The 72,089-nt window shown below is 39.2% G+C and overlaps 2 protein-coding genes across 4 annotated transcripts in view; one reads left to right on the top strand and one right to left on the bottom strand.

Annotated features, from left to right (window-relative positions):
* The first annotated feature begins 25,891 nt into the window (after positions 1-25,891).
* Positions 25,892-52,488, top strand: PRP4K (pre-mRNA processing factor kinase PRP4K). 2 transcript variants are annotated; one of them, XM_085220272.1, is made up of 19 exons: positions 25,892-26,047; positions 29,233-30,426; positions 34,031-34,204; positions 34,470-34,625; positions 35,231-35,312; positions 36,803-37,013; positions 39,153-39,226; positions 40,631-40,721; positions 41,380-41,527; positions 42,617-42,754; positions 43,956-44,109; positions 46,104-46,218; positions 46,714-46,865; positions 47,316-47,402; positions 48,407-49,174; positions 49,692-49,737; positions 50,269-50,355; positions 51,161-51,205; positions 52,308-52,488. In XM_085220272.1, exons 1-15 carry the CDS (start codon positions 26,010-26,012, stop codon positions 48,608-48,610), a joined length of 3,018 nt encoding a protein of 1,005 aa, XP_085076398.1. In that variant the 5' UTR covers positions 25,892-26,009; the 3' UTR covers positions 48,611-49,174; positions 49,692-49,737; positions 50,269-50,355; positions 51,161-51,205; positions 52,308-52,488. The 2 variants fall into 2 exon arrangements, with proteins under 2 accessions (XP_085076398.1, XP_085076397.1); XM_085220271.1 differs by having other exon boundaries at positions 48,407-50,355.
* Positions 52,489-66,303: 13,815 nt separating this feature from the next.
* ECI2 (enoyl-CoA delta isomerase 2) overlaps positions 66,304-72,089 on the bottom strand; it is a 23,705-nt gene continuing 17,919 nt past the window's right edge. For both annotated transcript variants that reach the window (XM_010708406.4, XM_003204768.5), the window contains 4 exons: positions 71,989-72,089; positions 69,371-69,460; positions 67,630-67,773; positions 66,304-66,859 (listed from right to left, as the gene is read on the bottom strand). The exon at positions 71,989-72,089 is cut by the window's right edge and continues 20 nt beyond it. In XM_010708406.4, coding sequence (XP_010706708.1) covers positions 66,704-66,859; positions 67,630-67,773; positions 69,371-69,460; positions 71,989-72,089 — 491 coding nt within the window. In that variant the 3' untranslated portion in view covers positions 66,304-66,703. The remainder of the gene's footprint in view (positions 66,860-67,629; positions 67,774-69,370; positions 69,461-71,988) is intronic.

Raw genomic sequence — 72,089 nt, 5'->3', positions numbered from 1 at the left:
GTGGACACTCCATTCCTGGAGACACTCAAGGTCAGGTTGGACAGGGCCCTGAGCAACATGATGTAGCTGCAGGTGTCCCTGTTCACTGCAGGGGAGTTGGACTACATGGCCTTTAAAGGTCCATTCCAACTCAAATGATTCTATGAGAAGTGAATTCTGTCCATAAGGAAGCATGTAAATCTGAAGATTAAGGGCAAAACTCAATCCTACATTCAGCCTGGACTCCTAAATTGAAGGTTTCCTACTCACAGCATCAGTATCTTCTGGACTGGACTCTGAGACACTCACCTGTAGTTCAGTGTATAACGCAGGCCAAGACAGCAGGTTGCTCTAGACACTCAAAGCTTGGTGTCTGGCGCTGCTACAACATTTTCTGGATCCAACCTTCAGTCACTTTTGGAAGGACATCATGCCAATTTGGAGTTCTATAAATTTAAGCCTTATTTTAATCCTAAATTATTATCCTTCGGAACAATCTAGGTTTGTTTTTCTCAGGCTTGCCTACAAAAAGCAGGAGATTGGGATTGTCCAAACTGGACAGTAATAAAATAACATTGTCAGTCAAGTGACAACATGGACCACACTAATCTGTGGCTTTCTACAGATAGGCAAATTGGGGAGGGAGAAGGAAGTATTATCCGCTGTTCTAATACACACATACATGAAATAAAAGCAAACAAAAAATGTTAACTTCTTCTTGGCACCATTAAATCAGTTTAAAGCAAACAGTCCCTCCATATCTAAAGGGGAGCTACAGGAAAAAAGGAGACCCTCTTTAGCAGGGTCTGTGGCAATAGAACAAGGAGAAACAGCTTCAAGCTCAGGGAGGGCAGATTTAGGTTAGATATAAGGAAAAAATCTTTTACAGTGAAAGTGGTGAGGCTCTTAAACAGGCTGCCCAGTGATGTGGTTGATGCCCCGTCTCTGTAGACTTTCAAGGCAAGGCTGGACAGACCCTGGGCAACCTGATCTATTTGTGGATGTCCCTGTTCATTGCAGGGGAGTTGGACTACATGACCTTCAGAGGTTCCTTCCAACTCTAAGAATTCTATGATAAGATTGGCAAAAATATGGACATAGAAATGATGCAAATCAACACAAAGATCATTCTATCCCAAAGCCATCTAATAGCCTTCACGTGGACTTGCATTCAGACATTTATGCACCAATTAGGTGGTAAAACATCTTCACTACTGTTGGTAGAATGTTGTTTAAAATAGGCCCTAAGGTGTGATTTTAAATCAGTTTAATTAAAATGGTACAGAAAGTTGTGTTACTCCTCTGAGATGCCATTAGTGTTTCAGCTTCATGTTCTAGCCATGTGTGAGTAATTGTGCATGCAAGACTAAACCTGTGGCCAACATCAGACAGTGTGATTAATCCCAGGGAAATCTGGCAAGAAATGAATATGTTTATTATCTGTTGTATAACTCATCCCCTACTAATAGTTATACGTATTTTTATTAGGTACAGTGCATGATCCTATTAATACTTGATCAAGGAAAATGGAATTTCTGATATCAGCAGGAATCCAGTCTTGCAATTGCTTAGCAAACTGTTTTAGGCAACTTTCATAATATACGACAGCAGAAACTCCCAGATGGTTAGCTAAATAGGACATTTGTCCTGATTTATAGAAAGGAACTCTACCACAGGTAGTACTAAAAAAAAAACGATCCACCACAAATTTGGGGAATTAGCTGAATGTCCAGCACATAAACAGAATCTGCCCCTAAAGGATTGCACTGATACCAGCAAGTCTGTAGAGACAGATATTTCCCTATGCAGTTTCCAATTAAAATATGCATTATTTATAGCAGCAGAACTTTCAGCTCAACGTAACAAGACAAAGAGTCCTTTGTCAACTCTGGTACAATCCCTAACCTATGCTGAGGCTGCACTCTGTGGAACAAGCGCTCTATGAAAAGTATTTCCTGACAGACAAGGGAAATAGAAGGAAAGGGAATGCAAGGGACAGATTGTTAAAAAGAAAAAAATATTTAACAGCTTTATAGCAGTTGCACAGAAAACATTCCTCAGTTTCTCCTAGTAATCGCATACATTCACACTCCACAGAGGACATATAGCTTACATTTATTGGTTTACACCGAAAAAAAACCAAGGCATATTTTGATATTCCTAGAAAAATTGTGCTTGAAACCAGAATGTGACTAAGAAAATTTGTAATATATGTGAAAATTGAGCTAGCAACAATTTACTGATTAAAAATATTTAATATTAGTAAATTATAGTTTTATATGATAGACACATCAATCTTCTATAATAGCTATTCCTGAAAGATCAGGGTGTGTGGACGTGGCTAGGATCCCAAGATGCCTTATACTACAAATGAGAAACATGTTAGGACTACCACTTTCTGTACCTATGTTTTGTTCCCTTTCTACAGTGCAAAGCAGCATTTCTGATGGACCACGTCACATTCTTATTAAAAAACAGACATACTAAAATACTTCACAACAGAATTACTGCAGCGCCTGAAGACACTGTAAAGAACAGATATGGCTCTATAAATCATACCTTGCATGTACAAAAACTGCTATCAGCAGACACTCTTTTCAATACACTAATGCTGAATATTTCTGCAAAGTTACAATGGGCTAATACATTAGAAAATAAGAATCACAATCAATTCTTAATTGTACAACCTGCTATTGTACAATCTGCACAAACAGCAGTGGGGAAAAAAGAAAAAAAAATCAGCACATTAAAAATTCCAGTGAGCATGCAACTGCACCATGCTTTGCCTGCAGCTCTGCTGCTCCAAGCTGTACTTCTGCCTGCTCTCAAATGCTAGTGCTGAGCTTAATGCTTACAAGAATGAAACAAAAACCAGACAGAATACTGTCAAAAGTAATCTCTAATAATTTGCTAAGTGGTATAGACCATTCTTCACAACATTACTAAAAAAATTCCCTAAATAACGTAGGCATTAAATTGCTTACACCACAATTGTCAAGGTGACATTAAAACTAAAGCTCAGTCCACTTAACAACTATTAGAAGTCCCCTTGTGCTTTTTGCAAGATTGGGACTGTTGATCTGAATTTTGGCTGAATTCCAGTTCAGTTAATTAAATTCCACACATCTACATCCTTCCTGCAGTTCATATCTTTTGCTGCTACTAAATGCTATTAAACAATGAACATGCAAAATCAATGTCCTCTGGGTTTAACATCAGCAAGGATCAAAATATTTCCCCAAAGCAAAGTTAGTGAAAAGCTGCTGGAATACTTGAGTGAAGCACAGCTGTTGTTAAAATGAGTACTTACTATTCAAGCAATTTAAAGAACCATTAGAATATTGCAGCATTTTGACTGGCTTATAAAGCGTAAAAAATTATTTCTTCTTAGTAATTACGCATGGCCTCAGCTGCAATGTTCAACTATTACACACTCATACCAAGAGGGACCAAGCATTTGTGGCTGGTGCATGTTTCCAACCTTTCCTGCTCTGGCTGTACAACAGGAAGGTGTGGTCTGTGATGTGTATCAGTTTCTAACAGAAAAAAAAGCATCATCCTTTCAGAAAAAAATAAAATTAAAAATAAATGTAAACATTCTCTTTAATCTTTAAGACGCCTTCTACTATTTGCCAAAAGCTACTCTCCACATATCTCCTTTTACTTATATTTTCCTTCAAATTAAGGAAAATGAAACTTTTGCAAAGAGAAATTTATCTTGTTGAACCAGTGGATTCCTGATAATTATGCTAAGAGAACAGAGTAAGCACAATTCAGTCACTGTTTGCTTCTACCTAGTAGGAAGTTGCAATGTTAATGTCATTATTTTTAGCAGGTTACATTTCCTGAGCAGCATCCATAACTAATGACAGACTCCACAAAACCATGACAGTCAAAGAACATCAGAATAAAAGCAGACCTCTAACAGCCTAAAGTTAGAAAATATTTCTTTCCTCTAAGCTGATCCTCCTTAAAGTGAGCAATTTTCTTCTGCCTGAATTTGGTTAAGCTTGACTTCAGTGACTAAATACAGATTTGACTTGGGCCAGATTACAGCAGATACATTTTGCTTTAAAAAAAAAGCCAGTAAACAATTTAATGATTCTTTACCCCATTATGAGAGTCACCACATCAATGGATTTTCTTGAATAATTTACTACTTTATACAGAGATCCACACTGAAAATGAGACTTTAGCACAGAAACCACCTGTACAGTTCAGTGTCAGCTTTGGTAAATTTCAACAGATTCTGCCTTCAAGCATCAAACTAATCATTTGTAATTAAGCAGAATATATGAGGAAGATGTAACCAGGATGAAAAACCAACTAATGTTGCTTTGTGCAACACAAATCCCCACTCCTTATATCAAGTTGGAGTTACAACCTCTACCATAACATGCACACAGATTGTTGGGACAACCATCTTAACTGATTTGAGTACGTGCTTCTAATTGCCACGTAAGGGCCATTCTCTCCTCTTCTTCCAGACCACCCCTGACTTTCAGCACAAAAGTCTGACAATGCCAGCAGCTTTTTTATTTGCCAGGATGCTCTGCTGGAAGTTTATTTATCCTGATGTTCCGTAAGAAGTGATTTCTAAGGTTTCTATTTTAGTTTCAGTTGGTTACCTGTAGCTATATCCATTCCTTGAAATTAAAACCTCTCAACAGACATTAAAAATACAACTTCCTACAAGCACAAGTCTGCCAATTTGCTCTTTTGGCTTTACCAGAGATGCATGCATTTACACAGTAAAAATAGAATTGCCCCAGTACACAACTACACACAGCACAGATGCACACTTGAGCACATGCTTGTGCATCTGCACACAATTCCAGCTCAACATAGTGAACACTGCAGACCAGTCAGAATACATGGTTCTGACTTCACAGTTGTAAGAATCAAGGTTGCAAAAGACCTTCAAGATTATCTAGCCAAACTGTCCACCTACCACTAGTCTTTTCCCACTAACCCGTGACCTTTAGTACAACAGGTAAATGTTTCTTGAACACCTCCAAGGACAGTGACTCCACCACTTCCCAAGCAGCCCATTCCCATTCCAGCACCCAATCACCCTTCCAGACCCACCCTTCCAGTAAATTTTTTCCTAATATACGACTTGAACCTCCCTTGGCACAACCTGAGGCCATTCTCTCTAGTGCCATTGCTAGTCACACAGGAGAAGTAACCTCATTCTACCAGTTCTGTCTGACAAAAAAGGGGCAATTCTCAAAATAAAGAATTTAATCATAACATACATAGTGTTAAGAACTCATTCTACAAAGAAATATGAGGCCTGCTACATACTTCCCTATGAGTTTAAATCCTGCCCAGAGTCAGTACAACTATTGTTTGCTTCTAATCAAAACCTCTGATCTTTCAGACTAGGCAAATACCAAATCTAGGATCTAAACCCTGGGTTCCCCCTGTACTAAGTCCATCTAGAACACCACTGTATACAGACTGTAAGAGAATCCAGACTGAGACACGGGCGTTAGTTTCAGCATTTGTCACCTAACATCAACCAGATATCACAATTTATGAATTTGTAATGTAAGATGCTTTGTATTTAAGTGTCCTCCATACTCCTCCCCCCACCCCCCAAGCCAATATTGAAGATGTCTACTTCAGCAACAGCTGTGTTATGAGATTGCAATCAAAATCAAATCATCTACAGTAGGATTCATACTAAATTATGTTAGCCAACTATGTTTTCTCTGTAAAGTTAACTACAGGGAGGCAGTAAGTAACCCTGTGGAGGTGAATCTGCCCACACATTTAAGTGTCTTAAATGAAATTAAGATGCCTTGTGGGAATGCCCATCATTTTCCACCACAGTAGTGGAACTACAGAGATGTCAGATTAAACAAGAAACAAAGTAGACTAAATATAACTCTTAGATGTAGTAAATATACCACACCAGTTTAAAAATGTGGTGCCATAAGTATTTATGGGTTTTCTATATACAGGGTTGTGGTTCTCAGGCAGTGGTGTTATGTGAACAGAACAAACAAAAGACTGTTCACTTTCTCAGAGTATGCTTACACAGACAAACAACTTCTCTTTTTCCTCTCAGACCTAACAAGAAACATAATTGAGCAATTTGGTATATGAGAAAATTTTTTACTGCACAAATGAAGAAAAGCTTGGGCTTTCAAGTTATGATTGACAAAAGAGTAAACATTTTCCCATACATTCTTATAAAGGCAGCACAGAATTCTTTACATCCCTATCTGAATTATCATCAGGAACACTTTTCAGAAAATCCTGTCACAGGCTTTGACAGCAAAGCTATCGAAAATGTGAACCCATTGGACTCTGTGCCATCAAAGGCAGTTATCTGACTTTGCAGTCACTAAGTAATGCAAGTATCTCATGTAAATTTACCTCTCTCCTTCCAGATCACTTTGAGCTTTCCATAAGACAGAACCCTTAAAGTAAAAACATTGTAAATGGACCAGACTGATACACATTTAAATTCTGGAGTTCATTATGCATACATAGATACTGATATGTGCAGAGATGCATTTTAAATTAAATTTCATGGCAATTCTGAATTATGATGAAGAGTTGCCACCCTCAGACTTCACTACACTTTTTCAGTAATGATGTAGGTGCCAGTGTCTGTGCTAAACTCAGAGCACAAATAAATGAAAAAGCATATTGTAAAAAGAGAGAAAAATACTATGACATATTACGTAACTGTTTAAAAAATAGATTTTCAGTAGTGGAGCAATTTCAGTATGAGTCTTCTGTTATGCTTAGCTCTGTCCTAGAACTACAGATTAACTGATAGAAAAGGAAACAGTGTCTTGTGCTGTTCTGTTTTCTGTGGAGCCCACCACTACCATTTATATCAAGTTCTCCAACTTCTGCTTGTTCCTGTTCATATAACAGGACATACATAATACCTCCTAGAAAACAAACAAATGCAAGCAAGTACCTACTTCTGTAACTGGAACAGTAAACAACCATTTGTAAAAAAATGTGTAAAAAAAAGGCAATCTGAATAATCAAAGAGTGTAATGTTTACAATTCTCTATTTCTACCCAGCTGCTGATAACATTAGGAAAAGGCCTTTTTTCCTGTTATTACATTACTTAGTTTCTGAAAAGCTCAGAGTGAGGAAGGAATTTACTTCAAAATTCATAGAATGGTTTGGGTTGGAAGGGAGCTGTAAGATGACGTAGTTTCAACCCCCTGCTACAGGCAGGGACACTTCCCTCTAGACCAGGTTGTTCAAAGCCCCATCCAGTCTGGCCTGGAAAGCATCCAGGGAGGGGGCACCAAAACCTCACTGCGCAACCTGTTCCAGTGCCTCACTACCTTCATAGTAAAGCATTTCTAATATCCTGTCTTGTCTTTTGATAGATGCATTTCCAGATTTTACATGTGGCATCAAAAGATTCTCCATAAATAGCTCTAGGTTTGCAATCACCACTATCAAGTCACAGAATCACAGAATCACAGAATTGTAGGGGTTGGAAGGGACCTCTAGAGATCATCGAGACCAACCCCCCTGCCAAAGCAGGTTCCCTACACCAGGTCGCACAGGTAGGCGTCCAGGCGAGACTTGAATATCTCCAGAGAAGGAGACTCCACAACCTCCCTGGGCAGCCTGTTCCAGTGCTCCGTCACCCTCACCGTGAAGAAGTTCTTACGCACATTCGTGCGAAACTTCCTGTGCTGCAGCTTATGTCCGTTTCCCCTCGTCCTGTCTCCACGTACCACTGAAAAGAGACTGGCCTCACATCTATGGCCGCCACTCCTCAGATATTTATAAACCTGGATCGGGTCCCCTCTCAGTCGTCTTTTCTCAAGGCTAAACAGACCCAGCTCACTTAGCCTTTCTTCAGAGGGGAGATGCTCCAGGCCCTTCACCATCTTTGTGGCCCTCCGCTGGACTCTTTCCAAGAGATCCCTGTCTTTTTTGAACTGGGGAGCCCAGAACTGGACACAGTACTTCAGATGAGGCCTTACCAGGGCAGAGTAGAGGGGGAGGATCACCTCCCTCGACCTGCTGGACACGCTCTTCTTAATGCACCCCAGAATGCCATTGGCCTTTTTGGCCACGAGGGCACACTGCTGGCTCATGGCCAACCTGTCGTCCACCAGGACGCCCAGGTCCCTCTCTGCAGAGCTCCTCTCCAGCAGCTCATCCCCCAGCCTGTATTGGTGCATGCAATTATTCCTCCCTAGGTGTAAGACCCTACACTTGCTTTTGTTGAACCTCATCCGGTTTCCTACTGCCCAGCTCTCCAGCTTGTCCAGGTCTCGCTGAATGGCAGCACAGCCTTCAGGCGTGTCAGCCAATCCTCCCAACTTCGTATCATCAGCAAACTTGCCGAGGGTGGCCACTATCCCCTCATCAAGGTCACTGATGAAGATGTTGAACAAGAACCAGACCCAGCACAGACCCCTGGGGGACACCACTGGTTACAGGTCTCCAGCCAGACTCTGCACCACCAACGACGACCCTCTACGCTCTGCCAGTCAGCCAGTTCTCAACCCACCTCACTGTCCAAAGTGAGGTGGGTTGAGAGTCCAAGTCCTCTCCTCACCAAACACAGCATACTTCAAGGAGTGGACATTAGCTTATCCTAGTTGTAACCTTTGGAGTTTCAAAAAAAGCAAAGCAAAATAGCACATCACTTATCACACAGAGTTTAAATACACAAGAATTTAACATTTAGACAGTCTCTAGGGCTACTAAGTACATACTTTCAACATGCACTTCAGCTTTACTAAGACTAGCTAACGCTCCTCCTCATCACATGACATGCTCTGACAACACTGCAAAACTAAATGAGTTAGCAGCAACAGAAATGTGTTGATTTCCTCAACCAGCAGAGGTGGGAGGCTGGTAACAAAACTATAAGCAAACAAGACAGTGTGAAGAAGCAGTATTATATGCAACTACTACAGGAAATCAGGAAACACAATCGCTGAATGAATACATAAACATACATGTCACTATCATTTGTCCCAGTTCCTTCGTATATACAGACATCGTCACCTTTTTCTATTTGTCACATTTTCTGTTCCAAACATTTTTTTAGAATAATCAGTGCAGAAGTTATGTACTGCTAACTGTACAGAGGGGGGACTGAACTGTAAAGAGGGGACAGAAAGCAATTCCTTTAAATAAAAAAGCCTTCAGAGAGTCAAGCTCCCTACAGGTATCTGTCTGCTTTTATTAATGGGAAGAAGTACATATCTCAAAGTGCATTGTTTTTTCTTAAAGCCAGTAAAAGTACAGAATTTGTCTGACAGAATTATTTACTTACCAACCTCATGATCAGAGCGGACATCTGCAAGGCCTCTCACTAGCATGCTTCCACAAGTGCTGACACTTGAATTAATGGAGTAATAAGAACACATTTCATGGGTTTCTTACCTACCAACAAAGAGAAAGCAAACATGAAATATACAGTACCTTCTATGGGAGCACAAGGTTGGGGGGGAGGAGGATGAAATTCACAAGAAAAACCAGTGGATTAACATTTACAACACATCCTCAAATTTACAACGCATCCTCATATTTCACGTGATGTTGATGCTAATGAAGCATGATCTTACACAACAGTCTGAGCAGTTAAAGGTAACGGTCTGTTTTATGAGTCAAAGATCTGCTTTCACCATAAGTTTCATCGATATAAACTGGCCAGAATCATCTCCAATTCTCACTTTGATATTTTTTCCCCCCGAATCTAAGTTCAGTGTGCTGCCTTTCAGCATTCTCAAAGAAACAGATAAATAATAATAAGAAACACAAAACCTTTCCTCAGAACAGGAAAATGCAGCAGAACAGGAAATTTTCAAAAAGCAAAAGGAAATAACATAAAGAGAATGTCATTGTAACTTAATGAAGAAAGCACACAAGGAATTTTCTGAAAAGACACAACATCTAGGTCACAGATACAAAGACAAACAATGACTTTCAGTAATAAAGACACTGGGATATTTAATAACTACCCTCTTCTTTCATCTGCATTCCCACCTGCAATTTCTAATTTGAGATATTTATCTTCATATTGTTCTCATGCACCACAATCCTGAAATGCACCTAAATAGACAGAAACCATGAACTGAGAAAATAAAACACAACTGCAGAATCACTGAATGACTGATGTTGGAAGGGACCTGTGGAAGACATCTGGCCCAATCCCTCCCCCCTCATCCTCCCAAATCTATTTTCTTTTTCTTTTAAACAGAAAAACACACAAAACAAATAATTTTGAGTTAAACAAAAGTGAAGAGATGTTAAGAACTGAAATACTGACACAATTGTGGTATAGCAATAATTCTCAAGACAGCATTTTAAGACAACATTATCACAAGTAACTCTCAAACTCCAGTTTTATTAATGTTATCTTCTAGGAACCAATGCAGGGGATACAACATTCTGTACTAATTAAACGTGTGTGTAATTTGTCAGCATGATGTAAAGCAAGGTTTTGTTTTTCCTCTTTCATTTGTAATGGTTAGTCCCAGTTGTCAATGGAGAAGCAGAAAGGAAGAGGCTGACAACAACTCCAGGAGCAGTTGTCAAAAGCTTGATATCTAGATAACAAACTACATTTTCACAGGTAATAAGCAGCTTCCCAGAATTTATTACATGCATTTGCCGAAGATAACATAGCAAGTCAGTGGCAGAACAATAGCAGAAAGAAGTTGCTCTGAACTGCAATCCTTCTAGATAATGAAGGTTAAAATAAGAAAAATGAACTTGCTTTATTCATTTTTGGCAACAGTTTAATTTATTGAGCATGGTTCTGGTCATTTGTTCTACTTTTGCACCTGAACATCATCAGCAGTGCTTGGTCAGTGCCTAGTGAACCTCCCAAATGTCATCAGTTATCTCTTCTTTAGATACCACTGCCTTTTTAACTTTCAAAGCCTGTCAGAAGCTTTCTCCCTAAGCTAAGAATACTGAATAGAGTACACATGGCACACTTGCTACCACATCGATTGAAAGCCATCTGTGCCAGCAGCACAAAATGTCTGGCAGGAAATGTAAGTGTGAAGGGGCTGATAGACATCTGCCCACCCTTCTCTCCTGCCATGTGCTACACCTGGGGTTCCAGCGCTGCAAGATGGAGCACAACCCACATCATCCAAGTGTCAGTGCACCGTATTCCTGACAAACCACTGCAAAAGCATTTCATTCCTTAAACTTTTTTAGAAGTTAATTTTCCCAATGTAGGTGATAGTGGCTATATCCTATTCATTCTGCTATAGGATGAGTTCTTTGCATGATTTATTTCAATGCTGCTACAAGCTGCTAAGCATCTTCCCACTGTCCTGTCAACCCACTTACAATATACATTAAGCAGCAGATTTCAGAAGGCTATTAAAGCAACACAGCACATCCCTATTCAATTCATTCGGTTAAATTTGTTTTCTAATCCTGTAAAACGCTCAGTTCAAAAAAGGAGATAGCTTCACTAAGCAAGTGCCTACAAGATAGAGCAGACAAACATTCCAAGCAGACAGTGGTGAAAGTATGTTCTGTTTAAATTCATGATTGCTAATACAAGTGCCTTCATTTTGGAATAATGATGGACTTAATATAACCATAGTCATATAAGGTCTACATAAACAAATTACTTGACTAAGACAGAAGAAAACCCAGAGCATTACTCAGAGGGAGGCTGTGCCTTTCAATATTCCAACAATAAACTTTAAAACAGAACGTTGAAGTAGGAGCTTACCAGGAAATGAAATGGAATATAGCCAAAATGGACAAACAATCTGCTACATGAAAAAAAAAACAAACCTTGAAATATGCAAAAACATGCAGGTTGATTCAAGAAGTTTTGTAAAGGCATTCCCATTCTTTTAGGCAATTATGTACCAGTACAGAATTAGAAACAGTGAACTGGTTGAAGTCCATGGCCCTCCAAACTAGCAAAGACCTCTTTCTCGGTTAATGCACGAGGGATGCAAGATGTCCTTGTCTTTGTAATGCCTATAGCTTGTCATAGGCGCCTTCCGAATGCACATCTTAAGCCGGGATTTTCTTGTGTAAGCAACTCAAACACATCCTTAAAGACTAGCATCCACAAATGCCAGAGGAATCATGAAGTCCAAAATTTGGAAAATCCCTTCTATCGCACAAAAGAAGCGCTCTTAAAAAGCAGTAAGCACCTTTCGATTCTCCTATAGTTGACTTACATATTTAACTGTGCAGTTATTTTATTTCCTTCAGCAGTCTATCTAAGCGACAACAAAAACAGGACATGTAATCCACCAGTTTCAATCCATATACACTGTATCAGAGAGAGGCCTTGAGCCTTCTTTTGTACTTGCAGTAATGGCAGTTAAGGCTTTGATGTTCACATGCATTCCCACAGATCTCTGCCCAGCTCACTTTAAAAAGACTTCCTGACAGAAAGGAAATGAACCTTGTCATAGCTGGAAAATCAGCATCTATTTTCCTATCTAAGTGGTCTGAAGGAATGAAGTATCTCAGCAACTGTATTTTAGGTTTTTGATGGTTTTTATCATGAGTATTTGAGGTTATTAGTTAAATAGGAAATCTATCATTAAAGGAGGAATGAGAGCATAACGTTTCCTATCAGATCTGTCTAGCAAGTAATTCAGTTATTGTGCTACCTTCCAACTACTTATTTATGTTCCCAGAATGAGAGTTTCCTGTACTGAAATAATTCACTAGCAGTCAATACTGCATAATGCAACACAACCGTATTGGATTGCTGTATTTTGTTGATTGGATTGTCTACTTATGTTTTCTAGAAATGGTCTGTCTGCATGAAAGACAGATTCTACCCGCTCCATGGCATGACTTGTTACTCTTTCAAGCCCACAAGAGGAATTAACTCAAACAGAAAAAATGTGTATCAGAATTACATGTGCTTATAAACAAAAGGATTTCTAGGAAACCAAATTGTAAAACACTTACAGATCATAGACATGCTATTCCAAATTCCTTCATTTGCCAGATTGTTCCCCACACTTGTAATACCTGAAAAATATGCAAGTCTACACCCCTAGCATTTAGAACTCCTCAAAGCTCAGAAATAGAGGAAGTGCTGGTTGTTCACAAATTCATCTACCGTGGACACATCACGTCTTTAGCACACAGTAATTTTACAGGGAGAAATAACAAGGGAACAACTGGGAAACCCACGTCCTGTGGAAGTCAACTATAGGAGAATCGAAAGGTGCTTACATCTCTACCCAGATTATTGATCAACATTCAGCAGAAGGAAACGATGCCATCTCAAATAATACCTGTAAAAAATTAACTACTAAGTAAATACTAACTCTAAATACAAGCGCTACATTCACATTTTATATGGTAATAATCCAGGTTAGTCATTCTTTAAACATTCTAACACAGCTATTTTCAGGACACATTTGTGAAGATAAAGTCCTGCCATCTTGAAAACAAAGTATTTTAGAAAACAATGAAATTAGCTTATATTACACTCTACTGGTAGAAGCATCCCTGCTAATTCCAAAGAAAGACTGAATCATATGGCTGTTATTTTATGTAAAAGGACTCAAAACAAGAAAGATGCAAAAAGTGGGGTTAATCCTCAATTATGCATGTAGCTTAATACTTTCTTGCACCAGAGAAATAAAGCTTACATTGCTTAACGAATAAAAGCCCTTCATTTGCATGAGGGAACTGAAGTACTTAGAGGAGCTGCTGAAGTGTTTGATGCATACAAGACATGAGAGCTAAAACAATGATCTCAGTAGAACCAAGGGCCTATGGGGAAAAAACCTGGGATTTAAACAGTGGGCTTCAAGATGAAAGCCAACTCTGAAAGGCAAGCAGTACCACTCTGAATAACTCTTTGTATTAATTTCCCCCTTCTTCCCTAAATATTTATATTCTCTCAAGGAAAAAGACTATCACAGAAAAACACCGAGAGATCTAGATGCCCAACTCTTACAAGATAGACAGTTTTTTAGAGCTATGAAACAAACAAAAAAATGCAGAAGTTGATTTCTGTAATATTTTTGCAAGTCCAATACAGGCACAGTAGTTGAAACGTATATAATGTGCTGATTAACAGATTTGGAAAACATTCTTTGTTAACACTTCTATTCATTGAAATCAGAATTAAAACTGTACTTTTATGCATTTGAAGGACGTCTTTCACAGTGACATAACAGAACAACCTTCTTCTGTTGGTGGATTAAATGCTTTGAACAAGAGTAGAGCTATTTGGACTTTCTAGCTATTTCAATTAATCTTTATAAAGTTTAAGCCCAGCTGCCTGTTTCTAACACAAGTAACAGCTTTAAATACAAATTTCAGAATTCTGACAAAGGTTTGTAGTTTGCACTACAGACATTGCAGGCAATGCCTATCACATGCCATGTCTGCCGTGCAAACTACCCATAGTTTCTCTTTTTCTTTAAGGAGAAAAGAAGGACCATGTGACTAGGAGAACTTCTAAGGCTAAGGAACAAGAATCCAAAGGAACCTGAAGTTATAATATGAATGGTTTAACCTTTCATCTTTCAGATGTAAATAAGTCATGTTTGAAACAGTGGGCAATTCACACCCATCAACAGCAAAGTTTTTCCTTTATTTTTGGATCAGAAAGGATTATAATGAGTATCCTTCAGTTTGGGGCTCCATAAAGGTCTCCCATGCTACAACATTTATGATCTTAATGAAACAGTCAGTCAAGGCTGTCAATAAATCAGTCCTGTCGAGAATCAGTTTCATTCTTCACAGTTAGCTTCTGAACAGTGAATATCAGTAGCTGATTATCACACACGCCACTATAATGTTCCCTGCTTTACAAGAACTGGCAGATAAAATTCATCAGCTGAAGAGGTAAGATTGCCCTATCTGTGTGGTTTCTTGCTAACTGCTTCTCCTGTAACTTAAACAGAGTTATGGCCACACACCTCAATGAAAGTTGCAGCATTAGGCAGTTACCACATAATCAGAAAACACCACAAGGTGGTAATACAGTACACCTCCATACATTTTTAAATGATAAAGTTATACATCACTGCTGAAAGAAAGCAATAACATTTGGTTACATTGCTCCGTATTATGAGTATTCCCTGTGAAACGAAGCCATAAACTCAAAGGCACTGTCAGCAGAAAGCATGAGCCATTCTTGTATTTGAATTAATACAGAAATTAAAAGCTTCACTGTATTTAGTACGCTTTCAGCTTTATTTTCTGTCAGGAAAAGAATGGCCAGGGAAGGACTATCTTGAAATGTAACATTTTTTTTTTTTTTAATCTTGAAAGACAGAAAATGCCAAATATTTGAAAAAACTGAGCACAACTTCAGAGACTAACATATATATAGCATATGCAGTTCAGTTGTTCTACTTCATCTTTTAAAGTTACGCACCCCTAACTCCAGAGTCAAAAATACTAAACCTGCAAACTACCTTTTCAATATAAATTTGAAGTAGGTTTTATTCAAACACTACTTTTTAAAACTGAAAAGAATGAAGACTCTTAAGTCATACATTTTGTATGTAAAAATCATCATTTTCAACTGGATGCCTGCAGGAGTAGGCGGACTTCACTGAGGTTTATAGCCGCAGGAACACAGACAAGCGTTTGAGAAGTAAAAGCCATCACCGTGTTGCTCCTTTGCTGCCATCTTCTGGGAAAAAAAAGGAACAAAGACTGCCCGGCAAACAGCGGGTCTGCCTTTGGTTTTTAGTTCGCTTTCTCAGACAACTCAGTCTTGTGACAACGTACCTCTTCTAGTTTAAAGGCTTTGCTTTGTTTTTAAGTTTTAATTTTAAAATATCAATTAACTCTGAAATATTTCCTGACCTCCCAAAGTATTTCCCAAGCAAGCGACAACCTGGGCATAATGAGATACTACTGGGGAAGAAGAGAAAGAGAGGCTGCTTGCTTTGGCATTCTGGAACTATAGGCAGCAGCACAGACAGTGCTTTCAGAGCCACAGCCAGCACAGCAGGTTGTCTGTATGCCATTCTGCCACAGCAATTTAGCCTAAGCTCCTGACACTGCACTGAGGTGGCTGCAGGTCACAACAGACTTTGTGGTGCCAGTGCTGCAGTGGAGTTGCGGCCTTTATGCGAAGGAACACAGCAACAGGTTGTTAATTTGGCCTTCCAAAGAAGTTTTTAGAAAGAAACAGAATTAACCTGAAACTTGCTTTACCAGAAAGATAGCACAGCAAAACTCAAATCAGAACTAGATAGTAAAAATTTAAGTTCTTCACCTTTAGCATCGTTCTAGGGACAGTTCAAGGGACCTGTTCCATAAAAGCACTTTTTACTTCTGAAATAGAGGTGTTCAGCATTTATCAGATAACATGCCTCACATATAATCCTATACTAAGCCTGGGTTGCCATAATCCGCTTGTTCAAAAACAGCTGTAGTTATAGAACAATGTAAAATGTTTAACCTTGTACAATTATACTTCACAAACACCTAAAAAATGAGGCAAGTTATTTCAAAATACATCAGTGCAAACGTAAGAGCAGCTTGGCTACCTGAATTTGTTACAATAACTGGAACGTGCTTGACTATGACAAGGCTTGTTAACTATTTAGTAGGAAAAAAAAAAGATCTTTATGTGAAAGGCACATCATTAGCGTGTCCATCTACTCTGCAGCTAACAGCAAAGCTGCTACCTGTGGACAGCTTTCTTGTTAAAGTAAGCAGCTTGCAAGCATTAAATAAGCAAATGTGCCACAATTAATTGCTCCACAATAGGGATCTACACAACTACTTACATCAAAACAAACAGAAGAGCAAGTTTTGCTATAATATGGGCCATACCTATTACAGGTACTGTGTGAAAATCCACTTGAATTCCTCTTTCTAGTTGTTTTTTTTTTTTTTTTTTTGTTGGACCACAAGGGATTATCTTCAGCTTTCATCTCTTCCTCTCTTTCATTTGCTTACTTCTAATGAATTTGATTGCAATGTCCATTAACCTAATGTCTGGTGTTGAGTACAAAAAGAAACCACAAATAGAACACAAAAGGGATGGAGATGTTTTGTGATTTCTCTCTCTCTTTTTTTTTTTTTAAACTCCACACTAGAAATTAAGAAATAAATTAAGTAAATTAATTCAAAAAGAAACCCAGAAGTACGGTATCAACCAATATTACCCTTAGTGACAGAAAAAGACTTAAGACACTTTTAGGTAAAGAACGGCTTTAAAGGGACATTTGAAATAGCATAATCTTATAAATCAGTCCAATAAGAAAAAAACTTGCAGATCATTCTGTATTATGCGTGGAAAAACTCACATGGGGGAAAAAAAGCTTCTCAGAAGAGCTAGACAAGGTATTTGATTTTAGCAGTAGGGCAGAATTAGATCTAATGCTGTTGAATACAGTTAACATTCAGGAAATAGTTACTCTTTTTTACTTCCACATGTATTATAAACACAGTAAATAGGCAGATGACTTACAGCAATACTGAACTGCCATTTACAAACACTTTATAAAAGAAGAAATTATCATTTTGGATGCACACTTTCATCATAAAATTACTGCAGTGCTACTCAGCGCAAAGAGAAAAACAAGGTGAAATAAGCACAAGTGATAATGACAACAGTAGCACTTGGAAAGTCACTTCCATCTTTGATACACTTGTTGCCATAAAAAAAACCTGTTTGGTTTTTGTTTTTTGTTTTTTGTTTTTTTGTTTTTTTTTAATGAGAAAGCAGAGATTCATGATTTTCAATAATCTCATTTGATTCGAACCTGTTGGCTTCACTACATAAAATGCTTTCATTGTACAGAAGCTGTATCTAAAAATATACATTTTATTAAATTGTTTTCTAAGTTTTCTTCAGTAGAATTTCCAACACCCATTGTAAGTGTAGATAAAAGACAAACCCAGAGAGGTGGTATAAGCCCCATCCCTGGAGACGCTCAAGGTAAGGCTGGATGGAGCTCTGAGCAACCTGATGTAGCTGCAGGTGTTCTCGTACACTGCAGGGGAGTTGGACTAGATGGCCTGTAAGGGTCCCTTCCAACTCAAACGATTCTGTGATTCTATTATATTTACAAAATATAACTGTTACTCTGTAAGGAACTGATTTTGATTAGTTACTTTTTATTATGTTAGGAATATCCAACTAGTAAGCATTCCTTCTTATACTGCTGCTAAAAATAACAAAATCATAATTACATTGTTAAAACTACTATCAGTGAGGCAACAAATACTTCCAGTGCCAAAAAAGCCAAGCTTATGATACACAGTGCTGCATGTTCAGCACATTTTGTACAACATGAAAAAAAAAAGCCTGCTACATGATTGAGAAGACAGTGTTTGTTTCAGAGCGATGGGAAACTGGTGTGCTTAAGTCCCTGTAAAGACAGAAGCACTGTACCTCTGGCTAAGAATACATTCATCTACAGAAAACACCATTTGGCTCAGTGGGGAGGATAAGTCGTCAATTTTGTGACCATTTTTAGATTAAAATCACCAAAAACCCCACCAAACTTGCATATGTCACATGTGTTCCTTGATACAGCATACTCAAGAAAGCATTACGAATAAACAAACACCTGACCTTGCACACAGCCTGTGCCAGCTCCATGCTCCAGTGGAGTCGGGTCACCAATACAACACTGCCAACACAACACAACACGTATACCAGGGTGCAGTTATAGAGGTGAAGCTGGCTAGAGCGTCTGGATGTCTCAGAACCTAAGGAAGAAATATGCACGTGTAAATAACATGTGCATAGTTTCATAGTCCCATAGAGAACTAAGAACACACAGCATATCCTGGTAAAGTTGATGGATTTTTTGGTAATTTATTTCACTATGTTCAGATAGATTCTCAACATGGCTCCCTAAACACAAAATATATCTTACACTAGAAAGCAATCAAACTGGCTGCTCATTAAGTTTGCTAAGACTAGAAGTAAAAAATTAGTAACTGCTAAAATTAAAGTTAGCTCGGCAACCTTAATTTCATTGCTTTTTAGCTTGTTGTTTAACGAGTATTGAGTATATAGACAAGTCTAACAAAGCACTATCAATGCACTAAATTTGGGAGGGATCACAAGGAAAAAGGATTGTGATTGTACACAGTCAAGCAATTGAACATTTTGCAAGTGTACCTATATACTCATGCAGACAAGTACTCCACAACTTCTACTGCGAGCTTTTTTGACTTATCAAACATGTCTCCTTTTGGAAACAAGATGTTTAAGAAGTCAAAAGTTGAGATTTCACAGTGGAGAACTACACTTGAACTCCTTGGCACAACTGAAACTATTAGATACATCAGAAACTTCTGATGCTTGAACCAATTCCTGTTTCAGCAATATCAGCAAGAGTGAAGAAGAAGCAATCACATATGTTGTTATATTAATGCTAGTTTGCTTACTTGAGACACAAAAATTCCTTCCCTAAACTTCAAGTGATCCTGTCACCTAAGTTACTTTCATTCTCCAGGACATGCTATACTATTTTATTCTTTGCTCACTATGCCAAGCCTCCAGCAGTAGTTTCCCTTTCATGAAATTTCACTTGAGTTCATTTCCCAATCTCATCCTGACCTCTAGCAATTTCTCACAGGTTTATTCAGTTCCTCTGCATTTTGGCATTCAGATTTTTTTAAATTGCTCTCTACCAAAAATAAATAAATAAATAAATAAATAAATAACCTCTAAAACCAATGGAAAACAGCCCAGCTTTCTTAGTTATCATCCCTGTCTCCCTACAGCATGAAACACTATTAGCTCTACAGTAAGATGTCCTCAATACTCAATGAATTTTTCAGGGGCTGTGGAGAGGTCAGATCTCAACAGATTTCTGCATAAGGAGAACACCTTTCAAGTCTTCTAAAGGAAGACACTATCTGAAAAACACTTGGGTCGTTCCTGCAAGCCATGCAGGACTCTTTAAATAAAAGCACACTCCTGCTGTTTGCCCTTAACACTGTGAACACTATGTTTTCTTCCATGTGCAACATAGAAAGTTGGTTGAACCACTTTGCTTGATCTTTTAAAAGAAAAGCATCAGCTGAAAGCAAAGAACCGGTACGGAAAGAAAAAACATCAGCCAATACAGTGATGACAGAAGATCTTGGTTGGAAGGGACCTTAAAATCCATCCAGTCCCAACCCCCTGCTGCAGGCAGGGTTGCCACTCACCAGATCAGGCAAGATAGAAGTCAAGGGAGAAGAGTATCTTCTAAACAACTGCGGCAACAAAGCAGTCTATCTAGAGCAGTGAAAAAATACTTTGCGGTTTTATATTAAAACTAGTAAAAGTTAGCAGTTAAAATACAAAGTAACTGTGAGAAATGCAGGCATGTGATTAATTTATCTCATTCCTGTTTTCAGAGGAAGTGATTCTCAGCATAACTATAGGTAGAACTTATCAGCATGAAGAAGAACTGCTGCTAGATACATACAGCCTCTATTGTAATTAAAAAAAAAAAGTGAAATTAAAGGCAAATTTGGTGATGTCAAGATTCCGCAAGAATGCCCAATTCCCCCCGCAAGTAACAAAACAAGAGACAGTCCTTAGAAAATTGCTCTTAAGAAATCTTTAAGTTAGCCATATTTGAATGGAACTAGATGAAATAGATAGCAGCCTATCAAATACTATACATTTTCTTGTCAGATTCACCCTGCTTTAGTTAATCTCACTAAATAAAAACATCTGTTAGAAGTCAGAAAAGCACAGTCAGGTCACTCCAAACAACAACATTCTAAGCACCACAAGTCAAGGGAAGTGCAGGTTGAGTTCTAAGGAACTGGAGCTGCTGGATTATGAACTGCAGTACACACATCATTGAAGGTTCAAAACTAATCAGAAAGAGACCAAGCTCTTTGTCAAAATGATCTAAATTTGTTAGCTGAAGCACAACTGGCTTTCACTCAGAACTATCAAAATCCTGACTAATATTCCAGTCAAATTGTTACAGAGACAGAAAAGCTTCATACCTGAAGCACCCTTCAGATTGGACATATTAAGCATTACAGTATTCTCTCCCCACAATTGAAGGATTGTGTTCATTAACAAAAAGTAGTGAAATTTTGAGATAACACAGAGCCTTCGTCATATGAAAGAAGAATCTTTACCCGCTGCAGATAGAAAGTTCTCATAGAATAAGATGAAACACTGATGACTGAAGATAAATTTGCTGCTAACTCAAAAAAAAAAATCCTTTTAAACTAACAGACAGCTAATTATCTAATCAAGTTATTATGAACTGTTAAAAAGGATATATTCTGAAAATAGTGAAACTGAGCCAATAAGAAACTCTTATCAACACATGAAGTACAAAAAGACGAAGACGCACACATCATGAAATATCCATTCCCTGTATGTCACTGCACTGTCTTCATTTTGTTTCTAAACAGCTGTTTTACCTTAAAAAAAAAAAAAAAGTTCAGAGTCATAGCACATGCCAAGTTGGAAGAGATCATTAAGTCCAGCTCCTGGCTCCACAGAGAACCAACCAAAATCCAAACTCTATGTTTGAAAGCACTGTCCAAACACTTCTTGAACTCTGGCACTTGGGGCCGTGCCCACTGCCCCGGGCAGCCCCTTCCATGCCCACCACCCTCTGGTGCAGACCCTTTCCCTACCCCCAGCTGCCCTCCCCTGACACAGCTACATGCCGTTCCCTCGGGCCCTGTCGCCGTCACACACACAGCAGGGCCCAGCGCTGCCCCTCCGCTCCCTGTGAGGAGCTGCAGCCACCATCAGGCCTCCCCTCAGCTCCAGACTAAACAAACCCAGGCACTTCAGCTGTTCCTCATACACCTTGCCCTTCAGATCCTTCCCCATCTTCAAAGACTTCCTTTGAATGTTCTCTAATAGTCCTTGTCATCCTGCGGTGCGCAGACCTACACCCAGTGCTGGAGGTACAGCCTCACAGCACACACGGACAACCCCTTTCCTCACCCGGTGGCAGTGCTGGGCCTGGTGTACCCCATGGTATGGTTGGCCCTTTTGGCTGCCTTAGCACACTACTGGCTCACATTCAACTTGCTGCCAGCCAGAACCCTCAGACCTCTTTCCATGGAGCTGCTCTCAGCCTCTCACGCTCCAGTCTGTTGCCTCGTTCCATGTGCAGAATTCGGCACATGCTCTTGCTAAACTTCATGTGGTTGGTGATTGCCCAGCTCCCTCACTTGTCTAGATCTCTTTGCTCAGCCCTTCTACCTTTGAGGCAGTCTACAGCTCCTCCCAGTTTACTGTTATCCAGACTTAACATACTTTCAAGTCCTATATCCAAGAAGAAAATGTTATAGAAAACCATCCCTAAAAGGGGAGCCTTGTGGAACTCCACCAGCAACTGGCCACCAGTCTGATACAACCCTGCTTAACCACTGCCCTTTGAGCTGTATGCTGGACATTTTGTCAAGAAGAACACTGTGAGAAACAGTATTGAAAGTTTCACCAGAATCCAAAACCATTACATCGATGACCTCCCATGGTCAACCAGCTGGGCAACCTGGTCAAAGTTTATTAAAAAGCACTTTCTTCCCCTCGGTTAACCCATGCTCACTCTGACCAATGACTGCATTGTCTTTCAGGTGTTTTTCCACTAACTCCCAGAATAATCTCCATAGTTTTGCCCGGCACTGAAATGAGACTGACAGGCCTGTAATTATCAAGGTCTTATTCTTGCCTTTTGTGAAAACTGGGACAATATTTGCCAGCTTCTAGTCAGCTGGGACTACTTCAGATTCCCAAAACCATTGAAAATAGATAGAGGTCTTGCAATGACATCAGACAGAAACTGGAGTGTCCTGGGATGAATCTCATCGGGCCCTATAGACTTATATGATCCAACTGGAGCAGATTATTAGTTATTGTTATTTATTATATTGTTATTTATTTGTTATACTCAAACTTCATACAGTTATCTTCATACAGTTATAAAGTGCTTTGTAGGTTGCTCTTTTTTCATGCCCTACGAGGCTGAATTCAGTTCAGATTGATAGTACTTCAAAAGAAAGCATAATTCCTGATCACAAAGACAAAATTTGGTGACAAAAGCAAGCAGAGCTCAGCACTGAACATGCTCAATAATGCTCAATACCTTCTTTCTCCCCTTCATCAAACAGGCAACAACAACAAAGGATAGCAAGCAGTTCTCTAATTTTAACCACAAATTGAAGTGTGTTCGCAAAATATATAGCTGTAGCAGTTATTTTGATGTGAATTATGGAGCACATGAAAAACACTGAAAGAATACTTAAGAAACAAGCAAAATACACAAGTATCAAAGGACTTTTGTGGTGGGATGCAATATACTTTAGATATCTTCTAAGCACATCTTCTGACAGTCTAAATTTAGTCTGGAGAAAGCACTCACTGGAGGTTGTGGCTTTTGCATTAAGAACTGTTTTACTGTAAACGTAATCAAAACCACTAACCCTTTTCTGTAAAGGTTTTAATATACAATCATTCCATTCTGGTGCAGCTTCTAGTTTGTCTCATAAGTTCTAAAGAATAAAAAGATAACAAGCAACACAATTAGTCTTTCCATTCTTTTGACTCTATTCCTGATAGAGATGGTAAACTGTCACTATACAGCCTATGCAATTTTAACCATTACTTCAGATAGAAAGCTGAAAATTAGGAAAACTTTCTGCATGTGTTAACAGCAAATAGTTATCTTCAAAATTCATTGCCCCTTGAATGTGATGGAAATTGTAAAACAAACATCTCAGAAAACAGTCCCAGAATGACCTTTCACTACAATAGCAAGAAAGGTGGATTGTGATCTTTCAAAAGAAGGAAAGGAAGGGACGGGAAGGAAATTAAACCATTAAGTAGGGAATTGAAATTGTCAGTACAAAACAGTTCTTCTTTCACTTCAGGAAATACTGCTTGGATAGGTACTTGTAAGTCTCTTTAACATAATAATCATTTGTTTTGAAATTATGTTACATAAGTAGCAGGAGCTGTCACAGCTTTAGATCTCTCTTTGCATTTTCCTACCAAAAGTAAGCATGGACTGCAGCATTGCTCTCTACTTTCAGTTACATGCAAATAAGTGGAGAGACTACAGTTTTGAAATAAGAAAAATACTCTCTGCTTCCAGCTCTAAGTGACTTTTTGATTTTTTTAATTACTTTCCCTTCAAAAAATTCTGCTACTGCTTTCTACAGAAAGTCTATCCCTAGCCAATAAATGAAGAGTTATATTTCAGAAAAAACTCACCTATCCCAAAAGTAAACAAGTAGACTTCAAACCTAGACAGCAGAACAGAATCTAAAGTCCTTAAAACCAATACCACAACACAGATGCAAAGTCTGGTCCAGCCATAATCACAGGAACCCTGTTACACTGCATACCTGCAGTTAACACTGACTGTTTTCACTACTATCTGGAATATGATGGTCAACTACTCAGAATCCACACTATAAAATGAGCTACGATTTTGCAAAATGAAACAACAGCACCAAAAAGTGAAGTTTTACAACATATTTGTAATTCTTAGGTCTTCTTCAAACAGTTGGTTTGCTGTAGCTTCTTACAGTAGCATATATGACGCTGAAAGTCTCTACTAATTACCCTCAACCATGAAAAGTGACATGCCGTGACAAGTATATAGCTGAGGCAGTTGCACTACAATATGAAATATATTTGACTTAATGGTAAAATCAAAGTGGAGACATTTGGATAGATCCCGTTAATGGACATGGATATTTCTCACCTGCTCATTTTCAGGTGGTGATGAATACTTCTTGCACCAAAAGAGATAAAGTTTCCCCTGGAGGAATTCTTGTGCCATTCCCTGGGCACCTGATGACAGAAAACACCCCCATGGAGGAAGCCCTGCTAAGTTGCTTGCATCTGCTTGGGTAAGTTCAACAGATCTTCCGTTAGGACCCACTGAGTCATGTGACAACTTCAATCCACATCAAGGCACTTCTGGATTTTCTGAACATCTTTTGACTTCAGCACCACACTGGATATATAACCAGAGGAACACTGTGCTCTTTCAGAACTCGGCTTTAAGGCGCAGACATCTTTCATGGGATGAGCTAACCACCTATCATTACATCTAGCTTTCTTCTAATTTTTGCAATTTCCAGCCTTCAGCTTAGCTTTAGGATCCAAACCACAGTCTGAGCTCTAACACTAGAAACATGATACAAGCTTAAAGGTGTAATAGCATGGGCTGCTTCTTCACTTTTGCTTTTTTGCCGAAGCCCACAGAATTTGAAAAAGAAGCAGACACTGCAGACTGGGGCTCCTCAAGCTGAAACCGATCTGTTTCTTCTCCGAACAAGATGTCCATGACTTCACAAGAGTAAGGGCCAGGTGAACTACTGCTCTGACTCCCCAGGCTCATATCACAGCATCAGACACCAACAGTGGCAAAGAGACAGATGTTTTTCAGGGTTTTCTTTATTTTCTTGGTCAACTTCATCTCTTGTGCTGTATGACACGCTTCCACCTTGGTCCACGCTAGGACTGACTGACACTTGACACAGAATCATAGAGCCATTTGAACTGGAAGGGATCCTTGCAGGTCGTCCAGTAAACTCCCCCACAATGAACAGGGACCCCTATAGTACATCAGGTTGCTCAGAGCCTCATCCAGCCTGACCTTGAATGTGGAGCCAGGCGTGCTGTGATCTTGCTTCTGATGCTGGAACAAGCAGCGCTCGCACCGGGCCAGCAACGTGCGTTCGGAGCCCTCACACACAGCGGGGTAGCTCCCGGAGGTTTGATTTCCTCGGCTTCGCTGGCGGAGCACAGCACTTTTGCAATTAAATTCATTCATCTTCAGGAGGTGCCGGTGGGCAAACCAGCAGAAGAACGATGAGAGCCGTCTCCGGGCCGTCTTAATCACAGCCGACGGATCAGCGGCACCTCAACCATCCCCCCCTCCCAACTCTCCGCTCCCCACCGCCGCCCTCGCGCCCCGAGGCTGAGGGCGGTGCCGGCGGTTCGCAGCCCGCCCCGCACGCAGGGTTCGCTTCCGGCGGCCGCCACCCCGCCATCCCCAACCCCTCCCGGCGGCCCGGCTGCGCGTGCGCCGCGGCCCCGCGTCTCCCCAGCGGCAGCGAAGGAGTTTGGAAGTTCAAAATGGCCGCCGCGGCGGAGCCCGAGCAGCGAGCGCCCGAGTAAGGGACGGACGGGCGGGCGGGCCAGGCGGGGCGGCCGCTCGCCACGGCGCTCCGTGGGCGGGGGGAGGCGGCGAGCGGCCCCGGCGCGGGGAAGGGCGGCCGGCGGCGGGGCGGCCGGGCCGGAGGCGGCGGGGGGAAGGAAGGAGGGAAAGGGCGGCGGGCGGCCGCTCCGCGGAGAAGGGTACTAACGCGGTTGCCGGGAGCCGCTCGCGGTCCGGCCCGCCGCGGGGAGGAGGTTGAGGCCGCTCGGCGGATGGCCTTCGGGGCGGGGGAGGGGAAGCGGCTCCGGGAGCGGCGCGTGCGTTCCGGCCGCGTGTGCCTCCCGCCCCGCCGGGCCCGGCCCGCTCCGCCGCTCGGCGCTCATCCCGACTCCCCGAGCCGCGGACTCTCGCGGTACCAAGAGTGCCGGCGCTGCTGGAAGCGAGAAGCGATTTGTCGCTGGCGGCCCCTCCTTCCGGCCCGCCGCGTGAGTGGCGGCCGGCGGCGGTGGGGGCTGCGCGATGCTTTCCGCGGGCTTCCACCGCCCGGAGCCTGCCTCGCCGCTCCTCGGCGGCGCCCGAGTAGCTCGGCCTCGTGAAACGCTGTCTGTGCTCTCCTTGTCTTCCGTTTTCTGAGGGGATTTTTACCCGTTAGACACAGGAGTGGAAAACTGCTTTTCCTCGTCTGTGTGTGAACCGTGTGGAACACGTGAGCACGCCGATAAATGTGTCCAGTGCTCTGTAGGGAACCGTAAATAAGGAAAATAAAGTGATGACTGCGATAGAAAGCCCAAAGGTAGGGAAGAAATGGGTGAAATCTCTGCAAATCTTCATAGGCTTCCCATAGTTCTTTTCCTTGAATCCCAAAAAAAGGGACAACGAGGCTGTAACATAGATGTCACAACTCCCATGGAAGCATGCAGATACCTCATGGCCTCATCGCCTTCTCAAATCTTCTTAAAAGGTTTCTTTTCCATGTAATTATAACTCTGAAGCTGTTAAATGAATTAAAAGTTTGCCTGTGTTTTGATGGCATTACACGAAATAAATCAGTGCCTGCACATGGAATAGCTCCGAACTGTTTCCCTGGGCAGCCTCATCTGGTGGACGGCAGCTCTGCCCACAGCAGGGGGCTGGCTGGGCTTTAAGGTCCCTTCCAGCCCAAACCATTCTGTGATTTAAAGCTGGAAGAAGGAGGCTTCTCTGGAGCAGTACGAATGGACCTGCAATATTCTTATAAAGTATTGAAAAAACATGAATGTGTCAACAGGGGACCCTCACAGCTCCCTGTAGCCGGCTGAGAAGTCCTGAAAGATGCACGGTCACCTTAATGTGCTCCTTGCCACGTTTCTCTGCCCTTTTGCTAACTCATTGCTTGGGATTGCAGATCCAAATTGAGAAAGTTTTAAATCTGCTACTTTTTGTGTGTGTGTGCGTGCGTCTTTTGTGCCAAATGTACCATTAAACAAACTCCTCTGGAGGCAGTTTGTCTTGTTTTGCATAGTCTGTTGTGTGGTGATGTCGGGTGACAGGAGGGGCAGTTAAAAAAAAAAAAAAAAAAAAAGCCCTTCTTCCTATATGCTCTGGTTGAGTAAGCAGTGGTAGTAGTAGAGATGTAAAAGAAGAAACGTGCAGCATTAACACTTTGGTTAGAAGCTTGCATATTTTAACTCAAATAGGCTGCTCCCTTGGAAAGGGAATGAGGATATTTTGGAGCAATGAAGTGTCAACAGTATCAGCAAATTATTTCTGAGTACAATGACAATAAGTTTGGATTGTTTTCTAGTATATGAATTTGCATTAACTCACGTAGGAGATAATCATTTGCTGTTTGAAGACCCTGTCCTTAATGAGGAGGATGTAAATTGAATTTGTAGTGATGTTCTTTAGTTGGCTAAGAATAATTCTGGTATGATTATACCAATGGATCATTGGTCGTATTTTTCAAAGACCTCTGTAGGATGAACCTAGCAGGGTTCTGAGGGTATCTCTACATTTCCGTGTGCATCTCACCAGCACTGTGACCATCACACCCCAAGAGCTTCCCTTCAGTGAACGAGGCTGGGGATAGAGCAGTATCTAAAATACCGGAGCGTTAGCGAATTCCAAAACTAGTACAGGTGGGGTGAGTTTGCAGAAAGGCGATGCTGGCACCCAGGAGGTGATTTGGCAGCAGATTTTAAAAGGCAAATATCCATCTTGCTGTAGCTGGTAATTGATGTTCTGAAGGTATTTGCTGAGAGCTGTTTATGTCTATTGATAATCCAATTTCAGCTTCTAGGGAAAACAGTAAAAGTGAATGTGTGAAGTGTGCGGACTGACTTATGTAATTTTTGAAGTTCTTGTCTAATTAAAGTGCTTGTTGCTGTGACTAGCTAATTGAAATTAGATTTTATTTTTTTTTTTAAAGAGACCACCATTATTTTAATAACCTGTTCTATATTTATTTTCTGTTTGTTTTTTGTTTCTGTCCAATACCATTTTACAGGTCTCAAGAGAACATACTTTTTTCCCTCAGGAAGCCAATAGGCTTCTGTATCTATTGGAAAGCTTTTCTGAAATTAGGTGTTCTTAATTGATCCTGTTCTTTAAACTGTTCCCTGTATTGCATATATAAATGCAGAGTAAGAACAGTTCTGTGTTGTCTAACAAGTGTATGCACATACAGATAGGGATGACAATTAAGAGAATCAGCCTGCTGTGCTTGAGACTCTGCGGAATGGTTTACTTAGGGGGTCAGAATCATCCCCTGAAATAAGTTTTGATCTTTGGAGGACAACTGCGCTTTGTCTTTTGAAAGTACTTTTAGAGGACACAGCTTGGATTTGGTGTAGGAATGGAGCAGTGAATAAGACAGATACTGGACTAACAGGAGGTATAAATGCACAGCACTGTTGTATACCATTACCAAATATTGGCAGTGTTGAACCAATAACATTGGTTTCACCTATGTGGTTTGTTTTGTTAATGTATTTGCTCCATCCTCCTAAGCTAGTATTTCTTTCAGCAGTCATAGCTGTCTGTTGGTGACAAACTATGCCTGCTCTTACAACTTCATTACATTGCTTGTACATTTTTAATACTCCAACAGCAGATAATTAAATACCAGTTAGCTTCTGTCATAAAAGAGGCTAACAAACTAACTTGAGTTTAAGGGCTGCTGTGAATTGCTGGTACTGATGGGTAGTTTTTCTTTTTTTGCAGGGCTGAGGATGCGAACGCATCTGAGAAAAGTACAAATGAAGAAAATGGGGAAGTGTCAGAAGCAGATCAACCTCAGAACAAGCACAGCCGACACAAAAAAAAGAAACACAAACACCGAAGTAAACACAAGAAACATAAACATTCATCAGAAGAGGATAAGGACAAAAAACATAAACACAGACACAAACATAAGAAACATAAACGGAAAGAGGTAGCTGATGCCTCTGACAAGGAAGATGGACCAGCTAAAAGAACTAAAATTGATTTTTTAGCTCCTCTGGAAGACTTGGAGAAACAAAGAGCTTTATTGAAAGCTGAACTTGAAAATGAATTAATGGAAGGCAAAGTCCAGTCTGGTATGGGATTAATATTACAAGGGTATGAGTCGGGATCTGAAGAGGAGGGGGAAATTAACGAAAAGGCACGAAATGGAACTAGACCTGCAACTAAGTCAAACACTAAGGGAAAATTAGAACCTGTGGAAAATAAAGCTAGTTCCAAAAAAGGAAGTAAGAGTGAATCAAAAGAAAGGACTAGGCACAGATCTGACAAAAAGAAAAGCAAGGTAGCGGTTGATGGAATCAAAGAGAAAACAACTAGAAGCAAGTCAAAAGAGAGGAGAAAATCCAAAAGCCCCTGTAAAGGAAGTAAGTCTCAAGATCAGACGAGGAAATCAAGATCTCCAATGCTTAAAAGAAGATCTCAGGAGAAAAATAGGAAGTCTAAATCTCCCCCAGAAGACAGAAACAAGGCTGATGATAAGAGTAAATCAAGGGATCGCAGGAAGTCTCCAGTTGTAAATGAAAGCAAAAGTCGAGATCGCGGCAGAAAATCCAAATCTCCAGCAGAACTCAGAAGCAAATCCAAAGATAGACGATCGCGGTCCAAAGATAGAAAATCTAGGCGATCAGAGACTGACAAAGATAAAAAGCCAATTAAATCTCCTTCTAAAGACGCTTCTTCAGGGAAAGAAAACAGGTCCCCCAGAAGACCTGGCCGAAGCCCAAAAGGAAGAAGCTTGTCTCCTAAGCCACGTGAAAAGTCAAGAAGAAGCAGATCCCCTCTCTTTAATGATCGTAGATCTAAACAGAGTAAATCCCCCTCTCGAACCCGATCTCCAGCTAGAAGGCTGAGGAGTAGATCTGCAGAAAGGAAAAGAAGAGAATCAGAAAGGAGGCGTCTTTCATCTCCCAGGTAACTTAAAAATGTCACCAGCCATTGCAAAAATGTGCTATGGGATAAACCATCTTGGTGTTTCTCTTTCATCCTGAAAAGAGCTGTTAAAAAGAGAATCAGGTTGTGTATCCTGTTATGAGTTTCCATTACATGCAGTCATCTTTCAAAAATACTATCCCCAGCTGTCAGACGCACAAAACCAGCTTTGCTGTTTGTTGCTCTCACCTGTACTGGGAACAAGTTTCGTAGCTCAGGTTCTGCTTTTTGTTGCTGTGTTGAATTCAGATTTTAGCTTCTGTTTTGGTTCTTAAGTTAATAGTAATGTTGTTTTCAGGAATTCCTATGAAGGGAGAACTTTATTCCCTCTCCTCTTAAATGTCAGTGTTGGCATTTCCCCACGCACACCTACTGAAAAATGATAGCATGTGTGAATGGTGTAAACTAGACTTTCAGATACGCTTCTTAGTCATTTTTTTTCTTAGAAATGTTTTGTCTCTTTAATTTGCTGGAGTTATGGTAGTGTTACTGGTCTGTTTTACTGGTAGTGTTACTGGCCCAAACTTGTATATTATTGCCATATTTTGCATATGCATAAATGAGGGAGGAAGGATTTAATCTTTTTAACATACTTCTGTCATTTGTTTTAAAAGGCAACATAGGCTCTGAAAGCAGTTACTTTGAGACTTAATATAAACCATCAGACAGCAGCATCTTTGAATCTGGTAAGGCCTGGATAGTAAGCTCCTTAGCAGAGAACAATAAAATTATTTACACTTTTGGAAGTTAACCCATTAAACCATAGGTGTCCAAACTTTAGGCTTCCCTGGGCCTCACTGAACAAGAAGGAATTGTCACGGGCTGCATATAAAATACATAGTATATTTAATGTATGTAAGTAAGGATTTTTAAAATACTTTTTATTAAAACAAAGCAAAAAAAAAAAAAGTAGAACTAGTGGGATATTTGACCCTGTTTTTGACCCTTTTTGTTTTTGTGATACTAATGCACCAGACTGATTCAGTGGCAGTGGTTGCAATTCCTTGTGAGCTCTCGACGTGTTCTCCTGAGATTGTTATTGAAATTTTGCTCCTGCTGTACTTCATCCTTGAAAACAGGTGCTCACAAATGTATATACTGCCAAAAGTGATGGCAGGAGTGATTGTGAAGTGAGGGATATTTCTCTCTGGTAATGGAGGGCTTTTTAAAGAAAAATTTGTTGAGATGACGGATTTTTTTCAGTTCCACTAGTTTGTCTGTAAAGCATTTCTTGATACGCATTGAATGTGGCTGCATGTTTTTGCATATAGCATCTTTTTAAATTGTCAACTTTGGAAACTGACACGATTTCCTTACAATTTAAGCATAGTGCTGTTTTCCAAGGTGCTTAAGCACATGGAACATGTAATACCCGCGCGTCTCACTTCCACTGAGCCTCTGAGATGAGCAGGAGAGCTGGAGTCAGCACTACAGTGCACATTCCCCTGTTTCACCCAGGCAGTTCCAATCACACACTGCTGTGTGGTTGTTGTAGCAGTGGGTGAGTGCCCAGGGCCGGACAGGACTGCTCAGAGGGCCAGAGCCACCGCCAGGATGGTGCAGGGAAGGAGCGGCCGCAGTGCGAGCTGTGCCAGGCTGCAGGGTTGGACGTGGCTGCATTAAACAAAACAATTCAGCAAGCAAGAGTTCAGCATCTTGATGATGGATAATTTTATACGTGGGGTATCTTCCACAGGCACAATGACCAGCTTGCTTTGTCTATATACTATTGACAAGCAACACTGCAGGCACTTTGGGAAACGGCCCCTGTGGTGTTAACGAGATGAAGCAAGTATTGTAAATGGCACCAGTTTATCCAACCAGTTCCTGGTGAATGGGCACTCCGTTACGTTTCTTTGACATAATACTTGTCTGTCTTAGTTTCAGTTTTCATTTCTAGTGAAATTGCATTTCAGTGCAGGCTGTTGCATTGCAGCCAGTTTGAATTAGTTGTCTAAACACCACTATTGCAAGAGATGCACATGTCTAGAATTTTGCTGTCAAGTTCCTAGAAGAGTAACTTTAGTAATACTTTTTTTTTTTTTTTTTTGCTACACTTGTGTGAGGGACTGCTGAGAAATATTTTCTACTGGTAGTGAACAGTCTTTCTTTGTGGGACATCTTGAACCAATGTTCCCATGTTCGAGTTTTAACTGCTTGTAACTACCCAGGCTGCCAGGTAACTTCAGGAGCTCCAGTGAGCAGTTTCAACCACAAATTCCCAGGAATTTAATTTTTCATATTTGCTTCCAGTGTTCCACTCGTGTAAGATACTTCTTAGTTCTCTGACTGAAATATGTTACTGTACAGCGTTACTTATGTGTTTCTAATCACCTTCTACTTCCTATCACACATATGTTATCCCTGAACTGATTGGGATTCTTTTTGCAGCTATTTTGACTGGCTTTTGGCAGCACAACCTCGTTGTAAACTAGAAGGCTTGTCAGTTCATCCTGTGTGGCTTTTTTTTTTTTTTGTAACACTGTTCACAAAAATGTAACATAAATGAAAAGTGAAAAGGGGATCTCCTCCATCCTTCTTGCAGAAACCAGCACTGCTTCTGTGTGTGCTTTGTTTTTCTTTCTGTTTACTATTATCCATCAGCTCTGCATGTGTGTTCATTATATGCAGCTAGGGTAACTGAAGCTGTTAACAGCAGTCACTAAAAAAACCAAAAACATCACTTCAGAATGGGTAGTGTTGATCTTTCAGACCCGAGAGACTGTTCATTGATGAGATACAGCACCTGAAATAACTTGTCCTGATTCAATTTAAAAGAAGTAAAAACAAAAGAAATGGAGTAGCAACATCTTATTTGAACAACAGTGGAAATATTTTCCAAGAATTTCTATTACAGCTTCATCAGAATCGTCAAATATTTTTAACTTCTGTTTTGGATTGAAGTCTTGCTGTCTTGGGATACCATTAAGCTTTTTAGTGTGGTTGGTTCATGAAGGATTTTTTTTTTCCTTAAATAACTGTTCATCTTTATAGACAAGAATGAACATAGTGTGTATATATCTATGATATATATATGTGTGTGTGTGTGTAATAGTTATTTTAATTTGAGAAGTGTTAATTAGAATTGCTTTTAGTTGCAGTGCTACACTATGAGGAATGCAGAAGCTGTTCACTTCTAGTAGCCAAATTGGAAAACACATGGAAGTTGTCATGGAATAGTTTTGTCCTAAATTTAAACTCCATGTTGTGGAGTTGCTGAGAAAAATTCAAGAATTTGGTTTTAGGTTTTATTTATTGCATACTACTTCTGATAAACACGAAAACAGGCTGCTATTTATGTAAGCTTTGTTTTAGAAATTTCTTAGCTTTATCGTAGTAATTAACTAGCTCTGTTTCCAGAGTTGTCCTGAGCTAGACCTGTGTGGGCACATATTTCCCAGGTTGGGGAGACAAGTACATGGAGGGCAGCCAGCTCTGCAGCACACATACCCATTTCTGCACTCAGAAATCCATCTGATGGATCCTCACCTGTAGCAAGATATTTAAAAGTGAGATTTTAGAAGGAATTGGAGGATTTGTTTTCAGCTCGCTCCTTATTTTACTGTGGTTCTTCCTTCATTTTAAGAACGCGAACCAGAGATGATATTTTGTCTAGACGTGAAAGATCAAAAGATATCAGCCCACCCAGCAGATGGTCTCCATCCCGAAGAAGGTCTCGCTCACCCATTAGGAGGAGGTCTCGCTCACCCCTTCGACGCAGCCGGTCTCCACGAAGGAGGAGTAGGTCCCCTCGGAGGAGGTAAACACACCACATGGGTTGGTTCGTTTGTTTTATAGGGTACAAAGACGAGTCTCAAGGCATCTTACACGTAAAAAGATAATGCATTTTTCAGTCCCTACTTATTTATAAGTTGGCATAGTTGAATTAATTTTGTCCTCCATAAATTCATTTGTTGTATTACTTGGAGTTGCTGTTTTATGAATAGGTTTTCCTCTTTTTCTTTTAAAAACAAGAAAATAAAAAGCAAAACAAAACAAACAAAAATCCCTCTTATTGTTACCAGGGATAGAGGCCGAAGAAGTAGGTCTCGCCTTCGAAGGAGGTCCAGGTCACGTGGTGGCCACAGACGTAGGAGTAGGAGCAAAGTTAAAGAAGACAAATTTAAAGGTAGTCTTTCTGAGGGCATGAAAGCTGAACAGGAGTCTTCATCCGATGAAAAGTAAGTCTTAAGATCTAATTTACTGTCTTAAAATGCAGGTCCAGTAATGTGGGGAACCAGCCAAAACTTCATGCTGTAGTTTTTGGGTTGCCATCTAAAACCTTAATCATTTTATATTACTTTTAATTTTGTCAAATTGCTATTGGGATGATTGAGATCTGTTGTTTGGTGAGCAGACCTTGAGGGGCTCATGCGTGGTTTGGTTTCTAACTTTGACTTAATGAATGTCTTTTGAAAATAATTTGGTCTGGTGTTTATCTTAGTGTATTGCTTGAAAATCAGTAAGGATTAACTGCTGCTAGCAAATTGTTCTCTGTATTTGCTAAATATCTAATCTGACAGCATGAGATAATACATTCATAACAGTCAAGTCTGCGGTTGGGAATGAAATGCTTGGTCTCAAGCTATCAGTGGATACATTTTATCAGTAAGGAAACATGAATGTACACACTGGGTTTTAATAGGTTTTGCTTTCCAAGCCAGGTTAACAATTTTTGTTCGATATTCCATTGTGTGCTTTCTGCACCAAAAAACAGCATTTAGGAGGATTCAGTATGTAATCGTATGCTTATGATGCTACATAAAAAGTAATTATATTTTTATAGTCTTGAAGATTTTGATTTGGAAGAAGAGGATGAAGAAGCAGAAATAAGACAGCGAAGGTTACAGCGGCAAGCAATCGTTCAGGTAATGGTTGTATTATCACAATTAAATTATTCTAAAAGATTAGTCTTGGTCAAAGCTGACACTTCTACTGCAGCAGCATTACTTCTAAGACTGAAGCAACTCTCCCATGAGTCATTTTTATGTCACAATCAAATGCTTTCTGACGGTCCTATGATGTGACATGTTAAAAATATTCTCATTTATTCTCATCTATAGGTTTTCCTCAGGCAGGGCTGCACTGTTGATATTATAATATCAGTTTAACACTGTTAGCTATCAATCAAAGTGGTTAGTTTGTTTCAAATAGCACTTGTCCCTTTCCAAAACTTAGTAGAGCCACTGAATTGGTTCCCCCTTCATGAAAGTTGATTCAGTCAGACATATGCATTTGCTGCCATTAAGGTTTTGCTTCTGGTAAGAAGGTGGCAGTAGTGATGAGTAATGTGTAATTGAGTCCAGGCCAAGGGGATGTAACTGTAAAGCACAAGTGGGCTCTTCTACTAAAGGTGGGATTTGGCACACAGAATACAGAAGACAAAATTCCGCGACGTATTTACTTAATACTTAATTATAAAAACACTGGTTATAATGTAGTGCTTAATTTAAGCAGCACTAAAAATAATGGTTATCTTTTGATTTTTATATAAATTTAATGATAAAATCCTTCAGAATAATGACTGAGTTATTTTTTTAAGAACTTTATTTTACTCTTTGTTTGCCAAAATGTTGTCATAATGAATCTGTCAGTACTAACATTATGGCAGGCACAAGGAAGGAAATACAGAAATACAGAGGTGCCTGAAATGTCATGCACTTCTTCAGTTTTATTGAGTACTAGTAGAATGAGTTTTCATAACCTACACCCAGTTCTGGGGCCTCCAACACAAGCAGGACATGCAGCTGTTAGAGCGGGTTTAGAAGAGGTCATGAAGATGATCAGAGGGCTGGAGCACCTCCCCTACAACGACAGGCTGAGAGAGCTGAGGCTCTTCAGCCTGGAGGAGAGAAGGCTCTGAGGAGACCTCATAGCAGCCTTCCAGTACGTGAAAGGGCCTACAGAAAAGCTAGGGAGGGACTTTATATTGTAAAGGCATGTAGTGACAGGATAAAGAGAAACTTTAAACTGGAAGAGGGTAGATTTAAACTAGATACGAGGAAGAAGTTCTTTACTGTCAGGGTGGTGAGGCACTGGAACAGGTTGCCCAGTGAGGTTGTGGATGTCCCCTCCCTGGAAGTGTTCAAGCCAGGCTTTGAGCAACCTGGTCTAGAGAGAGGTGTCCCTGCAGGGGTTTGGAACGAGGTGATCTTAAAGGTCCCTTCCAACCAAAACCCAATCAATTCTGTGATTCTATGATACCAATTCTATGTATTTGTAGAATTTGCCATTAGAGATGTAGGTGATTATGAAAGCAAAGACTTAATGTTCAGCACAAGCCATTAGGGATGAAAATAAAAATAATTAAACTGTGATAAACTGTAATGCTGAAGTTAACAATTGTGTTTCTGCTTAGAAATACAAGGGCCAGACAGAAGACAGTAACATATCTGTGCCATCTGAACCAAGCAGTCCTCAGAGTAGTACGCGCAGTCGCTCAAATTCACCGGATGATATCCTGGAAAGGGTAGCTGCTGATGTGAAAGAGTATGAACGGGAAAACGTGGACACCTTTGAGGCGTCAGTAAAAGCCAAACACAACCTCATGACAGTGGAACAGAACAATGGTAAGAATCTGAAACCTCACTTAGAATGCAGTGTATAAAAAGAGTGCGAAAGAGATGTAATCCTTTGTTTCTTTATATACCTCTAGACTGGGTGCATATTGAGATTTTGGACAGAGCTTGCAGTATTTCCTTGAATATTAGGATATTTCAAACATAATATTAAAATAATAAAGCTTGTTTGTTAAGGAGGTTGACGTGAACGAATGTTCTCCATATTTCTAGTAACTCTTAATAGAGTTCACTCTATAAATATGGAAGAGCAGATAGTGATGTTTGATTTGATAATTAAGAATCTTCTTTTTAAATGAAAATTTTTCACTTACGCATACTTTTTTCTTAGAAGTTTGATTTATTTCTCTTCATTTTGGAGTGAGTTGCAAACCATGACTTCATTCATTCATTCATTTATTGGTTAGAGCAACTGTTTGAAGAATACATGTGTATCTGAAGTTGTTGAGAATGATGGGGCTTTTGAGAGTCATTGCTAGCTTGCCCATGTGTAACTTCTTGCTGAAAGAATAGCTATTGTCCTCCTCTTCCTGCCTGGCTTGGTCCTGCTGTGGCAAAAGGAGCGCAGACCATAGATCTTGTTTGTTTGTTTGTTTGTAATTATTTTTTTTTTGACCCTCTTTTGAGGCTGGTATACCCTAAGTCTTCCAGCCAGCCAAAGGTGTATCTCCAGTTGCCATGCAGACATACTTGAATTGGCTGTTTAACTTGACCAGCCCTTCAGGAGATGGCTGGACAGCTTATATTTCATATCACCTACTAGATATATCCTTGGCTATGTTCTAGTGGATCCTTCCTTGAAATAGTAAAGCTGCACATCTCTGTGGCTGATACAGAGCAGTTGGGTGCTGGTGTTCCCTTGTGCAGATTGCATTTTGAGATTATTCTCTTGTGATGAAGGTGAAAAGAACACTCTTGTGTACCTTTTCTCTGTTAGCATAGCACAAGGCAAAACAGTCCTTTTTATATAAAACACTCACTAATGTATTTTTTGCTGTCTAATTTTGTCCACTAAAAGATAATGGAAATAAAACTGTTAACTACATGGGCTTTTTAATGGAGAGGATTTTAAAACAAACAAAAAAAAGATCAGTTGCACTAATGCACTGCAGGAGCTTCAGTATATTGGTAGGTGTCTGGATGGGAGGTGGCTATAACAACAGGAGGAAACAGGATCATCTGTTTGTTTTGTCAGAGCAATATATAACTTGACCTTCTATAAAGGCACAATAGTAAGTCACTAATGCACTCGTTAGTAGCTCACTGTAGCCCAGTTAAAATGCGAGTAACTGAAATTAAAAGGAAAAATCAGGGCAGTTGGTAGAAGGGTCTGTACCTTGAAACAACAGTGTCAGTATGATGGATGACAGTTTTTGATGCTTTCAGAAGATTGATATTTTGTTTGAAAGTGGTTACCTCAGGAGACTGGAGAATTCTAAGGTTAACCATTTATTTTTCTCCTTTGCTCCTTAACAGTACCTATGTCTGACCATGGTAATGAAGGAATGCTACAACCATACTGTGTGTTATGAAATAGTCTGAAGTTTGTTTGCTTTCACCAATGTATACTTAATTTATATTTCTTTGCTTTTATCTTGTCAACCAAATAAAATGTCTTTGAGATAATTAGCTTCATCTTTCACTGTAAGCCACATGAGATCCTTTTTGATGGAGCTGAAGAAAACATTTTTCAAAGAAACAGTTTCTGGGCTGTACAACTTTGGTTTTTAGTAAAATACTTGGTGATTATCAGAAAACCCCACACTTGTATATTGAAATCACATCTGCACCTATTAATACATTTAAATGCATATTTTTGTGCAGTCACTTGTAAGGATCTTATAAAGTACCAACCTTTTATTCCTGGTATGTGGATTGCTTGAAAGCTGCTATACTTAATTTTTCAAGGAGGTACAATTTTTTTTTTTTTTTACAAACTTAACCATTTCTTTTGTATTTGTATAATGTAAATTACCTCTAACTTTCCTTGCAAATCTTTAGTTTGCCACCATGTTGATTTTGAGATTGTGTTGTACCAGTATAAAGTCGTATAAAGTATAAAGATTACATTGCTAACCATTGTCTGCTTGCCATCTTCCTCACCTTGAATAATGTGAACTTCCTTTCAAGGTTCAGCTCAGAAGAAACTGCTGGCTCCTGATATGTTCACAGAATCAGATGATATGTTTGCTGCATACTTTGATGTAGGTAATTCTTGGAGATGAAATGTATATGATTTTTTTTTGCTTAGTTTTTTATTGAAGGGTTGCTGTCACTTGAGGTTTGTGGGAACACTGGTTAGTAAAAGCAAAGTAACTGAGTTGGTAATTTTAATATTTTGATCAGTTGAAGCAGACAAAGTAGCTTTTAATATTTCAGTGAAAGAAAACCTGCAATGAGTAGGATTTTGGCCAGAGTAAACACAGAATTAGGTACTTCACCTGCTGTTCAAATGAGAGCTGTCATGGCACACAGTAACCAACTTTATATTCACTTTTTATGTTAAAGTTGCTGTGTTGCACTCTTCTTTCTTCAGAGATGTGCACTTTCTTCAGAGGTTCATGTAAGGTTAATTTAAAAGTCTGTGTAATGTATTTTAATTTGCTCATGATGTGTTGTAATGATGTGGAGGCTTTGTGGATGAAGAGACGTATTTCCCATTTCTACTTCTTGCACTGTTTCAGCAGCTTTTTCAAAATGTCCTGAAGCAGCTTACTAATCTTGGCAGTTCCTTAAATACTTGTTGCTACTGATACGCAGTCACTGAGAAAGTCAAGGCAACAAATTCCTTCTTAAGATGGAAATTCTCCAGTTAATCATGTTTTATGGCAGATGGAATCTATTAGTTTTCACAGAAGATTGTTGACAGGAGGTATCACTATAATAAAGCCAACATACACGTGCACACACCAAAGGAAAAAGATAAATAGTTTAGCAATAGTGGTGGTTTAGGTGATTTTAAAAACTTCAGGATAACAAGTAGGAATTTAAATGGTTTGTATGTAATCACTTACTGCTGCACAAAAACTGATGTTCAGTCAAAGATATTTTTTTACTACCCATGAATTTGTATTTGAGATAATACTGTCAACTCAGTTAAGCAATGTCAGCAGCGACTGTAATATTTTTATGATTCTAAGCATAACAGTATGGATTTTGTGAGGTGACACTGAATGAACAGAAAGAAATTTGAGGCTTAAACAGTTACATTTACCCCCCAAATTGCTGAACTTTTATTACTACAAATATACTGTAAGTAGTAAGTCTTAATATGGTCCAAACTATGTATTCTAATTTGACTTGTAGAAATTCATTGCAGATAATAGTTGAAACATGTCTCATTTGTCATATTTAATAATATTTCTGTAGTTGTCCCTGTTCTATTCCCTTGCAACAGTCTTCAAATGCTGGTATTTAAGTAGCATTCTGTGTTCAGTAGTATTTTTCTCCTACAAGATAAATGTGTTTGTAGTGTGGAGAAGAGCATTGTTTCAGTAGGGAAAAAAGTGCCTACAATGTGGACTTCTGATTTTTATAAGTAAACATTAAAGAGAACATACAGCTAGAGCACACAAGCAAAGCTGTTCCATTTGTTCTTTTTGTTTCAGAGTGCTCGTCTAAGGGCTGCTGGATTTGGAAAAGACTTCAAAGAAAACCCCAATCTCAGGGATAACTGGACTGATGCAGAAGGCTATTATCGTAAGTTTCATTTATTGGTTTGCAAAGAAGGAGGATGCTAAATGGAAAAGAACTGAAAAAAGTACTGAAACACAGTAATGTGAATATTTTGCTGTGAGTGCCATGCTGAATATGGCGTGCCCAAAGCAGCTTTCTGTTCTTGCACACTTGTACAGCATCAAGTTGCTCCTAGATATAAAGTTTTGGTTATGGTAAAACTAAAACCTGTCCATAGTTACAGCCATGAGCTCACTCTCACAAAAGAAGGGAGGAATGAAGGAATGCTTGCCAGGATCTGAAGCCAAGAAATCTAGCATCCAAGAGAATATAGTGGCCCTTGTGGTAGCTGTTATCTAAGATTCAGAATGGAGATAGTGAGTGAGTGACCATGTTTTACTTACTGGTCAATGTTAAAAGCTCATTTGCAGGTGTAAGGGCCAAAATAAATATACCTGTAATGGATGAAATGAGCAGGCAGGTTTTAACCTCAAGAAGGGAAGAATTCCAAACTTAGAATTGTTGATGTTCCCCATCATTTCCACAAAGAAAGTGCTAGTATGCTGTGAAATTAAGTGATTATACTGTTGATATGATTGAGAACCATTTATTTTTCATAAAACGTTTCATTGTGCATACGACGCGTAACTCTTACTTGAATTGCTTGATTTTTATTCTTCAGGTGTTAATATAGGTGAAGTTCTAGATAAACGTTACAATGTCTATGGTTACACTGGTCAGGGAGTCTTCAGTAACGTAGTACGAGCCAGGGACATGGCAAGAGCAAACCAAGAAGTAGCGGTTAAAATCATCAGGAACAATGAACTTATGTAAGTAATGCTTTTGTTTAATAATACTATAATAAAGCATGTGAGATTTTCGGAAGTTTTTCATGATGTGATTTGAATCTTCCTTTGTTTCAAGTGAAGTAACAGAGTACAGCTGTGGTTCCTGCCTTTTCTGCTAATATGAGCCATATAATTGGAAGCGCTTGAGGACTATGTATCCGCACTCACAGGAGAAGGGTACTTGCATTTTCATCAGGCACTTTCTCATTTGCAAAACTGCAGGGAACAGTGGTGGCAAGAAATAAGCTTAACATTGATTATGTTGTCTGTCCAGCCCTAAGATTTTTGAGATGGGAATCGAGGACTGTAAAATTCTGGCTTGATGAGCCAAATCCATTTGGGAAGCTGTGGGTTGGATACTAGTCAATCATCTCTAACTTAGACAAAGATATTTAAGTTAATTATTTTTGCATATTCTCCATGTGTGCTCATATGTAGAAGACACAAGAAAGTGGTGATACTCTGCCTATTGGAGAGAAAATCACTGGAGGTCTTCCAGACTGAATGACCCTTAAGTAGGGTGATGTTGTATTAAACTGTGCTATGTTATGGGAGGATCAGAATCTCTAATACTCAATTTCAGCATCTGCTGCCATAATAGCTACAGCCATGTGTGATATACTTATCCATTACAGATAACTTATATGGAAATCTCCGTGCATTTTACACTGGAAGTCTTAAAAGTTATTTTGGTTTGTGTGTAACTGAGTTGAGCTATATGAATAGTACCTAGAAATATTTAGGGGGAAAAAAAAAGGTAGGAAGCTAGTTTGGTGTGTTAAGATGATTTGGGAGTGTACTTGACTGTTAGTCAGTTTAGTTTAAAATTTTTACAATAGTGTAAGTGGTTAAGTAACTTCAAAACAAACAGGAGGAGAAGAATGAGTAGGCTACAAAATCACAGGTGATCAAAGACACCAAGAGTGAACCACTACTGCGGCTTTTTCAAGCAGTGCATTATGTAGTACTATTAAAACTGACAACTAAAACTGCAGAAGTAAATCTCAAGGTTTAAACAAGGCACTAGAATCTCATTTGTTTTGTTTTCTAATTGTATTTCTTTGTTTGCAGGCAAAAAACTGGTCTAAAAGAACTGGAATTTCTGAAGAAGCTCAATGATGCAGATCCCGATGACAAGTTTCACTGTCTAAGATTGTTCAGGCATTTCTACCACAAACAACATCTCTGTCTGGTATTTGAACCACTGAGGTAAGATGACAAGTGTTTGGTGTCTTTTGTGAAAAGTAAAGTACAACTAAGTAATCTTTACCTTTCTGTTCTTGACTATTGTTTTAAGCTTGGTACTTTGTTCCATTGCCAAGATTCAAGAATTTGAGCAATTCTTAAAAAAAAAAAAAAAAAATCTGGAGGCACAAGTCCAAAATCTGCTGAACTAGTTCAGATTTTTCGTAGTCAATTGTGTTTGAAACAAAGTAATTTATTAATAATAAATTATTAATTAATTTAATCACATTACATTATTCATAAATATCTCACTAGTGCTCATCTTAATGATTTTTTTTTAGTGAAAATATTTTTCCTAGATTTACAGAATTCTTAACCTTGTGGGTGTGGATTAAGAATGTGTAGCCAGAGAGGTTGAGCAAATACTGTATATTCTGTGACAAATAGATATATAGCAGCAACCTACAGAAGATGATTACAGTGCTCTATAAACTTGCCTTTAAATAAATAGGATTCTTTGGCAGGCTAATTGTAGACAGTTTTGTCATGGATCTAGACACTTTGGTTGCCTTAATTCCTATTCCTGCTTAGATGTTGTTTGTATCAATTGCTTGTATCCTAAGTTTTCACTATATATTTTAATTTTTGCCATAGATGTTTGAGTTGAAGATAAATCATTTGCTGAAGCAGTGCAAGTTTTATGAAGTGCCTAATATATTGTCAGTAATAAGCCTTATGACAAATAACTTTTTTGTGCTGTCTCTTCATAACATATTTGTGCATTGTTTACGTCCAGTTATGATTTTGTTGTGGATTCGTCTTTTCATCTGCTGTTCAAGTCATTGAAACATTGCCTCATCAACTCCATCTTTTGCATATTTTCTTTTTAATCGCTTCTCAAGGAACTGAGCACAAAGGCTGGACAGCTGTTAAGAAAATGCTGTTCATGTGCAAATCAATTCTCTCCAATTAATCCGGATTAAAAATGTGTTCTGAACTGTTATGTCCAGTCCAGTAAGTAATTATATGGTACAGTGTAGATCTGATCAACCAGCATTTTTGTTTCATTGCTTTACAAATAGTGAGGTATGTATCTTAAGTTGAATGTCACTTGTTCTCCAGAATTCCTGAAGTTAACTAACTTATTCATGTTTTTCTTACAGTTGAGAAGGCAAGTATATTTCCCCTTACAGAGCTCTTTTGTTTTCTCTCTTTCTTACAATAGTATGAATTTACGAGAGGTGTTGAAAAAGTATGGGAAAGATGTTGGTCTCCATATTAAAGCTGTGCGTTCCTACAGCCAACAGTTGTTCCTGGCTTTAAAACTTCTTAAAAGATGCAATATCCTACATGCAGATATTAAACCAGATAATATTTTGGTAAGTGATAACTAATTGAAAAATATTTTGCGTGGACATTCTGTAATGTAAAATCAAATATGTGAAATTAAGTCAAAATTCACTTTACCTCCAAATGTTAAAAAATTAATGTTTTGGGGGGGAAAAAGCTATAATGGTATAAATAAATAAGTATAATACAGCATTTAAATAAAATATTTCATTTGCTACAACCTTTCTGAAGCAAATCCTGCATCCACTTTTACCATTTTAGAATGTAGGTCTTCCAAGGACAGTATTCTTTACTAGGAGAAGTCCTAGGACTTTTTTCACCAGTAGCTGAAAAATGTTCTTGTTTCCACAAAATGAAAAAATGAAAATAGTTTGGTTAAGCCTGAAAGGAGATTTTGTTCATTTGAATAAGATGACTGAAGAAGTTTTTACTGTCCTTTTCTTTTTTTCCCATGAAACATTCTGCTTAGTGGACTGTGAGAGCTACATCAAAGGAATCACATGGTTTGACTTTGGTTTTCTTGGTGGTCACCTATGGACAAAATTTAAGATATAAAAATGATCATTTTGTGGCTCTGGGCAGCCTGGGCTGGTGCTTGGCGACCCTGCACACAGCAGGGGGGTTGAAACTAGATGATCATTGTGGTCCTTTTCAACTCAGGCCATTCTATGATTTCTTGCCATCACTGTTGTAAAAGTTATTAGCTAAGCGTGAGATATGTGAATAGTGTTCTGGTTTATGAGTGGTACTCTGGATAATAGAGGTGGAAGTCTAAACTGATAAAATTTGGTTATCTAGAATGAAATCCAAGTCCAGCAAGGATATTTTTCCATACTTCCAAAAGACTGTGAGCACTGCATATTACTGGTGGCCTCCTGTTCTCCTACTGAATCATGTAGAGAATTCCAGATGTGGTTTTTTGTTTTTTTTTTTCAGTTCACCAACAGAAATAAACGAACAGATCTAATAACTAATATGTAGTGGTAGCATTTATCAAGTAGATTCTGGAAAGTGATAATGAGGCAGGAAGGAAAATGAATGAATTTGTTTTCACAATGGGAAGTCTTTAACATATCCAAGATTTAGTGAAAATAGTAGTGCATACTATATACATGTTGGTCTAGATATTTTACATGTAAAAATTATGTTTCTTACTACTACGTGTTCAATTTACACAGTTCCTTATTGATGTTTGACATGTCTTTGTTCACATTCTGGACTGATCTTGAGTTGGGTGTCCTCTATTCTCTCTTAAGAAGTTTCTAACTTGACTTTCTAGGAGTATAGGTAGTGTTTAGTGGTTGCTTGAGGGACTACCTCTCCAGCTAACTCTGGTACCAAGTCACATGAGGCAAAGCAAAGCTGATGCCATATTGCCTTGGAAGAGTCATACGGACACTATGTCAAATTATGTACCGTATTTATTACCCATTTAGAAAGTACTTTGATGTATGTGTGTGGGATCATTTTGTTGTTTGTGTTATTTTCTAAATAGATGCTAATGTATATTAATGCATATGTAATCCTTTCAGTGCCTTTCAATTAGTGTCTTGCCACAGATCTCCAAAGCAACGGGAGATGTCACTATTAGTGTCTGTGCAGACAAAGAAAGCTAATTCGAAAGTAGTTCTGGGCATATTTGCTGTTCAGCTTTTAATAGTTCTACTGATGGAAGCTGCTAAGTTATGCTGACAGTTTATTTCTTTTTTCTCCCACTTCTAAAATATACACTGTTGATGCAGCAATAAAGAATTAATACTGAAAAAAAAAAACCCTAGTAAAATCTGTAGGAGAATAAGTACGTGAAACTGACTTCTTTGTATTTCTTAGGATGTGTAGGTATTAACTGTCACTTTCAGTTTAAGGTTTGACAATTTTCTTAGAATACAGAGAAGGCAGACTGAAACATGGGAAGAAACTGTAACTTAAAGGCTGAATGTTTTTCTTACAATGTTAGTCTTACAATGCTATTGCCAGTTCTGTGTACAAATAGTGCTAATATTCACTTATGTTTAACTTTCAGGTGAATGAATCTAAAACGATATTGAAGCTCTGTGATTTTGGATCAGCTTCACATGTTGCAGATAATGACATCACACCATATCTAGTTAGTAGATTTTACCGAGCTCCTGAAATCAGTAAGTACATTTGGACTGAGTACAATTAAACAGGTTGTATCAGTATAGCAAATGAAAATTTTGATTTGAGATTACTCTTTGTTTGATCTCAGCAAACCACCGCTCTGAAAATATGATGGCAGTAAAAAAATTCAGCCAATTGAAAGCATGTTTTATGATTCTTCATGAGTGCTGGTGGTCAGCTCAGTGAGAACATGAAGAAGTCACTCTGCTTATAGCTTTGTTTTAATGTAGAGGTACTGTTCTGACTTTGTCTAACTGAAGCTGTGGTGATTAGTTTGGGTGTTAGATAAAAACCTCCCTTTCTGTAATTGGGATACTGTAAAAGTGAAAAGTCTTTCAGTTGTCATACCTTCTTTTTCTTAAGAGGAGAAGCACCGATAATACAGTTTCTAAATCAGACTTTTTTTATTTGTCTGGTTTTGTGGTATTATCTTCTTAAATTATCTCCATAAAGCTGCCTTTATGGAATTAACTTGAATTGCTCTGTTTCAGTTATAGGAAAAATCTATGACTATGGTATAGATATGTGGTCTGTAGGCTGCACGTTATATGAACTTTATACAGGAAAAATACTCTTTCCTGGCAAAACCAATAACCATATGTTGAAACTAGCCATGGATCTCAAAGGAAAGATGCCAAACAAGGTAAGAAAAATAAGTGTTATGATTTTTACTTAACGTCTGAAACTGTTGTTATGAACAGTAACACATACTTTGTTTTCTCCCTGCAATTCTTTCTTATCACACACATCTCTTAACAGCAAGTATATATCAGATATCCTCTGGATGTATAATTTATATTAATTTAAAATTATATGAAGTGAAAGTTTGCAGCTTCTTTTTCGTAGACTAAGTGTAAAGTGAAAGCAGAAACCAGAAGCAGGCACTGACCTGAAAAAAAAAAAAGTGTAAGTCAGTGGAAGGTATTATGTCCTTCTTCAGCTGGTTTGAATGTTATTTTTTTATTCAGCATAGTTATTTGAAATGTAATTCAGAAACAGTAAGTTAATCATGTTAGTAGATGTTGATACTAATTGTGAAATTCATTAACACAGAGAGCTTAGCTAAAATTCTTGTCTTTCCCTGATTTTCCAGATGATTCGAAAAGGTGTGTTCAAAGATCAGCACTTTGATCAAAATCTCAACTTTATGTATATAGAAGTAGATAAAGTGACAGAAAGGGTAAGTCCTTGATGTGTCTATTGTTAACTGGTCTTTCAAACATACCTTAACATTTTAATTAAACTATCAGAATGTCCTTTAGTAGAGGCGTATGCAAGTTACATGGCTATGGACTGGATGGTGGGGTAGATCACACCTTGTGTATTGTGCATTTACTCAGAAATGGTGGGGGTGACTAATTCACCAGAGGGCCACACAGCCATCCAGAGGGACCTCAGCAGGTTGGAGATGTGGGCTGGCCTGAATCTCTTGATGTTCAGCAAGGGCAGTACGAAGTCCTGTACTAGGGAAGGAGCAGCCCTGGGCACCACTACACCCAGCCAGAAAGCAGCTCTGCAGGAAGGGGCCTGGGGTCTTAGTAAGCACCAAGTCGTATATAAGCCAGCAGTGTGCCCTTGCCACTAAGAAGGTTAGTGCATTAGGCAAAGTTCTGCCAGCAGGTCAAGAAGGATCACCTGATCTTTCTGTTCTCAGAATTGGTGAGGCTACACCTGAAGTACTGTGTCCAGTTCTGGGCTCTTCTGTACAAGAGGAACTTGTACACCCTAGAGAGAGCTCTGCATAGGGCCCAGATGATCAGAGGACTAAAGTATCTCTCCTGTGAAGAAAGGCTGAGAGGATAACAACTATTAAGCCTGGAAGACAGGAAGGCAGGGGCGAGGAATCTTATTAATACATATAAATACCTGAATAGAGGGTGCAGTGAAAATGAAGCCAGTCTCTTCAGTGGTGCCCAATACCAGGAAAAAAGGCAGTTGGAATGGACTGGAACATCAGATACCATTAGCTGCTGGCAAAAGATGCAGTCCGGCCTGCCCCAGTGGCTTTATACCCGCTCTTTTCCTTTGCCTGCCAAGAGTATTTATGAGGCCATGTGATGAAGAGCATTGTTGATGAGAGATAAGAAAACCCTGCAAAAAAAATTGCTGCTTAAGCGGTGTAAGAATTACGGCGGTTTTGTGTATTTCCACTGTTGTACAAGGTTGCCATTTTTGTGTTTGTAGGAGAAAGTTACTGTAATGAGCACCATTAATCCAACTAAGGACCTGTTAGCAGACTTGATTGGGTGCCAGCGACTCCCAGAAGACCAGCGTAAAAAAGTACACCAGCTGAAGGACTTGTTGGACCAGATTCTAATGTTAGATCCAGCTAAACGGATTAGCATCAACCAGGCTCTGCAGCACGCCTTCATCCAGGAAAAAATTTAAACCAGATGAAGAAGTTCAAAGGGTTTGAGTAATTAAGATACAAAGACTGAAGAAATTTCACAGCAGTTATTAATGTATATAAACATAAATATTTGCCCTGCAAAGTTGAGGAAGAAAAGATACATTTGAATTAACGTCAAGGCTGATATTTCTTTTAGAAATGTTAGAGTAATTCTGTTTTGTGTCTTATGTGAAAATTTTCACTGTAGAACTGTTTTAATTGCCAAGACTGCACAGAAGTACAATGCTAATGTATATGGTTGCAGTTCGTATATATTATAAAAAAGAAAAAAGCATCTGTTTAAAAAAAAAAGAAAAAAAAAAAGAGCAGTAATACTGGGTGGTTGATTTGTTTTTAGCAGACTTGGCTTCATTTTTGTCTTTAAAAAATGGCCAGCATAAATGCTGTTTATATTCACATTTTCCTAGGTGTGTGTGTGCAGGCCACAGCAGCATGCCCTTGGTGTAGTCAGTGCCGAAGGGGGTCTGTTCCTTCTTGAGCCTGCCCGCAGGGATGGTCTCCTCTTTTAAAGCAGGTTGTGTACAACTTTCAGTACACTGAAGGTAAGCTAACCCATCAACATCACCGGTGTTTAAGCTGTTATTTTACTGGAACAACTGACAAATGAGAGACAGTAGCGTTGTGGCAGAATTCCCTGCATGTTTGATAAATGATCTTGTTTTTATTTTCTGGCATTGCAACTGTGGCATAGTTACAACTTCCGTTCTGTTCATCACATTTACAATTTTGAGAGTGCGCACTTGATGGATAGAGCGCCTTCAGTGTACTGTTTCTTATTACTTTAATTTTTTTAATCAACTTGCTATAGACTTTGTATACATTTTGTTAAATACAGTTCACTATGACATAGAGCCAATACTTACGGAAGAGTTTTCATTTAGTAATTACATATGTTGGGATCTCATTTGAAAGAACTTATATCTAAAGGATAGATAGACAACATAATGAAACTTTTTAACTATTTGTATGTCATTTTGAAAGTGTACTGCTTTATGCTAAAAGTGTTTCATTTGTTTTCATTGTTTTCATTATTTGTGATCATGTTGTCTTTCAATACAGGCATAAACCTTCCACTCTTGAACAAAGCAGCTGCTTTTTAAAAGCGGTAATTGCTTCTTTACCTTTTATTTCTTTTGTAAATGAAGCTTTTCTTTAAAAAAAAAACAACAATGTGACTTTAAAGTGTTGTCTCCTTGCATAAAACAGTTGACACTTACTTATTGTAAAGTGAAGATTGTTCTGCTGCATGTAAAGTGGACCATGCAGATTTCTGTATGTTTTCAGTATGCATCATTAGATAATAAAGTCTTTTGTGAACAAGGCATTTGTAGCCATTTTTAAAAGAATCTGTCTTCAGTGATGGTAAATCAGGTAATTTGTAAAGAACCACCCCTGCCTTTTCTATTAATCATTTAATTAAAAGGACTGTTAAAAGCTATGATCTTTGGAAGAGCTATAGGCTATATTAATTAGATATATAATTATCACTGCTTAAACGAAAAGAAAGCAAAAAACCCTACAGATACTGTCTGCTTTCATTGTAATGAAATTATTCCTGTAGGACGTGAGATTAAATTCAGGCTTTAACTAATGTTTGTGCTGTTTTTCTCACTTTTCCTTTTGATGGTGCTGAAAGAGAAAAAGGAAAGCGAGTCACAGGCCACTCAACGCCTACTCCATGGGGTCTGATTTGCTGAGACACCAACTTCACCTTCCTAACAAGGTTATTTCTGACAGCATGTGTAGATAAACATTTAGCAACAAGTTAAAAACAGCTTGAAACATTTGAGTTGGTTATACAACAAGAGAAAAACAGAATCAGACTTTTCAGATCCTTACTGCTGTTCTAAACTACTCTTTATTAAGAGGTTTCTCTTTACATTTTTGATCAATATATTCTGAAAACCAGTGATAAACCCACTGGTTTCACTTATTTTATAACACTTATTTGAACTAAGAAGGGTTTTTGTATCCATCTAGGTCCATAAATGACAGCAGTCATGCACTCCGCGAAGTGCACGCAGGAATGGAAAAATGAGGCAAAGCAGTCATTGTGCTGGTGGGGAATACCCCACCGAGGAGATGTAATGACCTAACTACAAAAACAGGCAGGAGATGGGTCGTTTTGTAAGCTATTTGGAACCTTCCACCTGTCTCTCCTCAGCTGTAAAATTCTTGATAAAAAATAATCCGTCCTTATTTCCACATGTTAAGGGATCTTGTTTGTAGCAGAAGTAAATTCAGCTTTCACATTTAATGAAGCAGTAGTTGTCTGCTTGTAAACTGCAGAAAGTAACTTGCACTTTCACAACATAGGCAGAGCTTCTGAGGGCAGTTTTACACAGGGATTAGCAGCTTATTCTTGCTGTTGCTTTGTACTTTATTCTTAAAATAGGAATATGAAACAAATGAGTTGGTGATGCAGAAACAAAGCAGTAGGAAAAAATGCACCTTAATACCTACAGAACTGTTTTAAGCTGTTCTGGAGAAGCGTAAAGTTGCTCGTTCACTTGTTCTTTGTGTTGTAGGTGCAGCTCAAAGAAGATGATGACTACCTGAAGACATGAACAAAGGTTTCTGTCCTATAAAAGATATGAAAAATACTCTTCATACATTTCTGTCTTAATCTTTTGGTTTCCAGCATCCCAATTTAGAATTAACATTGCTACGGTATTGATAATTCCTGAGACATACTTAACTGTATTACAGTTTTTTTATGCTGATATGCTTGTTTCGTTTCTGGTTTAAGATTTTTTTCTTACTGTGATTAAATGCAGGCAGATAGGCATTACTGTTTAATGCGATTTTCATAGAATGATCAGTACGAGACCTGTCATTTAGAAAAGTGCCATTGTATTTGGTTAAAATAAACACTTTTAACTGGTAAAGATTTAAGCAGATGATACGCTTTTTTTCTTTAAGTGCAGCAGGTTTACTCATTCTGCTGAACTTGTCTGTTGCTGCAGTGAGGGGCTGACAGGCATTCTTCAAAACAAGTGGGTTTCAGACCTCCATCCACTCTCAGCTTCAGCTTTTGTATTGGCAGCAACCAAAAATCTTTAATTCTGACTTCAAAAGCCTTTAGTATTGAAAACCTCCTGACCACAGTTAAGAAACGTTTCCAGTTTTAGGCAACACCTGTTCCTGTGGCCTCTGAGGATAGCAGAGAAGCTGCTGCTGGCCACAGGAGTCGCTTGAATTCCAGTGGTTGCAGCTTGCTACAAACACAGCAGTTAGACAGCAGGGTTTTCTTGCTGAACTACTTTTCAGCTGACCTAAGAGGATAATTTGTCTTTTCCTCCTATACACTAAGATATAATTTTCATCTTCACCTGAGGTCCTACATAAAGTCTAGTTAAGTCTGCTGGCTTCTGCTTGCTTCTCCCTTGTGACAAGGAATTCCACATGTTTAATATGTTTCTTCAGAATGCTTGGCAAACTAAACAAGATATCAGCCCTCTGTATTCATTTAACTCAAACTCATTGGGAGATTAAATGCTCTTTTTTTCCTTCTTTTTGCACTGAAACAAATTAAATATGCAGTTAGATTGTCTTTTTATTACTATGATGTATATTGCTTTAATTAAAAAAAAAATAGGAACTGTTCAAAAGCCTTTGATTGAATATAATGATTCCTGTAGAATATTTTTAATAATACTTTATCTCCATACATAGGGTAAGTGGCAATAAACCTCTGAAGAACCTTTATATGTATATTGACCTGTACACAGAAGGCAGACCAGTCTGTGAGACTACTGGAGATAAAGCAATCTTCTACAGCATGTGTCAGATTGTAACTGTGCAGAATGTTGGGAAGTGGCTGCTGCTTGAAGTTAATAAAGTATGCTTAAACTTACTTGCATCTCGTCTTCTGTTGCGTTCACAAATGTACTTTTGCAAAGCTTCTAAACACGTGAAGAATTTTGAAAGATACCGTTTCATTTCTGCATGGTGCTGTCTGCTTTAGGTATCAGATGTATTAAAGAGCTGGGGGATGCTGCGGCATAGCCATTAATTTTTTTGAAGAACAGAACGTACTGTTGATACAGATGAGATAATGAGCTGCCTGGTCGGTGACACGACTGGCCTCTATAAAAGGAGGCTGTCACCTGGGCTTTACATCACTGGTTACAGAAGGCAGGGAATTTCTTTCATAAACTTTTTGTGTGCAAGCCTGAAAAAGCATAAATGAAGGAGGACACAGAGATACCTTTTCAGGCAGCTTAGTGTTGACGGGCAACCTGCAGAACATTTACCTGTTGAGTGTTCCAGTGGTCTTTTTATTGAGAAATCCCGTATCTATGAAAAAACCATCTTGGATAGGCGCAAAATGGAGCTGTTGGCTTTTGAGAAGTTGCCTGCCTGCTGGTTTTAAATAAATTGTGTATTTCGGTTTGATTTCCCCATGCCTTGTTTTTTCATCCTAAACCGAGCCTGTATTAGTTAAGTGACAAAAGAATAACGCTGTACTACACTGAAGGGAAGAGGTATCTATCTGTAGATGCGTTTGGATGAGAAAGAAGGTGAGGGTACTCACATGGAGGAAGCAGTGCTTGGTGAATAGAGATGGAGTGTCTATTTTAATGCTCGTTATGTGGGTATGGAACAGATACTACCAAGTGTCTCTCCTAGACTTTCACATCTGTATTCATCCAAATACTTAACTAAATTTTAGTTTGAACTTGTGATAAATAATTTTAAATGAAAGACTTGGTGTTTCCCTTTTATGACAGTCCTTCAATTCTTCATCATTTCAACCATTTCCTTATAAACACTGATTTTTTTATTATTGCAGCCCATTCTTTCTATAAATTAGTTATTCATGAATCAGTGAAAATATGAAAAATATTCAACAAAGTTACACAAACTGTTCAGTTTAAATTGAAACAAAAGGTGAAGCTTATGGGCAGGTAAAAATAAATTCTGGAAAACAGCAAAAAATATTTAACACATCAGGCTAAGCAGCTTCTCCATACTCATTCCTATCACTGCTTTTCACTGCTTCTCTGCAAAAAGTCTATAATAAAATCTGACTTTATTTTTTAAATTACAGTCCTCATCAGCTGTGATCACAGGCAAAATGGTTCTCTGTCTCAATCCAATTTCCTAAATCATCATTTCTGAGCAGTTTCCTGGGCTTCTGAAAGAGAATAAATAAAGATATTCCAAGTGGTTTGCTGATGATTCTGTTGGCATAGCAGGGTGCCCTGTAAATTCCAGATTTCGAGGCAATCTTTGCCAGAAATATGCAAGAAATCCAGGTAGAGATGGACACAGCCACAGTCTGCTTTATAACTGTTCGTGGATCACTCTTAGAAGTGTTACTTTTCAAGTGAGAGCACAACCAATGCACCTTTTTTTAATTATTATTCTTTAGCATTCTTCACCCCACGTATCTGCTACCAACCCATCGTTTTGCTATGGGTTATGTGGCTACCCTTCTGTGCTCCAGCACAGGCATCCCTTGACACTTTCATGTTGGAAAGGCTTGGAGATGTGGTTCCTCACAGTGGAGTTCAGCATTCTTTGACAATGCACGTATTTGATACTAAATCCAGCTGTTAACTCCCAGGCGTCTGGAATTCATAGTCAATCAAAGGATCTAGTTTCAGACCTTGGTGATGCATATAGAACACAATCTAAATTGTGCTTGCAAGTTGCACTTTGAAGCCAGACTTCTCAGTCAAAATATCCATAGTGTTGTGCAATTATCACAAACAATACTGCAGTGAAGCCTTGCTAGGTGCCATTATGTCAGTGTGTCAGTGAGTGGAAAGGGAGATTTGTTACTATTTGTCCAAAAGGCCACCAAGTAGAGACCAGTATTTTTACATAGGATGCACTGAAAGTAATGCCTCCTACATATTTCCATGGAAACTACAACAAAGAACACAAAAACATTACTTGATAGAGCAAATTCTCAGCTACATAACACCGGTTTTCAACACAGTCACCATGATTAGCTATGCATTTTGCCAACAATAAACAAAAGCCTACATGCTGTGCTCATAAAAATTTGCACCAGTAGAGGCAACCAGTGTTCCTGTCACCGCTGCTGAACTGCACCATCCATCGCCTCACTGCTCACATCCACTGGTTGGTCTCCACAAACACCCTGCAAGCATCAGCGAATGTCAGTGGGTGCCATTTTTTTCCACATGGAGGAATTCAGTGACACACCTTTGCTTCATACAGGCTTCCATATTGGACACCATTCTGTCAGGCTGCCCCTCTGCTGCCACCTGTCACACTGCAACAAAACGTAACAGAATACTGGTGGGAAGGCCCAACCACTACTGCCATACCACCAACATCCACCTCTGACCTCGTGGGGATACATCATAAAAAGGTGTTTCGTATGGAGGATCCCTCTCAGATTTCTTTCACAAAGCAGGTGAATTTGACAAGCAACCTTAATCTTGTTCTTGTGTACTACCCACAGTTTCTTCAAAACAGCCTTGAAGAGCCTCCTTCAGAGGGAAACAGTATTTCAACAAAAGGCAAAATTGCAATACAATTTGTTCAACTTCTGGAAAAGGCAAAACTTGCATAAACTGTGGAAGAAACTAGGAGAGAGTACCTAAGTGAGGGCTGCTAAGGAATGTCTTATCACAAGAACAGGGCTGATGATAGTCACTACCAATTGCAATTAGCAAAGAAAGGCAGTACAGCTTTGAAGACAAGCCCACAGTTGGTAGGGGAGGTGGTGGGCACCAGACTCTCAGCCTGCTGTCCTGCCACCAGCTGTACGTGCAAGCTGCCCAGGGGTCCCAGAAGCCACTTTATCTCAAAGGGTTCCTATTAAGGGCAAGGAAAATCTGGGAGAGACTGGAGCCCAAGCAGCTGCCACGCGAGCCTTCCCTGCAACCACTTGGGGCAAACTGATCCGCTTCAGAAAAGAAAGCACTCTGATTTCCAGTAACATCAAAAGCATTCATCTCCTGTATTGTTACAGGAAATGGCTCTTCACATAGACTATTAGTTAAGCTGTATTTTTGGCACGTTCTATATGTCTTTGAAAGCCTATTTAGATGTGCAGCTGCAATTGGGCGGTCTTTTTGGATAAGATTTATCATAAAATCCGACGTACTATCAAGCAGAAGGATAGATTTGTAGGAGAGGGCATGGAGGTGAATTTCTGCACTGACAGAAAGAATGGCAACCACTTTGTCATCAGTTGTCTCAGGAGAAGAAATGTTAATAGTCCTTTTAATCTTTGTGTTTTGTTTTGTTTTGTTTTTAACATTTTTCATATCCAGTTTTCTATGGGTACCACAGCCTCTCTCAGCTTTGCTCCCTGCAACACTCCCTGGCTCAGGACCTGCAGCAGCTCCAGCAGATCCCACCGTTTGGTGCAGAAACCTGCAGTACAGGAGCGTGGGCTTCGCCTTGTGCCATTTCCAATGGTCACAATGGGTGTAGCTCACATTGACCTCTGGTGGGACTCGTTGAGTAAATCCTTGCCATTTACCTATGGCTATAGATATACAGCACCTTTGTGAAGCTACCACTCAACCTCCACGACGTCGGGCTCTGTGAGGATGAACGTATTCAGTTATCTGAGGTCTGATGGAAAGAGGACCAACGCAAATATTGGTCTGATTTTTGGGTGGTAGAGCCAAGTGTTGGACCTGATGATCATTACAGATCCCATCCAACATGGGATATTCTATGATTCTTTGCTTCTAAAGCTTGTTCTCCAACAAAGAAGATGAACTTCCCTCGCTACATATAAAAGATTTACTACATCTAAATACACCTCAAGTTCAGGTATTCTACAAATCTATTTCCTCTATTAAAATAAAGTTCATCCTAAACCACCATCTAGATGAGATAATCTGTAGAGAACACCTCCATACTTGGATTGTGCTCTTTCCATAGGAACAAAGTTCTCATCTAAAGCCAAGCTCACCTTCATACCACTATGTACTACTGTACCTACTAGACATCCATAAGGTGACACAGAATTTCAAACACATTTTTACAACGCTTACTCTGAATTTACTGTGCGGATCAGGCAGAGCCATCATTCCATTCACACTCTTGAATGAAGACTTTTCATCAGGAAACAAGAGACTGCTTGTGGTCACTCTTCCTTAGAATGACCTTGTACATTCAGGAAATTGCAATTCAGTCAGTCTTTATGGGAGATTTTATGTTAATTTTGCAACACTAATAATGTCTACCTATTTTCTTTCCATAGAAGGCCTAAATTAAACAAAAGTTTTTTTCCAGTGAGCTGGCAGTGTAAATTTAGGCATAGAATTCCCAGTGTTTATAGAACATCCAAGCACTGTGACAGAACAGGGAAGAGGTGATTTCATGACCCAACCCAAACTGGCTTGCTAGCTCATTAATGCTAATATACAAATCCATTTCTATTCACAAGAAATTCATCTATTTTTGTTCATAAAGGCTATGCGTACAATGGAATCTCAAATAATGCCTAGATCAAGCTTTTTTTTTCTAAAAAATCTCTTTCCATGTGATAAACTATGCAGTAATTACGTACGCTCAAGAGCAATTGAAGATATTTTACTGAAGACATGGAACAGCTGAATTTTAAAAAATAGGGAGGTTCGTGTGTTTGGGAAGACTGTGTACACAGATAAATTAATGCAGTTCAAATGAATATTTAGTTGATACAACCCTTTGATAGATAAAAAGGTGAATTCAAATACAGATTTCTCCCATCAAAGTTTAAGGAAGTGTTCTGGGAACTGTCATCATTGTCCTCCAAAATTCAGGTGACCTTAGGAACATGTTCTAGTCCTCAATTCCAAGAGGCAGATGTAAATCTGTTTACTTAACCATGTACACATTCATTTACTATGAATATACCATCTATTACTTAGTCTAAGGGAAGAGCCAGACCTATCAGTAAGCTATCTTGCAATTTATTCATATGAAGACAAATACAAGTAATTCCACTCGAGTATGAAAAGCTTTGAGCCCACATCAGTTTTGGAAAATTGGAAAAGTGATCCAGAAGCTGCATCTAATTAATTCCAACGTGTTTTTACATGATTACACTAAATAATACAACTGTAATTAACACACAGTCTACACGCTACATTTTATTACTGTTTTACAAACATTTGGAGGTTAAAAAAAAAGCAATAATTGTAGTAAGGAAAACCCCCTTGGAAGACAGTTATGTGCTGGCTTGTTTATAAAGAGGTCTTACAAAATGTCTCAAAATCCTGGCAAATAAGACAAAAGAAATATGATTACTTTTTGTATCAGATAACAAAGTTGCACTCAACACCCTCAAACTGTTTCCCAGCACTTCTAAACAATAAGAAGACAGTAACCTAACGTACAAACCAAACTAAAATAGTGCTGACAGACTCACTTCTATTGGGTAAATGAATCAAGAACTTATTATTTTGCAGAAGTAATGTACTTCTGCTTTGGCATGGCAAAAGAGAAATCCTGCCTTTTTGAGAAACATTTACACACTAATGAGCTCCTTCTAAAGAGGTTTTATTTGGTCCTATCCTGTTCATGTCCAGTGTCACCTTCCCCTCAGCAAGTCAGCAGCAGTTATATTTGGTGCTGTAACTTTGAAGTTGCTCAAACAGCTTGGTTCAGCAACAGAGCAAGAGGAACGTCTCCCCAGGAGCACATGGCCTGAGTTTAAAACTGTGGGCATCCAAGAGCTCCAGGGAGTATTGTGTGATGCTCTAACTTCCCTCACAACTGAACTGCTAGCAGTGGGTGTTCCGCTATGCACCTGTCTGCCCCACAGCACTGGCAAACATGTTTTGAACAGTTCCGCTCATATGTACAGAGCCAGGTTTTTTTCTTGATTAAAAGCTGTCTGAAGGCAGGGAGACTGACAGCCCTGACGCATGGCCTTTGAAGAAATATGCTGATGGCTGACTACCATTGGGGGAGAAGCTCTGAGGTCTTGGTCTTCTCCTGGAATGTAGTCAGACTCTGCAATCCTTCCATCTTGAGCAGATGAGAGAACAGTTTCACATCAGAGCCTTCTGGGGAATGATCAAAGCCTGTCTTGTGGTTACCCTGTTTTGAAAAGGCCACCATCTGCCTTCTGAAAAGACTAACGAATGGTGGGGGAAGTAGAACCAAGGAATATTTCCTTTTCACATCTGGATATTAGTTCTTCAGTTTACGGTTTTTAAGTTCAAATCCATGGATTTGAACACATACTTTAGAAACGATGGCATCATTTCATTCATCATCTTTTCATTCTCACATGTGTTATTTTCTCCTGCTAAAAGACTGCCCTCTCTGTTACCATTGTGTAACTCAACACTACCTTTGGAAACAGAGAGGGCTTAAAGCTGGAAATACTGACTTCAGCTCTACTATTGGAAAAAACACACCAAACATTTTGACCAGCAGATTACTACTGGTGTCTGCTTAAGATTAGCATAGGATCACAGAATCACAGAATAGTTTGGATTGGAAAGGACCTTTAAGATCATCTCGTTCCAAACACTCTGCTATAGGCAGAGACACCTCCCACAAGAATGTTGTTTAATACTCAGTCACATTACCTCCACTGCATAATTAGCAGAAAAGAAGTTTAAGAATTACCATCTGAGCTGGAGTTTCCACTGTGAGACTAACTGATGTGTCCAAAGCAGACACAACAGACACAAATAAATGGGAAATTCCATGTAGAGGAAGAAAATGTACTAAAGGTGAAATAGGTGTCATGCTAAATCCAGAAAAGATCTTTACCTTCATTATATTCTGTATGCTAAGAATGCAGCTATGATGTATGTTCCATGCATGTGTTGCAACTTTGTGAATAAAAAACTATCTGAAGTGAAGTTACACAGCAAGACACTGGACAAAAGGAATAAAAACTTTCAGAAAGTATTCTAGCTCCAATCTTCCAATAACCAGGAGAAACCTTGTGTTCTGTGATGAATATCTGCATTACAACATTACCTAGAAGAAATTAAATAATATCAAGATGCTTATCTGCAATAGGAATGGGAAAAGAGAAGGAAGCTGGGCAGCAGAAAGGAAATTCCTCACTCTGCTCCATTAGATTCACCTTGCTCTACAATTTCCAGCAAGCACAAAGGAAGCACACATTTCAGGGAGTATTAAATATGAAGGAAGCAAATGGCTTGGGAAAGAGAAGCACTTAATGGAAGTGTTTTTTCATGTACTTTGAGCCACTGGCTATATGGCAGGATTTGCTCTGTTTGATGAAGAGATGTGCGAGAACAAAACATTAAACTAACAAACCTAAGGTTTTGCTAAAGTAAGATAATCACCATTAAAATATTTCTGAGGTAACCATTTTAGAGCAGTTATATGAGTTCTTTGGTATCCAGTTTGAGCATCACAAGGAAAACAATCCAGCCATCACTACAACAAAAGGTGCTTATAGAAATTCACCCCATTGGTTTTGAACAATCCAACTCACCAAGATGATTCTTCATCTTGGTCTTAGCCTCACACTTTCCAGAAAGAACGCCGTGTTCTGGCATCCAACTCACCCATCAAAATACTAAGTGAAAGCAACATCAGTGTTACCTCCTGTCATATCCCAGTCTATGCCCTCTCACTTAGATAGCAGATTCTTTCAGCCCATTCTACAACTGTGCACTTCTGATTTAATCTAGGTCATCATACTTTCTGGAATTATTTATGGCAACTGCCATAATCCTGACTAAATCTTAAATTGCATTCACTGCTGTTAGCTTAAACACCAAGCCAGCCACAGTAACTGCAGTTTTATATCAGTTCAGCATTGTTTGTCCTTGACAAATACAAACTGTTTTGTTCTGGTTTATTACCATGGAGTATGCAGAAGATCTCCAAGAAACTCTCTCTACTAACTCAACATGCATACCTCCTGCTACTTCTCCTCATACAGTAGCAGACCTTGATACAGGGACATAGGTTACTTGGCATGAGTGATGGGCTGATGGTTGGACTAGACAATCTAAGTGGTCCTTTCCAACCTCTATGAATCTATGAAAAACTTATCACTCTGTCCATGTATCCCAAGAAGGTGAAGTCACACACAGCTAAAAGCTCTATGATCAGATTTTGGCTTCTGGTCTTTTGTTGCTCAAATGCTTTTCGATGTTTTAAAATGTTTCTCAAATCCAATCACTTCAAAAGTCAAAAGGAAACATAACATTTATCGTAGAATCATAGAATGGTTTGTTTGGGTTGGAAGGGACCTTTAAGATCACCTCATTCCAACCCCCTTTAGGCAGGGACACCTCCCTCTAGACCAGGTTGCTCAAAGCCCCATCCAGCCTGGCCTTGAATGCCTCCAGGGAGAATGCATTCTCAATCCCTCTGTGCAACCTGTTCCAGCATCTCACCACCCACATAGTAAAGAATTTCTTCATCATATCTAGTTTATATCTACCCTCTTCCAATTTAAAACTATTTTCCCTTATTCTCTTGCTACATGCCCTTATAAAAAGTCCCTCCCCAGCTTTTCTGTAGGCCCCTTCAGGTACTGAAGGGCTGCTATGAGGTCTCCTTGGAGCCTTCTCTTCTTCGGTCTGAAGAGCCCCAGCTCTCTCAGCCTGTCCTCACAGGGGAGGAGCTTCAGTCCTCTGATCACCTTCATGGCCCTCCTCAGGACCTGCTCTAACAGTCCCATGTCCTTTTGTGTGAGGGCTCCAGAACTGGATGCTATACTCCAGGTGGGGTCTTGAGAGCAGAGTAGAGGGGCAGAATCACCTCCCTCGACCTGCTGTCACACTTTCCTCGATGCAACTCAGGATATGGTTGGCTTTTCTGGGCTGCAAGTGCACACTGCCAGCTCATGCTGTATCTCTCATCAATCAACACTCCCAAATCCTTCTCCTCGAGGCTGCTATGAAGCCATTCTCTGCCCAACCTGCATCTGTGCATGTGATTGCCTGGACCCATATGCAGATTTAGCAGGCCTGTGAGACAGCAAAAGTATCCCTTTAATCAATGCAAACTGTAACAACTTACAAATGGCTTTATTGTCTATTTTTAGATACACTGTTACAAACTGCAAGTAATTTCTGACAATACTTTATTATTGTTAATGCATGCAAGTATTTACCAGATTTGTCACATAACCTTCAAATCAGTAGGTAAAGAACTCTTTGTGTCATACATATAAGGTCAGTATGCAACTTTCACCTAAAATGTATCTATAAGAGGTACAAATTACATTTAGAATCCATATCTCACTGTCTGAAAAACATAAATCCTGCATGTCACAGAAGGTTAATTAGGGTGCACATATCCATGAGGGATAAAAACTGGAGATACCATCAATTTATTTACGTGTACATTTGGGGAAGACCGGGTGAATGAACTATTCAAAGTTCATGCTGAAGTTTTCAATCTGCATTATTTTTTCCTATGCGTTAAAACACATTGTGCAAAAGAAATGCTGTTTGTACTCTAGGGTGTAGACATGTTTTGTACAGTTCTAGGCTCTTAATTATATTGGAAGAGAGAGCCCAGTATGAAAAGAGGGAAGAGGAGAGAAACAACCAAAACCAAATTTCCCTCTCTGCTGTATACTACTCTTTTAACAATGAAAAACTGATGGTGGAGCACAACTTACTGAAGAAATTACACTAACAATAGAGTTAATGCACAGAATGCCTACATAGCTATAGGCATCCTCAGGTGCAACTGTAGTACAAAATAACTCTTGATCTACAAAACACTAAAGACTTTTGCTTTAATATATGTTTGTTACCTCCCAAGTATCCTTCCTTAACTTTAATTAAAACAAAATCTCAATTAATAAAATACCCCCTGAGCAATCCAATTAGAGAACATATAAGCATATATAATTATCTGTTGATGTTTAATACCACAGAATGCTAACATGCCTCTGCATGTCTTGCTTTCACCTGCAGCATAGCTGGTTCCAGGCTACAACAGTAGCTGTTCATTAACTATTAAAAAATTATTTCATTCGTTCAAGCAATACCGCTTTCGCAATGTGTCTTCTTCCAAATACGACATGTTTCTTCCTTTTTGGTATTTTGACTTAGCTGAAGCAAGAAAAATCAGTTTTACTTAAATATCAGTGGCATGTTTCAGAATGAGTACAAAGAATATGGAATAAAACAGGATAGCTAATTTCTTCTGGCCTAAATCTACCTGTGCTACTTACTTTCCTATGACATCAAGTCTGGCAACAGTTCCGTGGGAAGTCTCTGAGAGTTCTGCAATATCATGTCTCCACTTGAACAAACTGAGGATTTTAGGGAGAAATACCTCCTACAAAACTAACTTACAGCTGGGAAACAGAGGAGTGTACTTCTGAAGGCCATGTGAGGAAAGAGATACACGCCAGAAAGGTTCTGTTTTTCACACAACACAAACTATTCTAACAAAGGACAGCACCTGCTCCTACAAACCTTACTTTGTTTACATTGTTAGTACACTGTGTCTCTGACACAACAAAGGTATATGTAAACTTTGCATGCATGAAAACGCTCATTTGAAAGGCCCAGGAAAGAACATCCAGCCCAGGGTGCAAAGCTCTGTGCACCCCTGCTACTGCCTGACAGGATATTCCTGAATTTTCTGCGGTATAGATTAATGGTTTAATTCTGAAGTTACACAAAAGATTACAGCAGCAATCTTCGCCTTCATTCCAGCCTTCTACAGCCTCCAAACTACTCACCTTGCAGAGCTCTGCAGGCTTTGCTGCCAACTCACAAGTCCAACACAACTCATGAACTACATCTTCCCATGCTGTGTAAACTTCCAGGTGAGGAGTTGCTACCACAGATGTATTCCACTGCAATTTATTAATTAAAACAATATCATGCTAAACACTATCTACCAGCAGCATTCAACAGTACACATCCACATTTACAACCAATCTATAAACGCAGAGTTAGAAACATTAGAACTGACATTATGATGTGGCATGAATGTCCTGATTCATTTATGATACAACAGTGCAGCATACCATCCATGCTTCATAACAGCTTTATGTGCAGAGTGCTCCATTTTTTACATATGTTGCATCAATAATGATTATAATGAGTACGATCAATGAATACTGCAGGTCTATATCAGAAATTATTACTTTGTTGTATTTGTTAAATAGAAATTGTTGGAAGGGATTCATCAGGCTTCTTCATGGATGCTTCTGGAGTGCCCAGAAAAGGCTGCAGATGCTGCTAGGCAGACCTGTGACAAACTGTATGAATGATTTGTTTGATTTTTTGTAAAACCAAAGTTACCTAGGAAGTACGATTCCCTAGAAGTAACGGTGATTTATTCTCATTATTCAGTCAGGAGAGGAAAAAAAAAAAAAAAACTTCCAAAAAAACCCAACTCAACAGACCTAATTCCTTACAAAATCAGTGCTCATCTTCCATTACTGTATGTGACACACTGGCACTAACCAAGGAAGCCCCATTTCTGCTATTTCAGCCATCAACACATTGCAAACTGTTGCATTCTTCTTTGTGGAGAACAACAACATGGCATACATCCTCTCCACAGCTGATGCCATGGCTCAATTTAATAGAGCAACACAGAGCTTTCAAAGACTGAACAGCTATTTATCCCCAGCTGTGCAAACAACGTAATAGTGGCTAATTTTGCCACCACAAAGAAATCCCAAGAGTCGGTGTTTCGAGGATTCAACACGTGAATAGCGCGCTCCCACAGCTGCCCTCCCACAGGTCACAAAGACTTTACCGGCACCAAGCCACACGTCACTTCCCCGTGCCTCCTCCCAGTCTGCCGGCTGCCGCAAGCCCTCAGCCTCCACACAGCGGACGCCATTTCGCGCCCCGCTCCGAACCTCACACTTCACCATGGATGTGGCGGAGTGCGCCCCCTATCGGAGCTGCGGCGCCATGGCGGCCCTGAACCTGCCCTACCTGTCCGCGGTGCCCGCAGAGCAAGCCGCCCTCCCCGCGGCCACCATGTTGTGGGCAGCCACCCTGATCCAACGTCCGCCATGTTGTAGGCAGCCACCCTGAACCAACATCCGCCGTGTTGCGAGCGGGTCTGAGCCCTTTGTGTCCCCTTTGAGTCCCCTTTGTGGCCTGTTTCTTGACAACAGTCCACTCGTTGTCATCATGAAGCTTCTCTTGATGAGTCTTGTATTCTTCCTCAGCTTTCTTTTGTTGCCAACCCTTGCTGCTCCCCTCAGCTTTGCTCATTCGATTTTTATCTTAAACACTGCTGAATGCACACATGGACATGGTTAGTGGGCGTGGTGGTTGGACTGGATGATCTTAGAGGTCTTTTCCAACTAATAATTGAATAATATCATGGTACCTATCCATGTTCCCTAATCTTCATGTACTTGGTACCATCAAGATTTACTTCCCTTAATTATTACTTGGTTCCCAGATTTATTTTGAAGTCCTTGTTTTTAGCACACCTGAAACATTTCTTCTTGATACAATACTAACAATAATCAACGCTGTGAAATTTACTCAATTCTGTCACCCCAAAGTGGAATGTTTCCAGATGATGGAGCTACAGTACATCTTACAACACCACCTTTTCGTGGTACACTGATAGATTCTGACAGAAGGCTAGAAGTACTGTTGAGCAATACCATAAGCAGAAAGCCTCAATTCGTAGCCTATAAGTACAAGTATTTCCTAGTAAAATCTATGTCTAATAATTTGCTTTTTGATGAGACAGAAACTTGTATGCCATCCACCTGAATAAAGTAACAGTGTTTCACTCAATGCAGTGCCCTGCTTTCAGGGGTTTGCTCTTTTCTCCTGTCATTAAGAGATTATGACCTAACCAAACAGTTTGAAGAAGACAGGGAGCTTACAGGATTTGATTTAAGGCGCACTGCAGACATTTTACATTTTACTGGTGTTGCTGATTATCTAGACTGAAATACATCAAATAACTAAATATCTTACTCCTTTATGTATTACACACAACATAATTTTTATGGGCAAAAATATTTCAGTTGTAAGTTTCACTATTGGTACTCGAGCATGGTGTTTATATATTTATGAGTGCTTTTCTTTTCCTTAAAGATAATTTGGGAAAAGTCAAAGAGAAAATAATTTTTAAATAGAAATAATTTTCTTTTGCATTGTATTATTGCAAATAAGCTGCACAGCTAAGACTGTGATTCCCACATTGTACAGTAGATTCTGAGAAATGTTGCAGGGGCATCATGTACATTCTAGGCTGCACTAAATCTTAAAACAAAATGACAAGAAAGAAAAAGAACAGAGTTCTGTTTGTGAGAAATCCATTATCAGTTTGGAGTTGACTTGGGAAAGACTCACTTTTTTTCCATATCAGATTTTTTCTTCCTAATCCTTCAAAACTAGTGTTTAGTGGGCAAATTTCATCAGCAATGTTTCATTTTACAGACTTTTATTTGGTTATGGGTATGTCTATAACCCTTATAGGTTTACTATGAGGGTGCTTTCAAATTTGCTAGATCGAACCATTTTCTTTAAAGTACTACCAAAGAAGAAGATAAATAGAAAGCAAGGAAGATTTCTTACCTTCTTCAAATAAAAAAAAATATATATTTTAGTATTATAAATAACAATAACATTAAGAAGATACCCATCGTTCCTGCCAGGCTTATTTCACGACCTCACAAGTAAATACTTTCATAGTAAGAGTATTTCATTAATATACTTCCAGGAATTACTTTCCCTCTCACTAAGGATGTTTAACAGTAGTAGTAATAATCAGCACAAGATTAATTAAATACTTATATTTATTTTTCATTAATACAGCATTTTCTTCCCCACATGAAAAAAAATCACTTGTAAGACAATGAAAAGCTATCAAAATACAGTGCTATTGAATTTGCTGCTTCTTTCAAGTGACAATCCACTTTAGTATTATTCAGAAACACCACTTCTGCCTACAGGATAACGAACCTTTTCCCTTAATTTAAATAACCATAATGGATCCAAGGCACATAACACAGCATTAATTTCATGAAAAAGTTTTAACCCAGTACTCTGTAGAGAAATATAGTGCATCAAAAGGTAAAATTATTTGCAGAGAAAGCTTACTAAGGATAAGGGCAGACAAGACTACTGCCAGAAGGTGAATTGCTGTTTCCAGAACATTACGTGCTCTACTGGTAAAGATTACAGTTTTGATTTCCTCTGAAAGAAAGTGACAAGAGCATTTAGGCATTCATCAGATAACCACCTCTCTGTGAGTACTTCACACTCTTGACTGTTGACAGCATGGAGCTTCTCCTTTTCCATATTTCGTAGCAATTGCTTTGACACTGCCAAAGACTGAAGGAGAAAGGAAAATATCTACATTAACTGAGGAATATCAGGAAGTTTTCTATACATTAATTTCAGAAAATAGCACAACAAACACAACAAATTCAAAGTGGGATGTATTAACATTGTACCATCTAGCTTTTAGTCAACCCTTTAGCTGGAAATAGAATACTGCATTTAATTACTAAAGCTAATATGGTTGAAGTTGATGGGGAACAATACAGCAATCACTTAGTGCTCACAAGCTATGTAGATGAGCGTAAGAAGTGAAACTTATTTAACTACCTGTAGTGCCAAATGTAACTTTGATTATCAGGAGTTAATGTGAGTATCTCCTCTTGTCCAACACAACACAATACCATTGTGACTCAAGTAATTTTGCAAAGCCTAAACTAGTGAATGGGATGACTGAATTCAACAAAAAAATTAAGCCCAGCCAGCTTCATCCTCAGCACCCACAGTGCACCTATTACTATTGCTAAAATAAAAAACAAAGAGAAGGAATCCAACTTGCATGTAGCCTGCAAGCGGATTAAATAGCTAATTTTCAATGTTTTTCAGCCATCGAGTCTCTGTGTAAAGTGCACTGTACTGGATTCAGCCAGGGAAAAAAAAAAAAGAAGTAGTTTTTCCTCAGCAACACAGGGTGAGAAGCAAAGTACGCTGAACTTTGTTATTTCAGTTAAGGATTACATGAAAACAAGAAACAACACAGATTTGGCAGGAGGACTAATAATGCAGGAGGCTTATAGCATAGAGAAAAAAATTAAAATACTGACATTTTTGGGGAGACTTGCATAAGCTTTTAACCTTGCCCAAACTTCCTTCTGGAAGGTGCTGTCAGGGAAAACTTCATTCACAAGTCCCAGAGCACAGGCTTCTGCTGCAGTTAGCTTTTTATTGAAAAGCAACATCTCATTTGCCTAAATGAAGAAAAGCAGAGTGTGAGTGATCAAGACTCAAGGAACATGACAGGAAAGGTACAAGCTTCCAAGGCACATTTGTTTTAGGCTCTTGCCTGTTAAAATCTGCTCTCTAAACACAAAACACAGATGAGGTTAGAAGGGACTTCTGCAGATTGTCTAGTTGGAAGCTCAGCAGGGGTAGTTGGAGCAGACTGCCCAGAAGCATCTCCAAGGATGGACACTTGGCAGCCACTCCTCACAACCTATTGCAGTGTTTCACCACCCTCACTGTAAAATTCTTATTTTCATAATCTTTCAATGTGTACCCCATTCCTCTGGTCCCCCTTTCACTGGGCACCACTGACAGGAGTATGTCTCCATCTTCTTTACCAACTTTCATAAGGTATTTGTAAACATTTGTAAGATCCCCCTGAGATTCTGTTCTTCATGTCAAACAGTTCCAGCTCTCTCAGCCTCTTCTCAAATGCAGTATGCTTCAATGCTGCAACCACTGTTGTGGTTCTTTGCTTGTCCTTCTCCAATATCTCCATGTCTCCCTAGGAGGGGAAGTCTAGATCACAATACAGCACTCACCAGTGTTAAGAAGAGGGGAAGATTGCCTCAGTCCATGCGTGGACACTGCTATGCCTAATGCAGACCAGAATAATTTTGGTCTTCTTTGCAGTAAGAGTAAACACATTTAACTGGACGTCTTCCAGGATCCCCAGATCCTTCTCTTAAAGCTACTTTCCAGCCATACAGTCCACAGCCTGCACTAGTACATAGCTTCCCCCAGTGCAGGACTTGTGCTTTCCTGTGCTGAACTCCAAGAGATTCTCAGGTGTGTCCAGGTCCCTCTGATTATCTCAGTTTTCTATTATCTGCAAACACACTGAGTCCCATTATCTTTGTCTCCATTAAGTGGTTAAGTATTAAACCCAGTATTAGCCCCAGGGTACACCACTAGTGACTGGCCTCCAACTCCTACTGTTCACTAAGAGCCTATATGTCTTTTTCAGTAGAGCCTCACCTGCCCTGCCTGTCTGTGCAGAAAGAGCCAGAACAGTCCATAGAGAGACACCAGTCACAGGGCTCTACCCATCAGGTTTCACTTATGCCAGTGATGTTGTAGTTTATCAGCCTTAACTCCTGCACAAATCCCTTGCTCCCTCTGAGAAAGGTCCATGCCATGGTGTTATGTACACCATCCCATGACCCAGAAGCCCCAAATCCTGTTGATGTCATCAGCCTTGGAGCCATGCAATGATGAGCCTGCCAAGGCATTTCTTGAGAGTTTTTTTTTTTTTTTTTTTAAATCTCTTTTACATCATTCTCTCCCACTGCTGGAAAAAAAGATACAACCTTTCACTATACAGAAATAGTCTCAGACAAGTGGAGGAAGCCATAAAAAAGACAACTTACATCAACATCATTCTATAGCTTTACCAGTGTTCAGTCCTCTGTTCAGATGCCTGTGCTGATACTGTCATTACATTTATCTTTGGTTCAAAACATGTGAGCAGTTTTTTTCCAAGGACTCATTGTGACTCCACTTGCAGTGGAGAATACTGACACAAAGTTCAGAAGATCCTACATACAGTGCAGACATTCTTACCTTGGCTGAGCCCATGATTTTTGGAAACAGGTAAGAGGAACATCCTTCTGGACTCTGACCAAGTTGGCTAAATGGGGTATGAAATGTAGCCTGGAAAACAACAACAACAACAACAAAAAACAACAAAGCTCATAACAGAGCGTGGTACAGGGATTTAGTTTTCATTTTCCAGTTTCTAATATAACAGAGTTCACCAGAAAAAGATTTGAACTTCTACCATAGTAGGCTTTAAATATAATCAGCCTCAACCTCTCAATGCACATAAAAATTGTCTCTCTCTATATATAATTCACTTCCCTTATCTTATAATCCCCATTTATGAAATTACCTTCTTTGAATAGAAGGCCTGGAGAACTAATCTGCATATGCAAGATCTTTATAAAAAGATTGCTCAGACATATCTACTCTCACAGTTAGCCCAAATAATTTGGGAGGTTGAGAATCTCCCTCTCTGAAAGCACACTAAATTTATTCTACTGCTGAAAAATTCAACTCGTAGAATCTTTTTTTCCTCAAATTTTCTGAAAAGTTGAAAAAGGAATCTGTGGCAGAAATATATCGTGGGATCACACAAAACCAAACCCCATTTGTAAGTTAAAACTTAAATGCAAAGCTTTGTGTTTTGACAACGCATATCAACTTTAAGCAAGGAAGATAAAAGGCTTGCCTTTTAAAAAATATGAACTGACACATGAAGAGTGCTCATTGCTGTTTAATCTTTCCTAGTACAAGGTAATCATTTCGTACTGTTCTGCAGGTGACTATACAGTAGAACATATCAGTAGGCTTCCTAGCAAGCTTGGGATATCTGTATGATTGAAAGTTTGTAAGAAAGATTAGGCATCTGCAAGGATAAAGGCTAGTGCAACTGGTTCTCCTTTAGCAAAGGGAGGAGAAAGGGTGTTCCAGGAACTGGAGCCAAAACCAGTGCAGAAGGCATTCTTATCTGATACCCACTCAATTCCATCTCTTAAGTTGTCAAATTGAGCTGCACATTGTCCTATAAACATAGCCATTCTGTGAATACTTGGCTGGGAATAAAATCAGAGTCCCGTCATAACAATGCTGGACACCTGTAGAGTAGGCCACATCAATGCCTAAACCAAATTAGCAGAGAAAGTACAATATAATGTGGATGAGGATGACCTTACTACATGGAGCCTCCCAGTCCTGGAAAAGGAAGAACAGAGAATATTCTTCTATCTTTGAGAAGACCTCAATAAACTTTTTAGTAGGAAAGGCTAATTTAAGTGGAGGACTTTGTAAGACCCTACAGAAATCCTCAAGTAAAAGTTGCAGGTGCAGGTAGGAAGGTGCTAACAGATATTCACAGCTAAATCATGAGCCATTCATTGACTTTCATACAAGTACAGAGGGAGTGAAACCTATGTCATATGACTAAGGGTGAGACTAATACATGTGTGCAGACATTAAAAAAAAAAGAAATACAATACAAAATAAGGTGCAACTAAATCTATGTAAATTTACAGATGCCAGAGATACTAAGATAAGGGGGAATTGATCATAATTGAAAATAGTCTTAATAAACTGGAGAAGTATGAATAAGAAGGTATTATTTAGTATGGACAGGTTTGGCAGGAATTACTCTGTATACAGTACATGATAGGAACTAATATTTAACTGACAGTTCTGCAGTTAAGAATACAGGGGTTACAGCAGATCATAAGTACACAAATCAAAGGACATCCTGGGATGCCAAAACAGAAATACAGCGTGCATTATGTGGAGAAGTTTTTCTTACTTTGTGGCAGTAGGAATGAGCTGGACTGATGTATTCAGTTTGTACTATCATGCTTAAAGACAAGGAACAACTGGAAAGAATCACGAGGAATGTGACTGAGAGCATTTGAGAAAAAACTAAAGCTCAGAAAAGATTAAGACAATGGATGTAAACCTGAAATACACCCAACAGTATAAGTGCACACTGAAAGCTGAGAGGATGAAAGTAGTCTGTTAGATCCAGGAACAAGAATCAATAAGGTCATCCTGCAGTAAGGAAAGATCAGGTGGGAAGGAAGGAAGAGGGAGAACCCAAGAACCTTCTGATAAAAAAGGTCTATGGACTGGAATATACTGAATGAGTTATGTATACCATATAAGCATATGTCAGGAGTGACATAGTCATAGACAATCCTTTTGGGGCAAGCAACACTTAGTCTTGCACATTAGTTTTTCTTAAGTCTCATAATGACAAAGCTAGTCAAGAAGGGCCTTTGAGGAAAAGTCTAACACAGTGCTGAGGCAGAAGTCAAAGTACCACCCATTGCTGACAATTATGCAACTAATAGCTTGCCTAAAATTAATTAACAACTTGGGTTAAGTTCTGTTTAAAAACAGTATATAGATAAACAACAGAGAGCATAAAAAATTAGCTACATAACTATGTGCTATGTTTTAAAATGCATATTAAACACTGGCTGATGCACAACTCTAAGACAGGTAATTAATAGAGGTATTCCTCAAAGTGATAGAAAAGGCATTTATACCTGTCTGTTGTGTGGTTGTTTTTTTTTTCCTATCAGATTACTCTACACCAAATAACATTTGCTACAGAAGGAGCCAAGACTGTCTTGGGATCAGTTATGCAATATACCCACTTTGTCAGAAGCGTAGACAACGTCAAACAATCCAAGGAGTGTTACAGAGATTCCAATAGCTGGGCCATTCACCACTGCAATCAGTGGTTTAGGAAAATCAA

The sequence above is a fragment of the Meleagris gallopavo genome, chromosome 3, assembly GCF_905368555.1.
Source record: "Meleagris gallopavo chromosome 3, MGAL_WU_HG_1.1, whole genome shotgun sequence".
Classification (NCBI taxonomy): domain Eukaryota; kingdom Metazoa; phylum Chordata; class Aves; order Galliformes; family Phasianidae; genus Meleagris; species Meleagris gallopavo.
Note: the sequence above shows the minus strand (reverse complement) of the source record. Positions and strands in the feature narration are given on the sequence as shown.

What these genes read in the sequence shown, in the direction of transcription:
- PRP4K (XM_085220272.1), top strand. Translation starts at nt 26,010, where the DNA reads ATGGCCGCCGCGGCGGAGCCCGAGCAGCGAGCGCCCGA. An exon ending in AGTAGGTCCCCTCGGAGGAG is followed by an intron (nt 34,205 to 34,469) that starts GTAAACACACCA and finishes TATTGTTACCAG; the next exon opens with GGATAGAGGCCGAAGAAGTA. An exon ending in TTACCGAGCTCCTGAAATCA is followed by an intron (nt 46,219 to 46,713) that starts GTAAGTACATTT and finishes GCTCTGTTTCAG; the next exon opens with TTATAGGAAAAATCTATGAC.